Here is a 72,089-nt window from a genome sequence, read left to right as displayed (position 1 = left end):
ATTCATATTACTAATTAATTAATTACGTACGAAGATATACAATCCATATAACAAATAAGCAAAGATCATCTAACGAAAACTACAGCAAACGAATAAAACTATGTAATTAATTCTTTCGATTATGAAAGTAAACAATGACGTTTTATCAATATATCTCCTAATTCGTTCAAAAGAAAAATGCGAAATTCATCAAACGAAAGTACATGAAACGAATACTAACTCTTGGAATTAATACGTAGCAAGTAAGTTGAAATTTTCGGAAAGGATAACCTGTGAGAGGAGGATCGATCATAACTTATGTAATGAAATTAACAAGATCTGATCTGCTTAATGGCGTTCCACGGATAACCAACAAAATGATCAGTGCAGGCATATTACTTTCGAATATTTCAGACGAGGACGAAGCAATGAAGTTGATAATTTCGCAAATCAAAGAAGAATACGAAGCAAGTAATTAAGTTGCGTATTTCGAAAATGACAGAAGAATGACGAACATAATGACAGCTGATCTACTTGGAGTTGGAGCTATGTCAATATTCCAGAACGATGACAAACCATGAATTGAGTTGCATATCTCGAAAATCACAGACGGATACGACCATAGGAAACAAATAGTTTTTCAGAAATGAAGACTGATATCATAACGATCGAACAAGACAATTATACCTGATCTGCCTTGGAGCTTTTCAGCTATGGCGTTCCAGTTATGAGGTCCGTACTGTTCAACCAGTTGTCGGAGCTTCTGGTCCTCCGAGGGCCTCCAATGACCGCGGCTGCACATTGTGAAGAAAGTGTATACGTAGGAGTTGAAGTTGGAGTTGGAGATGAAAAAGTAAAGAAAAAGGAGAGGGAGAGGGAAGGTCTTGTGGTCTTTGATGGTGAGATTGATATATAGGAGGAGATCGAGTCTGGAGGTACCGTAGGAGTTGGTTTCTGTTAAGAAGAGTGTACCAGAAACTGATGCAACGTCTAGGCTAACTAAAACTAGCATATTTTCTATGCATCTTGGTACATCCATCCACTATATATAAATTAATAATTAATAAATAAAATCACTTCTGGATATATAAAAGTTAAAATATTAATTAACAGTTTGTAAATTTTGCATGTTCGAATTTTATTATGTTATTGCCTTTCAATGCACATTTTTATAAAATAAAAATAAATAAATAAATAAAAATTAAAAAAAAAACATATTTTAGAAGTGTGTTATCAAATAAGAAACTCAAATACATAAAAATTCGAAGTTATCAAATACATTATAATGCATTGAACTTTAATTAATTAAAAAATTATTTTTTATCAACAAACAAATCATTATTCTACTTTTCATACAATATACAATTCTATTATTTTTTCCTGAATTCTACAAAAATCCGATAAAACATTTATTTTAAACTTAAAAAAGTTTTATTTTTCCTGTTAAACTCCATATTCATTTAGCACCAACTGGACACTCATACATTTGATGTCAATTAGACATTCAATATTATTCAAATTTCAATTAAACTATATATTGTAGACACTCTTATTTTGTAATTTTTTCTAAGAAGTATCTTATTTTGTTATAAACGTATAAGTGATTTTAAAGATATATTTTTCAAAAAAAAAAGACCAACTAAAATATTTTAATATATATGTATAAAATATCTTTCATTATATATATCTACACGTGTGTGTTAAGTGAGTGGAGTATATGTGTTTAAGGGTGGAGGAGGGGAGTTGCTTGGTGGGATAAATTCCGTTCTCCTTTCAACGTCTTTCCAAGTTTCTAACCTACAACGTCTACTTATAAACAACCTTAGTCTTAATAACTAAATGAATAATAATGAATTAGTTGAATAGAACATACCATATGCTTTTAAAAAATATATTATATGACATGTTTAATAAGCAAAATCAAATAAATTAAATCATGATTTGATGATAACAATGGATTATATATAAATCAAACAAAAAGATATTTTGGTTAAATCTTATTTTTTAAATATATATTAAAAATCAACTTTTAAGAATCTATATGTATTAACAAAGATAAACGAAAGGGATGAGAGGTTGGTAATGTTGTTAGAATCCGTAAAGATGAGGGTATGTGTTTATTAGGTCTGGATCACCTTTCAAACCTAACTAACACCTTACACTTAAACTTCCCCCCGCATGCTTCCTTTGGAATATATATATTTGTTTATCCCTCTTTTGATAACCTACAAAGACATGTTTTCTTACCCATATCAGAAACCTCTTAAGAATTTCACGTGATATATAGTTCGATATTAATTTTCAATTACTAATCAAATATTTTACTCAAGTGGAAAGTTATCACCATATATACAACCGCAGTACCGCAAACCCTGTTTTTCTTTTTCCCCAGAGGTCACAACACTAGAAGATGATACTAAAGTTAATTGGTATTATTCCCATACCGTCCCTTCTCATTAATTGAAACAATATATATATATATGACAAATACATGGACCAAGCCACCTATAACATATACATGGGCTGGATAAATACAAAACAATACATACATAATATTCTAGACTAACAGCTCCACACAGTTGGAATGGGAGGCAATTACCAAACATTCAAACTATATCTAAAATTTAAAAACAAAAATGATGGAAGGCCTTTGGTGAAGATATTTGCGTACTGCGAAGAGGAATGAACATGCAAAACTCGAATCTCACCGAGAGCCACTTTGTCACGAACAAAATGAATATCGATTTCAATATTTTTCGTGAGTTGGTGTTGAAATGGATTATTGGACAAATAAACGGCACTGACATTATCACAACAGACTATAGTGGCATGAGTAGTAGGATCGTGTATTTCCAACAATAAATTATAAATCCATGAAACTTGTGCTACAACATTAGCAATACCTCTATATTCAGCCTCGAGAGCCACTTTGTCACGAACAAAATGAATATCGATTTCAATATTTTTCGTGAGTTGGTGTTGAACTGGATTATTGGACAAATAGACGGCACTGACATTATCACAACAGACTATAGTGGCATGAGTAGTAGGACCGTGTATTTCCAACAATAAATTATGAATCCATGAAACTTGTGCTACAACATTAGCAATACCTTTATATTCAGCCTCAACAGTGAACGAGAAATAGTACCTTGAGAGACAGGTGGACCGAAGTCATCCAGTTTTGCTAATGTATAGAAAGGAGTTTTAGTTGGTTTTCAGTTGATCATGTTTGCTCGAGATAGAATCTCGATGACATACTTGCGCTAAGATAAGAACATGCATTTATAATCTCTGACCACACACACTCCCAAAAAATAGTAGAGATCCCCAAGATCTGCCATAGCAAACTCTATCCCAAGAGTTGAAGCAAAAACTGAGAAAATCGATGAAACCAAGCACGTGGGGCTTGTTTAAGACTGTATAGAGAGAGATGCAAAAGACAAATGTGGTTAGGAAAACATGGGCACGAAACCCCGAAGGCTGATGCATGTAAACTGTCTCCTATAAATGTTCGTGTAAAAAGGCATTTTTTACATCAAGTGGACGAATCGGCCAATGCTGATGTAACATCCCAAATTCCAAAATAAAATTTTCATTTTTGAAATAGAATAAACATCCATTTTTATAAGGTTACATTTAAGTCAAACCAATTGTACATAAGCCATAATTCAAAATCAGCGTTATAAGGAAGACAATGTGGAATCTCAAATTATAAAACTGTTGATGTGTGTGTACAGTCCCGCCTTCGTAATACGATAAGTACCTGAAAAACATTTAATCCACAAATATAAGCACAAAGCTTAATGAGTTCCCAAAATATCACATACATCACCTATAGGTTATCAACAACCATGGGACTATCAACGGTCTTAAATATCACATACAACACAACAATATAAACATTTATGGGTTATCAGCAACCATGGGACTTTCAGCAACCTATGGGCCTATAGCAGCCCTATGGGTTATCAGCAATCCTGCAAACTATCAACAACCTTGTAGACTATCAATAGTCCTCGAGTTATCAGCAACTCAGATACACATATAACAAGACTCAGCTAGTCTAGCATGCACACCACTATGACATATGTAATATAGTGAGAAGACTCACCTGAACGAAGAGCTGAAATCCATTACTCAAAGTCCCACAGAATCAGCTACACGAACCTCCTAAATCAATCACAAGCTAAACCTCATATTATAGCTCAACACCTCTCCAAGGTTGATCAAAAGTCAAATTGGTCAAAAAGTCAACAGCCAAAGTCAACCCCAACTGATCTCCACGTTGTGGACACCCAAAGGCCACGTCGTGGCAACTACATGACAAAACAGTTATGGTGACACTAGCCTCCACGTCGTGGCGAGCAACATGCAATGTCATGGGAACTAATTCCAATAGCTTAATGGGTTAAGCACTTAAACCTTATACCCAAGCTTCCAACTTTTCAGATTTGGTACCTAATAACTTCAAAATAGATAAAGTTTCTAACTTTATCCATTAGGATGGTCCAAACAACCAAATATCTAAAATTTAAGTCTCAAAATGTAACATCCCGACTCCCATGTATAATATTTATATATTTATGAGTTGTATGAGCAACTCGACGAGTTGGATGCCCCAACTCGCCGAGTAGAGGCAGATTGACCACGTGGGTTTTATGACCAACTCGGCGAGTTAGCGCTGTGAGAGGAAAACCTAATTCTTCGGGGTTGGATACTATTTAAAGGACCTTAAGCCCTCATTTCCGCCTCACCAGCCACCTTATTTCCCTGTGTGAAACCCTAATCGCCTATATTGAGCTAAGAGAGAGAGAGAGAGAGAGAGAGAGAGAGAAAGCTAATATTTGGGCATTTTAGTGCACTTTTTGAAGAGAAGAATGGAGAATCCAAGCAAGGAACGAGAAGAGACTGTTGGATCTGGTGTTATTTCATCTAGAGCTTCTATTGAAGGTAAAAAGTCTCCACCTTGCTCATTAGTTTGATTAGATCTCATTTTATGGAGTTTTAGGGCTCATTCCATCTTTCCTTGAGGCCTTGAGTGTGTTGAGCTTACCAAGAGATTTAGACTTCAGACCTGGACCTTGTGAGGTCCCTAGAGTCCAAAGGTCCCATCTTTATCCGGTCATAGAGGAGCTTGTGTGCTTAAGACCCTAAATGGAACTTGTTTTGGCATTTCAATCCCTAAGTGCCATGCATGGACGTAAAGCTTGTAGCTTTACGTGGTATCTCAGCCTTGGGAGGCTAGATCTAGAGTTTTGGGTTGTATATCTTCCTTAAAACGTCTGAATGAGAATAAAGTCTGAAAGGACTCGACGAGTCGGAGGACTGACTCGACGAGTCGGTCAGGGTTTCCCCGACGAGTCTGCACACGTATGACTCGGCAAGTTGATGAGACAACTCGACGAGCTAAGGGGGACTTTCACGACATTTCTGGAGATAGGGGGACTCGGCGAGTCACATCGGTGCACTCGACGACTCGGGTCAACATGGACTGTTGACTCGAGTGTTGACTTCTGTTGACTTTAGGGTTTGGTCAAGACAAAGAATAGGGAGACCATGGAGGGGTAAAATGGTCTTTTACCCATTCCAAGAGATTTAAGAGAGAAAATAGCTTGATTTACTTAGAGTTGTGATTTAAGTGTTAATTAGAGATAATTATCGTATGTGTTAGGCGGAGGCTAGATCGGTGATTCGTGTACGAGGTTTACTTGCTTGCTTACGAGGTGAGTCTTCTCACTATACTTACCTTGAGTGGTAATCTGTGCGACCGGAGGGTCTTGTATGCTATTATTGAGTATTGTGATATCCTGCATTATGTCTTTGTGATTTATGTTGTGTATTATTCTGAGCTTTGCTGAGTTAGGGTCGGAGGGTCCACCCGAGTTGTGGGACCGGAGGGTCCTACTGAGACACATTGACCGGAGGGTCTTATTTGAGATATAGCCATGAGAGGCTAATGAGATGTGTATGGTATTTTGGGGAACTCACCAAGCTTTGTGCTTACCGTGTTATGTGATATGTGTTTCAGGTACTTCTCAGGATCGCGGGAAGGCACCGGCTTGATTGTACACACACCCGAGAGGGAGTTTATGCTTTTGTGGATCCTGGATTTTATTAAACAATTTATGAATTTGTGTTTTTGACAATTTGACAACTGTGGTTTTGGAATGTGTTATTGAGAATTATATGGTTTGAAAATGAAAAAAAAATTGTTTGAAAATTTACGGTGTTACACAAAGTGACAAAGAATGCATCTTTTTCACTTAATCCATTAAGTCCAAGTCTCCAACCTTCAGATATGATTCAACATGATGTATAGATGGATAAAGATCCAAACTTTCTTAGTCTATGAGGTCCAAGAAGCATTCCAAACTGATCAAAAGATGTTGGAGTCCACTCAACTCCAAGATCACCCATAAAATGGACCAAAAGTGCCAAAACCATAAATGACCAGATCTAAAGAACTAAAGAGCAAGATATGAACTTTATACTCACAATAGTCCACAAATGGAGTGAATTTGATGGATCCAAACTTGAAACAACATTCCTTGCAAACAAGAGAACTTTCTTGATCTTCAAGCTTCATATAAACACCACCCAAAAGATGAGAGAAGAAATGGGAGAAACTCAAATCATGAAGAGAGAGGCTAGGGTTTCTCTCAAGAGGATCTAGATATGATGGAGGCTAAGAAAATGCCTAAAAACATGGACCCATCCCATAAATATATTGAAAACCCTAAAATTCATGGGCTTGGGTTGCACAACGGCCACCTCGTGGCAACCTACTTTCCACCTCGTGGTGACTCCCACCTTGTGGCAACCTGCTTGCCACCTCATGATGACGAATTTTCACCCAATTCCACTCCAGCTTCAAACAGTCATAACTTCTTTGTTTCAACTCCATTTTCAACGATCTTTATATGCACGCAAAGGTATTAACGAGCCCCACAATTATATCTAAATACTTTTGACTAAAAACATATCGAACTAAAATCATTAATTCATGCAAGAAGCCTAAAATATCACCTTTCCCATATTAACCTTTTGCTTCAAAGCACAATTCGAGGACTTTAATCACTTAACCAACATTATCAATATCTGATAGGATCTAAACTTTATTTCTTTGAAGTCCAAGGCCTTTACTTAATCACATTATGACCCGAAATCCCAAAATAAGAAACCAATCAAAACTGGATGTTACAGATGAGACACGAAAAGGCTGAGAATGGTGGCAAGTTTGACCACGAGGCTGAAAGTCTCATCACAGTCAATTTTCGGTTGTTGGTTGCGACCATTTGCCACAAGAAGCGCTTTAGGAACCAACATTTTCTTTCTTTTTAAATAACCAGATGCAATTAATAATATTAGCACCAACAAGTTTAGGAACCAATACCAATGTTTTATTAGAAATAAGAGCAGTAAATTCATCTTTCATGACGTTGAATCAGTTCGGATCGTTAAACGCATGTAAGTAAGTTTGAAGGACAGAGGAAACGGCCATGAAGAGAGCTTATGTCCAGTATGTAGTAGGAATAAGATCTTGAAAAAGAATAGTATGAATAGTGTTAGTGATCGATCGAATCATTCGTTCGGATTTCCCATTTTGTTGGGAGGTATACGGATAAGAAAAATACATTCGAATACCCTTAATATTACAAAGATTATGAAACTGGGTATTATTGTACTCACCACCATTATCACAATGAAAATATTTTATGTCACATTTAAACTAATTGGTAACATAATTTTGAAAATGCAAAAATTTATTAAACACCTTAGATTTCGTTTTAAGGGGATAAACCCAAACATTATGAGAATATTGATCCAGAAACAAGACATAATATTTGAAACCAAAATTACTAAGAATAAGAGAAGTCCAAACATCAGAGTGAAGAATTTGAAAATCGACAGATGAAATGGATATTGATAATTGAAATGGTAAGAGAACATGCTTGCGTAACTTGTTGGGTTATGAGCATAACATCATTCCTATGGTGTTCATGCAACCCTAATTGCTTTGATCTAGGTTTTTCTACTATGAACACAACAAAATTGAATACCAAAGCATAAACCCTAATTGACTAGCATACAAATCTGAAAAACACATATGATTAGGGTTAGAAAGTTTACCTTGATTGTTATGTAGCAATAACAATCACAATCCTTCTAGATCTTGACTTATGAAAGCTTAGTGCCTCAAGTGTTGCACCTCTAATGGAGTCACAAACACTCAAGCAACAGGATGACTTTAGGAGAGGGAAGATTTTCGGCCCTTAGGGTCTCTTAGAAGCATTGGCCGAAAATCCCTTAGTCATGGGGTCTATTTATACTTGTGGCTGCTAGGGTTTTAGGTGGAAACCCTAATATGACTGCTTAAGCCTTAAGCATCCCATGGACTCCTTCCTTAGAGCTCTTTGGATGAAATCTTATGGGCTTCCCCATAAATTTCGTCCACTCCACTCTATGGAGTCCATCAGCCTAACTAGCAACTAACAGTTAATTGCAATATCAGTCCCTTTTATTTAATCAGTCTCTTTTGATCACCAAATTAATACCAAATTAATTTCTGATCAATACTAATTAAATAATATGACTTCCAAATAATATATTAAACTTGTAATATATTAATAAAACCATTTTGAGTACGAATTTATTATTCATATAATAAATTCTACTCTATCTCCTCTTGTCATCCTATCAAGTTGCATGAGTGAAGGCAACCCAAAAGGATCATTCTCATAATCGGGTCAAGTACATACCAAAATAGTTATGGACTTAGACACCTAATCCAAAATAACTGACAAGAATGATATAAACTATCTCTTTAATTGTCTTTAGATGGAATTAGCTTTTAAGAAAATAAATGATTAAAAGCGTCTTGACGGGGATGGCCAAAATGTTGTTGCCAAATGGTAGAGTTGACCGAAATAGAAGCTTGAGGTGTATGAGGTGTGACAGGGTACAGTTTACCGGTGATATTACATCGAAGGAGTATTTTCTTGGTTTGAAAATCCTTCAAAGAAAACCCATAAGCATCAAACTCAATGGAACAAAGATTATCACGTATAAACTTGCAAACAAAAATCAAACTTTCGATAATTTGGGGTGTGATAAGAACATTTTTAGGACAAGAGGACGATATGGATATAGGTTAGATAAAAATATGTGTCTGACTTACTTACATAAATTTTAGTTCCATTACCAATCAAAACCGAAGGAAAATTAGAGCTTTTATTGCTAAAAGAACGGAGTATACATGCATTCGAATGAATGTGTGACATGTCATCGGTGTCCATTACCCAACCGTCTTGAGATGGATCATTAAGATACATGACATTGAACATTTCTGGAAGAGTTGTAGGTTGAGGTGCACATGTATTAGCTGAAGCTTGGAACAACCCCATAGAACATGAGTATCGCCAATATAATGTGCATAGTATGCTTGATGAGCCTACTGGGTCGACAGTCTTTGTTGGACTTGTGGGGCAGATCTGATTGGATTGAGACAACATAGACCATTGTTGTTGTTGGTCCGACTGGAATGATTGTTGAACATGAGACAAAAGTAAGCCCTAAAAACGTAATGAAGTGGATACCACCTAAAACGCCAACCGTGGGATGTTTGAATCATTGGAGATGTTTCCGACGGTTGCTGCTGAGACCATTATCCACCCCCACGGCCTTCGCCTGCAGCCACAACCTCTGTATCACCCCTATTACGATCTCCTTGGTTGTTGAATCCTCCCCATTGGTGGAAGATTGTTGGAGAAATTGTTTGGATGTTATTCCGAGATAAGGACAACTAGAGAAGATGATGTAACACCATTAGGGAGAGTTGTTTCAACAGTTGATGTTCTTCAAGTAGAAGCATAGAACGAGTTTCAAGGAAGGTTTGGAAAGGCCAACTATGGCAAATAATACTCTCAACATTATCCTATTTATGAGACAATCCATTAACAACATACACAACCAGGTTCTTTTCGGGCACGATAGCTTCGATGTTAGCAGTGAGATCCATAATAGTCTTGATATGTGTGAAATATACTAGTTTTAATCCTAACTAACTTAAACAAAAACCAACACACAATAGGCAGTGTACCTAATCGAATAGTAGTTTAGTGCAGGTAAGTATGGTATCGAACACAGGTAACGGTAAACAATTAAAATTATCACTAATGTTAACTAGTTAAAACAGTTATTAAGAAGGGGTTTTTCTCTAGTTTTGCAAGACTAGAAACTTAAACAATCAATTAAGCACTTAACAAAGAAACAATTAACAACTAATTTAATGACAAAAGACGACTTGATTCAATAATACTAATATTGCTAACAATATTAGTCCCACATTAGTGTGCCGGTTAACCACACACGCTCCACTAACGACCAATAAGGTGCAATGTGCAATTTCATGGGTTAGCATCAAATTCACATTTTTCCTAAAATAACTAAGAGTGGGATTTTATAAAAACATATAGTTACTTTGTATATCATTATACTTATTAATGACAGTTTAGTGTCCTATCAAACCCGTTCGGCTAACGACCCTCCACTAGTCAAGAGAGCGGTGGGTAAGAGTGGATACCCAATGTCGGTCATTTTATAGGCCGCTTCCTTAAACTCCCCTTATAGATCAGCTTCGTGAATGAGACCTACTAACGGTAAGACTGACTTTTCTTATACATATATATATATATATATATATATATATATATATATATATATATATAATATATATATATATATATATATTAACTTTTAATTTTACAATATATATAAGGGTGTATTTTAAACATTTAAAATACTAGGGTTCTTAAATTTAAAATTTTCAAAATTAAACTATTTAATTTAAATTTTAAATCTTAAAAACAAGGGTGTATTTTTAAAACCTTTCAAAAATACTAGGTTAATTTTTTTTAACAATTAAATTAACAAATTAGTTTTATCTTTATCAAAAAGTTAACCCAATCATGAATTCATGATAAGGATACAAAATTACTGATCAAAATATCCAATTTTAAACAATTAAAATGAATTTAAGGTAATTATCTTAATCAATCCATGAAACAATTATCAAAACCGAAAATTCAGGATATGACAGGGCAACTCGCCGAGTTGGGCAATGCACTCGTCGAGTTCCAAGATGAACTCGTCGAGTTCGATGAACAGAATGACGATTTTGTTCCCTTATCCTTTGAACAATTCATAATTGCATCATATTCAACAGAAAACTAATCCTAGGCTCTGATACCACTGATGGGTTTTGAGCATAACAACAATTTCTAAGTGTGTATGCAACCCTAATGCTTTGGATTTAGGTTTTCTCTAATTGAACATGCAAATTTGAACACAAAAGTAGAAACCCTAGGAAGTGTCTACTATTTTAGAAATCCATATAAAACTAGGGTTAGGTTACATACCTTGATTGTTATATTGTAATAATAATGAATCCCTTGTAGATCTTGAAGCTTGAGAACTTAGTGTCACATGTGTAACACCTCTAATGGCTCACAAACACACAATGCAAGAGAATGATATGAGAGAGGAGGAATGGATCCAAAATTTCGATTTCTTTTTCTAAGATAGAGTGGCCGAAATTTTCATACTCAAAGACTCTATTTATAGTGCACCAAGGATGCTATGGATAACCCTAGTTTGAATAAAATATCATTATCTCAAATATGATAATTATCCACCTCCTTTGATTATCCATATATGATAAGATATTCTAGAAACTCTAGAATCATCTTATATATTATAAATTCCGTCCATACCCTTCCCTAGGAAGGTTCTAGACCCTTTCGCTCAACTATTGAACAATTGCACTTTTAGTCCCTACACTTTCAATTAATTCCTTTAATCCCAAAATTAATTACAAACTAATTTCTGATTAAATATAAATTAACAATATGATTACTAATTAATATATTATTTCCATAACATATTAATAAATCATTTATTCCAATTTATTAATTAATTAATAAATTCTTCCTCTTCCTCAATAATCATCCTGTCTAGTTGTACGTGTGAAGGCAACCCAAAAGGACCATGACACTGTCAATTCAAGTACATACCAATTATAGTTAAGGACTTAGACACCTAATCCAACAACTCGTGCATATGTTTATATGTTTATATGTATACCGGGAGGGGCACGATGCCAGGCGGGGCCTGATGAGTATATTGCATGTTATTTATCTTTGTGATTCTTACATGCGTTATGTGTTTATATTTAGACCGGGTGAGGCTTGATGCCAGGCGGGACCTGATGAATATATTATTGTTGGATTAGGTGTCTAAGCCCATAACTATATGTGACAACCCGATATTTCGAGTCAACGTAATGTTCGAAAAGTCAAATATTATAAACTATTTTGAATCAATAAAAAAAAACTAGCGTAAAAAACGAAGTGTTCTAAAGTCTCAATTGGAGTACAAAAAGTGATAGATATTGTATCAAGGTTTTCAAAAATATAGAGAACACTCAAATCTGAGTTATAACGAACAAGTTATGACCAATCAAAGATTCGCGACAAAACCGATAAAACGTTGTTAAGCGTGAAAAGTGAAATTTCAATAAAATACTCTTTAGCCTTAAGTATCTAAACGAAAGTCGTAGATTATGTTAAACCGTGAGCGTACATAAAAAGAATATCCAAATCTGACTTCGTATGAGGAAGTTATGATTTTTCTAAATTTCAGATCAACGGTAGACAGCTAAAAATTCGAATTTAAGATCGAGCGATTTTTAGCCGACACAACCTAAACGGAAATTGAAGATCTCGACAATAGTAGTACAACGGTAAAAAGACAGACGAAAATGGATATCGGATGAAGAAGTTATGGATTTTTAACGGAATTATCCTGTCCCGGCCTATTAAATAAAATATAATTAAAAATAAAGTCAAAATTAGCCGATTAAGTCTAAATGAAAGTTGTACGAGTATATTCTCACCTACACCCTCTACGCCAGTCCCATCCGAAGACCGGAGACGTCATCGCTGACGTACGCCCCGCGTACGAGGGTACGCCCAACGTACGAGGTACGCCCCGCGTACTTCGGTGTACGCCCAACGTATGAATGCAGCTCCCCCTCCTATAAATAGCATGCGAGAGTTCCGGGTTCCTTTGCTCATTTTCTCTCCTTCTCTCACATTTTACCTCAATTTGCGTGCAAGTAATATCCTGAAGTCCCGGTTTCATATCTAAGCCCCGACGAAGGTCCGAAGCTCCGAAATTCCCGAAAAATTCGCCACTTTCCGGTCGAGGTGCCGCCCGAGAAAATCTTGTTTTCTTCAAATCACGCACTTTCCCGGTGAGTTCATACCCCTACATTTTTACGTTTTCTTTAGTTTTCAGGGGGGGAATACAAGTTCAAAATACCAAAACTATCTAATACATGTTTAAGAGTTTTCCTACACCTTGTAACATGCTGAGCAAGGTGTGTATACGGTTTACACTTATCATTTCAAATGTCGATTTATGGAAATACAATGACTTGCATAAAAAGGTTTCATCCAAACACACACAACACTTTTTGATAAACTATAACAGGTATAGTTTGAACACTTCGTTAGACAAAGAAACAGTAACTCAATCGACTTTCAAAACAAATATTTCATTGCAAACTATGTGATCTTGTATTAATTAAACTCGCGAGACATTCTCCTTCAGGGTACTCCTAAGTACCACAGAAAATTCCTGTAGTTATAATCAGAATCTCCGGGAGGGAGAACGTGATAGTTGTGTATAGATCTATACTGGGTCTGACAAACCCGCACCTAAGCTGCTTGCAACAGCTAGAACGGCAGGTCTGGGGTGACAAGTGTCATAACTTTCCGACGCCTGAAGAACGTCGCATACAAGGCCCTCTAGTCTTTAGTATGGTTATAACATCTCGCACGGAGTATTAATAAAACATGCGATTCACGGAATTTCTACGACCTTTTCATAAAAAGGGGTTTTACTTAAACATAAAATTACACATATAAGTACGACGATTTTCTTACTCGTACCAAGCCTTATTTCGGTTAAAACTACAACAAACCTTTCGGAAAATATTGGATTTTCTGTCAACAAAACTTTAAGGAAGCAACATTTATTTTCTTTATATAAATCGCTTATGCACTCACCAGCTTTATGCTGATACTCTCTTTTCAAAACAACTTGTATTCTCAGGTAATCAGTGATTCAGGTAACTACAAGATTTCTGAAGTCAAGACGCTAAGGCGTAGTTTCTTTTGCCACATTTTATCATCATATGTAATTTATTTGGAAACATGTATTTTTGGAAACAATGTAACCTTTTAAATTATATCTATGATGGTTGTGTTTAACTTTCTTCACTATGGTTATGATACTGAGCATGACGTCATCCGTCCCCGAACGTTTCCGCCGTTCTGGTTTGGGGTTGTGACAGATTGGTATCAGAGCTTTGTTTATAGTGAACTAAGTATATTGAACCACGTAAGATATACAAACTATAAATACAACGGGACAAAAATTCTCTGACGTAGCTTTTCAAAAATACTTTAAAAATAAGAATTAATATTTTTATAATAGTATTCGCAGAATCGCACATTTAGTATCATAATGGAAATAACATAAAAGTATCAAGACAAGTTGGACACCATGGTCCAGCTTCGGGGTATGTAGTCAGATCTTGGATGAATATAGCCTGATCAACTATATTCAGCCAAGATAGGACCAATGTATGCCGAAGAAGGGTCATGGTGAGCAACAAGTCTGCAACTTACCAAAAATTCCAAGAATCAAACTTAAAAATACTATAGGAGTATTTTAACACAAAAAGCCATAATCACAACTTCGACAACTAACTTCTTGTTCCCAAAGTTTCTTGCGACATTCCTCCTTATCCCCATTCTCGTACAGGTACGATGGCAGGATTCCACTTACCAGTTGATCCCTACTTTCCCAACCAAGGGAATGCCGGTTGGATTGTGGAAGACCCAGAGGAAGAACCCGAAGAAGAGCCCATGGAGGACGAGGAACCCATGGAAGAAGAAGAATCTGTAGATGGTGAAGAGGAAGAAGACTCAGATGGAACCGACTCCGAACCCGAAGTTTACAATCCACACCCTGCCCCTAACCCTCCGCGACACTTCCAGGGCCCGACGCCCCAATGGGCCGAAACAATACATCGATGGAGCCGAGAACAAGGTCAACGACCTCCCTATGGCATGTAACGAGGCTTCTACGATCTCAGCAGATGAGGGTCAGCCGACCGAGCCCTCCCTGTCATAGTTCACCGTGTCACACGCCACGAAGAGCAAATAAGAGTTAACACCCAACATCTCATGGAAGTTGGTGCTACCAGCCAAGTCAACTCCGTTCGCATTCGCCGGTTAGACGACGACCACGATCGGACTCGAGACCGCACCGAGCTTCTTCGACGGGAAATGGCTGCAACCCGAACTGAAGTGCAAGAACTCCGAGAGCACCGAGCCACCCTAGAGGGACGTCTAGCTGAAGCGGAGCGCCAAGCGGCGGAATCCAGAGCCGAGATGAGGAACTTCGTATCTACACTTCGTGATCCTCAGAACTTCAACCACTACAAGTAGTGCTTGCACTGTTCGCCCCAGTTTAATTTAGTTTTGCGGATAAATATTACTTTCTAGTATTTTAGGTTCAATCTCGCGATTTAAGTGTTTACACTTCCGGGATCAGTTAGGCGGCCAAAATTTTCCGTACATTGATGTAGCATAGGCCCCTAGTAGGGTCAAATTTTCCCAAGTATTGTATACTAAGTTATATCAATGATATTGGCACGCTATTTACTTTATTAACACTACTCCAATTTCATAACATGAGCTATTTTCAGATAAAAAATTATTGGTGACCAACCTATGATCGCCCGAGGTATAAATCAAAGTTGTATGTAATTAGGGCCATGTCGACCTAGAAATGGTGGTTCCGCCTTGGATCCTGTTCCTTGTTTGGTTGTGGGCCCAGGGCAGACCCATTAGATTCGAAAGTTTATTTAATCTTAATTACATGTAAATATTATACATCAAGTGATTGTTGGTTGGACCCGGTATGGATACTATCACAGACATTCATGAAAATCAATACTACCGAAATTCATAAAGTCTATATTTCATTGTTTATAGACTTCTAGTATGAATGGATTCTTACAACATTCTTACAAGTCGGAATCATGATGCATACAAAGAACTAATAATGTTTAGTTTAACACTCGACTTGTATCAAAGACTTATTGTCTTTTCATTCTTGATTATGGCAGAAAATGCCACCTCGTAGAAATCCTAGGCGCGGCGACGCAACTGAGACTGCACCACCCCCCCCCCCCCACCACCTCCTCAGTTCGACCCAGCCATGTTCCAGGCTGCGGTGGCGGCCACAGTGGCAGTCGTGATAGCCCAAATCAACCCCAGTAATTCAGGAGGTGCAGGCAGTGGTGCCTCGAATACTAATAACAGGGACGGCCAGGGACGCTCGAGAGAGTGTACCTACAAAGACTTTACTAACGCCAAGCCCAAAACCTTCAACGGAAGTGGAGGTGTCATAGCGTTGCTACAATGGTTCGAGAAAACCGAGACCATTTTCGAAATATGCGCATGCCCTGAAGCAAGCAAGGTCAAATTTGCTTCATGCACATTCTCCGAAAGAGCCCTCACCTGGTGGAAGGGTCACGTCAAGGCACTAACGCTCCCGGTGGCTAATGCGATAACATGGGAAGATCTGAAAACCATGTTAATGAAGGAGTACTCCCCCAGGGGTGAGATACAGAAGCTGGAAGAAGAATTTTGGGGTCTTAAAATGACAGGCTCTGACATCCTGTCGTACACCTCAAGGTTCAGCGATCTAGCCATGTTGTGTCCCGGGATGGTTCCTACTGAAAGCAAGAAGGTGGAAAGATATGTATGGGGATTATCTCAACAGCTCCAAGGACACGTATTGGCCTCAAAGCCAACTACCTTCGACAGTGCCAAGGAACTGGCACAGCAGCTCATCGACCATAACGCTAGTCATGGCACTGTAACGACCACCTCCGAGCAAGAAAAAGAGGGAAACAACAAAAGGAAGTTCTGGGATAAGAAGAAGGGCCAACCTACCCAAGACCCTGCCAAGAAACAACAAGTGGTTGCTATGCACGCTGCCACGACCCCTACCAACCCTACTCCGATAAGGCAATATGTCGGGAACCTACCCAAGTGCAACAAATGCAACTACCACCACAACGGTGCATGTCGTGAAATGAATTGCACCAACTGTAACAAGAAGGGGCACACCACCCGATTCTGTAGAACTCCAGCCTAACCGAAGGCACAAGCTGCCAACGCCGAAGCAAGCCGAACCTGCTATGGATGTGGAGAAGCAGGACACCTAAAACGTAACTGCCCGAAGGCAAGAAACCCCAACCCCGGCGAAGTGGGCAGAGTTCTGGCGATAGGTCATGAGGAAGCCGTCGCAGATCCAACTGTGGTTACCGGTACGTTTCCCCTCAACAATACCTATGCATGCATTCTTTTTGATAGTGGCGCGGAGAAAAGCTTCGTGAGCCACCAATTTAAACGCTTGCTTAATCAAACACTAAAAGACACATTCACCGTAGAAATGGCTAACGGAAAAACAGAGAACACTAACGACATTTACATCGGGTGTACCCTCACTTTAAACAATCATTCCTTCCAAATAGACATTATGCCGGTCACCATAAAAAGTTTTGATGTTATCATTGGCATGGATTGGTTGTGCCCTCACCATGCTGAAATCCTATGTCACGAAAAGGCCATTCGCCTTAATCTGCCAATTGGCGAAACTCTCGTTGTCTATGGCGACAAACCTAGCTCAAACTTTCAGATCATCTCCTGTTCCAAGGCTCGAAAGTATCTCCGCAAGGAGTGCCACGCCTTCCTAGCCCACGTCGTAGATAAGGGTCAAGGAATGAAAGACATCAAGGACATTCCGGAGGTCTGCAATTTCCCCGATGTATTCCCGGAAGACCTTCCAAGAGTGCCCCCTCCTCAACAAGTCGAATTCCGAATCGACTTATTTCCCGGAGCTACCCCCCGTAGCCAAATCGCCATACCGTCTAGCCCCAGCCGAAATGCAGGAACTGTCCAGTCAACTGAACGAACTACTGAGCAAAGGCTTCATTAGACCAAGCTTCTTGCCTTGGGGAGCACCGGTTTTGTTCGTCAAGAAGAAGGACGGATCGTTCCGCATGTGCATTGACTACCGCGAATTAAACAAACTCACCATCAAAAACCGATATCCTTTGCCTCGAATCGATGACCTCTTCGACCAACTACAAGGAGCGAGTTTCTTCTCGAAGATTGACCTTAGATCTGGGTACCATCAGCTACGAGTTCAAGAGGAGGATATTCCCAAGACAGCTTTCAGAACACGCTATGGTCACTACGAATTTGTAGTGATGCCTTTCGGCTTAACCAATGCACCCGCAACATTTATGGATCTGATGAACCGAGTGTGTCGACCTTACTTAGACAAGTTCGTGATCGTTTTCATCGATGATATACTAGTCTACTCCCGAAGTAAGGAAGAACACAGCCAGCATTTACGTCAAGTCCTAGATACACTGAGGGCGGAGAGACTGTACGCAAAGTTCTCAAAGTGTGAGTTCTGGATTCGAGAGGTGAATTTCCTCGGACATGTAGTCAGCAAGGAAGGAATCCATGTGGACCCTTCAAATATCAAGGCGATTGAAAGTTGGGCAGCACCAAGAACACCCACGAAGATCCGACAATTTTTAGGGCTCGCCGGTTACTATCGGAGGTTCATTCAAAACTTCTCCAAAATCGCAAAACCACTCACCACCCTGACTCAAAAAGGGGTGACATTCGTCTGGGGAGATAAGCAAGAGGCTGCATTCCAAACACTAAAACGAACCCTATGCCGTGCTCCGATCTTGTCCCTACCAGATGGAACCGAAGACTTTGTGGTTTACTGCGATGCTTCAAACCAAGGTCTAGGGTGTGTGTTAATGCAACGAGGAAAGGTCATTGCCTACGCCTCAATACAACTGAAGACGCATGAGGTAAACTACACGACGCACGACCTTGAATTAAGAGCAGTAGTTTTCGCCCTAAAAATTTGGAGGCATTACCTTTACGGCACTAAGTGCACCATTTTCACCGATCACAAAAGCCTCCAGCATATCCTCAATCAGAAGGAACTCAACATGAGACAAAGGCGATATGTGGAATTACTAAACAATTACGAATGCGAGATTCGTTATCACCTCGGAAAGGCCAACGTGGTTGCAGACGCTTTAAGCAGAAAGGAGTACTCGGGCCGCCGAGTAAAGGCATTAACCATGACCATCCACTCACACCTGTCAGCACAAATCAAGGAAGCTTAGGAAGAAGCCTTGAAGCCAGAGAACGTGACAGGTGAAGCATTGAGAGGAATGGACAAAAATCTTGAAGTCAGGGATGACGGAGTTCGTTGTCTCATGAACCGGATCTGGACACCAAAATTTGGTGGATTCAAGGACGTTGTCATGAACGAAGCTCATAAAACTCGCTACTCCGTGCATCTCGGCTCAGACAAGATGTACTTAGTGTTGGATTAGTGTCTAAGTCCATAACTATAATTGGTATGTACTTGACCCGACTCGGCATGGTCCATTTGGGTTGCATGGCATCGGAACATTTGGATAGACCGTTTATGAGGAAAAGACATTTTGTGACATATTAATATATTATAAGTTCTAATATATTAATATGAAATCATGTTATTTAATTAGTATTGATCAAGAATTAATTTGGACTTAATTTAGTGATCAAAAAGAGACTAATTAAATATATGGGGATTGATTGTGTAAATCATTCATTCTTATATATGTGGGCTTATGATCCAAGATTCCTTTATGTTGGGTTTAACCCATGTGGTGATCCATGGATACTCCATGGAGGTTAAAACCCATGGAGCATAAGGAATGGGTAAAGTCATGAGTTACATGGTGTAACCCTAATAGTCACACTATATAAGAACCCCTTTAGTTCAAGAAATTGGCACTAGTGATACGTATTTTGAGGGCTAGCCGATTTGAACATGTATGTCTTCTTCTCATGGTTATTCCAAGAGTTCATGATGTTGTGTGAACCATTTGAGGTGTCACACTTGGGGCACTAGGCTCTCAAGCTTCATGGAGTCAAGCAACAACAACAAGGTATGTATTCTATCTATTTTAGTATCCTAGTATCAATGTTTTGGTGTGCTAGTTAGGATAATACCTTGGATAATCATATTTGCATGTATAATAGAGAAAACATAGATCCAAGGTATTTAGGGTTGCATGTACACTTAGGAGTGTTATAATGCTCAAAACCCATCAGTGGTATCAGAGCCCAGGCTTGTTTTCAATTATACTTGATGCAAATTGCTGAAAAATGCTGAAAAAGTCGAATTTCGGGCATTCTGGGCACTGGACTCGCCGAGTCCACTGATGAACTCGCCGAGTCCATGAAGAAAATCATCCTACTCGGCGAGTAGGTTGATACACTCGACGAGTAGGAGCCCCTGACAGCATATCTTCGAGTTTTTTGGCTAGAAATGGACTAGGAACATTACCATAAGCTGTTTTTGAACCTATAATCCTGTTTTTGATGTGGTAATGTTCATACTAATCCAATTTCAAAGATAATTGTCAATAGATTCATGTTTTGTATTAGTTTAGTGATTAGGCTAATTACATGAAAAAGTTTGATTAAATTATCTTGTTCTTATGAGTTGCTTAGATTAATAGAAAAGTTAATTGATTATGTGTTTTCAATCCATTTTAATCTAAGAGTTGATTCTAAAATGTGTTTTTGTAACTTGTCCTCAAGTTATATGAAAAGTCACATTTAAGTTTCATAAAACTCATAAAAGTTGGTAATGGTTACAAAAATGAAGAGTCTTGTCCTCAAGTTATGGAGGTTCAAGAGTCACTTCATTAAGTAATAAAATGTGTAACCTTAATTAATTCCATAAATTACAAAATAAAGAAAAGTTACATTCTTTTATTAGTTTAAAGTCTTCCATAACTTGTCCTCAAGTTATGGAACTTGAAGAGTTTTTTTTAATTAAAACTACTTTAAACACATAAGTTATGGAATTAATTAGTTTTGAATAGTTTCAAAACTTGCCCTCAAGTTTTGGAATTTGAAAAGTTTTCTCTTATGAATACTTTAATTCCAAGTTAGCCCTTAGAATTTTAAAAGTTAAAATTCAAACCCTTATACTATTATTATAATTTTAATTATATAGATATGTATAAGATAAAGTCAATCTTACCGTTAGTAGGCCTCATTCACGAAGCCGGTCTATAAGGGGGGTATAAGGTTACTGCCTATAAAATGGCAGTTTAATGGGTGTCCACTCTCACCCACCGCTTCCTTGACTGGTGGAGGGTCGTTAGCCGAACGGGTAGGAAAGGACTATAATTCTCTCTTCATTAAAAGTATTAATGATAAATACTAAGTAACTAAACACTTGTACATTCCCAATCTTAGTTACTTAGGAAAATGTGAAAAGGTGTTAACCCATGAAATTACACTTTGTACCTTACCAAGTCATTAGTGGAGTGTGTGTGGTTAACCGACACACTAATAAGGACTAGTAAGAGTGGCAAAGGGTAACTTGACTCTATTATAGATCGGTAGAGCGTGTGTGGTTAACCGGCACATCGATTAGGTGATAAAGTTAAGGGTACCAAGTCAATTTGCATGGTTATTCACACCTTGTTTGTGATCCTCGGCATCCCAGTCACAAACTTGAGAGGGCACAATCGAGATTCAAACATGCCATTGAAAGTTTAATGTATCTCAAAAGATCTAGGAGTTTCAAATCCAATTAAAACTTAATTATATTTCGTTTTTCATGGTGGAAATTGGTAAATCGTCATTTACCTACCTTCAACTATTTTATAACTTGGATTACGGCATCCCTCTTCCAGTTATAAATAGGTTGTTGGGTCCTAGCCTTAATATTTCATATTGGGTGTTATATTAAGGACTTTAAATCAACTCTCTTGAATATTTCCCAAAAGATGATCTTCCCAAATCTCTTGAAACAAGCTTTCCTAAATGAAGATGATGTCCCATGGAAATCATACTTCTTTCACCTCCTCCAATTATTCTCCCTAACCCACAAGTTCCTGAAAAGTTTAAGGTCACTCAAGCAAAGGTCTATATGTGATCACATCTTGGAGATGTAGTCAGATATTGACAAGCCGGGAGAGTTGGGTGTCAAAGTCTTGAGAAAGTTGGTGACTCAACTATTTTCTAAGTCACATAGTGAGTTCCTTTGGGACTCCTATGAAACAGACTATGACAAGACCCTTAATGATCTTATCTATTTGCTAAGATCAACTTCCTAAAACTTTATGGACATTGACAATGATGACAATGGATATCCAGTAAAGTTCTCTCTTCCCAATGGAAAGGGATCGGCCATAGTCAACTCGGTTGACCAAATGGTAAAGAGAACGGCTAAGTCTGAGATAGTCCCATTATCAAGGGTCTATTGCCAAAGAAAGGGGCATTGGTTGCGAAGCTGCCAAATTTACCTAAGGATATTAAAGTCAATAAGTTTGACTCTACTTCGGGTAAAGTCCACTATCTAACTCTGCTAAGTTTCTATTCTGAGATTCTTGATACATGATGTGACTGGGTCACATGTTGATGTTTTAAGAATCAAAGAAAAAGTGAAGAAACTTAAAGAAAGAATATGCTGAATCTGATGGCATAGATGGATTTCTATCGCATAGTTTGAAGATCGGATTCTTGAGCTACTTCTTAAGAGTTATGATATATTGCTTAGGAATAAATAACAACAAAGTTTTCATGTGCTTTTGCATTGTAAGGATAGTTTTTCCGCAAAGTTTTAAAATAAAAGAAATTTTTTTTTTGATTTTATTTATTTTAAAATATCCTTACAATGGCATTTGTGAAAACTTTTGTTGCTTACAAGATTCCATTAAGAGCAAGAGTGGAAATATGAATTTGATTCTTTCATTTGTGGTAGTGTCTAAATTTACCAAATAAGGAAAGATTCTCATCACCTAAGTTTCAGTTGGATAGAAACTTGGAATCATGCAAGTTGTATAGCATGATGAATAAGAACTTTCAGGCATTGGAAAAATTAAGACTAACTACTTGTTCACATGGATGTGTGAGTCAAGTAAAGGATCGAGTACACATTCTTGTGACTGATCAAGCCCACCACAAATAATCGTTAAGACTATTCGTCATTATTTACTAAAATTCAGTAAATATGGTTATACTTACAAGCTTAAGTGTAATTCTGAGACATTGGAAAAGGTTTCAATGTATGGCAGAGCGAATAAGAAGAATCAACTTAGGCAGAAAGATAAAAGTTTCTCAAATCTGAAAAGATGGGAGAGTACTTTAGTATCATGTTATATAATCATCTTAATGATTAAGAGACCTTATCACAATTCATCCTCTAAGTGCATTCTGGTAGCTAAGAAGAGGAGCTATGAATTGTTGAAGTGGTTAAATCAAGAAGATGATTTATACTTCGTTCCAAAAACAATTCTTAGAGTTATACTCTAAGATTGTAACTTGAGTGACATGTCTTAAAGAAGGTTTAAAACACTTGTCAAATGTAAGAGTAAAAGTTTTCTACTCTTGTACATTTGAAATTGGTAAGTTGTGATGTTTTGGATAAAACAAAGACCAACTAAGGCCAATTGTGTGAAGTGTTTGTCTTGATTAGAATCCACACTATCTATTGAATATCTGAAAAGAAAGTCTTATATGTCAAGAGGACAGTGGGAGTCTTAAAGGTCTTGAAAGTCTCAAGAACTAATCAAGAATAAAACCTGAAGTTCTTCACTAGCACACGACTTGAGGTTTATAACCTATCGTGTCGACATGTCTGTGCCTATTCAAGTTGGCTTTGCATAGGAGTTCTGAGAGTTCTCAATTGGTTGCACAGCTACTTGGAAGCAATGGCAGGCCCTTGAGCTGCCAAATGGCAAGAATTTAAGATTGCACAAGTTTAATCCATATAAGTGTGGATTTGTCAGTAACCTTGTCTTGTGATTATGGTTTTGACAAAATTCACATGGATAGGAACTCATACACCATAAAATCTAAGTGTCATAAGGTTTCTCTCCGATTCATGAAAATGATGGTGAGGAAACACTTTCACTAAGTAGATTTTAGCTAGATAACAATTGTGATATTTGCATTCTCAAAGTCGTTAGTGGAGCGTGTGTGGTTAACCAACACACTAACATGGACTTGTGAGAAGTGGTAAAGGTCTAAACAATCGAGACTATGATTACGGCATCCCTTTTCATAGTTCTTAAAATTGTTTAGACACACCTGTGAGCTATCTAAGATAAGGTGTATGATATTGATAAAGTTTTATCAAAGCAATCTAGTATCAGAAATCTGAACTTTGGTAAGAAAGTCAATAAAGTATTGATTTCTAGAAGTCCAGCTGATTTCTGATTACATGTCAAAGCTAGTGGGAGCATGAGTGTTATGCTAATAATCATCATGTTAGTGGGAGCATGATAATTATGATAAAGATTGCAAGTTAGCAATGTTAATTATAGAAAACAAAAGTTTCAATTCGTGAGGCTGCAGGGGTTGAAAAAGTTATTTTGCTATAATTAAGGGAGAGGAAATTATACTTCATTTCAATTCTAAAAGCTTAGATTGAGGTTTTAAGTCGTATTTAGTCAAGGATATATATATGAATTTCATGTTGGAATGACTCAACATAAGGAAATTCTATATATGGGTCCATTATTTGCGTTCTAAAATTCGATTATGATTACGGCATCCCTTTTCATAATCTGAATTATGAGAACTTGGCAAATAGAAATGGAAATGTTATAGCAAAAGACTGGTTTAGTCTTTATGTGAGACATCATGACTCGTGTCCCATATGCTTCGGATATAGGATCGATTACATGTGCTATATTTATCCTTTCTAAAATTTTCCAAATGCCTGGGGCATTAAGAAGGGAAAAGGTCTAGAACTGGATATGACTAAAAGGATTAAGCAATTGTCAAGGACAATCTAAGGTTTACCAAAGATTGGTTGCTCAAGGACAGTTGGAAGTATAGTGTTAATTCTGGAAGGACCATATTGACATAATCTGTAAGGAGGCAACTCTTGTTCAGAAGTGATAGTCAAAATGGAATATGGAAATGTTTCAAAGTTGGAAATTATTCAATCCGTGTAAGATTAGGAAACTTAATGCAAGAAGGATGTTTCCAAGGAGTTGATCTCCTTCGAATGCTCTGTAATGGTTGTTGTCAAGTCTTTCTGACTCTGTGCATAATCATTACAGGAGGATCGATGCATATAAGTTTAGAATCTAACAGATTTCAGTAAATGGCATGAATTTGGAATTCTTGCATTTGCAGTAAGGATTTGGGACTGTGAAAGAGGATCATTGGAGTTATGTTCAATTGATCTAATTCACAAAGTGAAGATCATAGACAAACATAGTATGCATACTTGGTGTATGGCATGACTAGTGTTTAGAAAACATAGTGTACATGCTTGGAGCATGGGACAACTATTGTTTTAAATTCAAGAATAAAGTTGATAGCTGAAACAGTATACAATGAATAATGTGTAATCATATGGTGATAAATAAAAGGTGTTTTATTTATGTTCATAGGTTTTGATACCATATTAGATTCTATTATTATTGTGTTTCATTTTGCATGTTTTGACTTCCAGAATAACTAGGTCGTTCTTCCTGATTGACTAAGTTATTCAAACTATCCACAGTCAGTCATATGTTGGAAGTAGATATAAATCAAGACTGTCATGGGTTGGCTTGTAGAGGTCTAAGATGTTGGACAAGGGGCTACAACACTCATGAGTGCTCATAAGTTCTGAGTATTGGATTCAACCCGCGCTCATTGGAATCACTTCATGGATTTTATCACGAGTGATCATGAGACGATAATATCTTATATTCTTCAAACCTAGAGATATGAGTTGTTACTATGAGTTGGTTGTACATTGATTGCACGAAAACGCATTCGGTAACTCGGTGTTATAAAACGTGCATTTGTGTATGATTCAACAAGTAGTAGAACAAGCCATATGAGTCGAAGTTTATCCATTCCTTTTACCTTCGGGATAAAAGCGATATATGTGGGCCCCTCGATGATTTGATGATGACAAATGGAAGTGCTCGGCCGAGCCAGGACTGATTTGATTTGTTCAATTAGTCAGTCGTCATAAATCGGAAATCGGGAAACAACAAATGGACAGAGAGAATGATTATAATCCATGTCTCAGTCCATATGATTTCTAGAATGGAGGAATATATGATCCCTTATCGAATGGACAAGTCATTGACAAAGGTCAGAGTTCATCTACAAGGTCAGAGTTCGACAGCGGCTTTTGAGAGCTACGATTGCCAGTTGGTTCCTGAAGTCATACGCAATAATAGTTTTAGACTTATCCAAGTGGGAGACTGTTGGATTAGTGTCTAAGTCCATAACTATAATTGGTATGTACTTGACCCGACTCGGCATGGTCCATTTGGGTTGCATGGCATCGGAACATTTGGATAGACCGTTTATGAGGAAAAGACATTTTGTGACATATTAATATATTATAAGTTCTAATATATTGATATGAAATCATGTTATTTAATTAGTATTGATCAAGAATTAATTTGGACTTAATTTAGTGATCAAAAAGAGACTAATTAAATATATGGGGATTGATTGTGTAAATCATTCATTCTTATATATATGGGCTTATGATCCAAGATTCCTTTATGTTGGGTTTAACCCATGTGGTGATCCATGGATACTCCATGGAGGTTAAAACCCATGGAGCATAAGGAATGGGTAAAGTCATGAGTTACATGGTGTAACCCTAATAGCCACACTATATAAGAACCCCTTTAGTTCAAGAAATTGGCACTAGTGATACGTATTTTGAGGGCTAGCCGATTTGAACATGTATGTCTTCTTCTCATGGTTATTCCAAGAGTTCATGATGTTGTGTGAACCATTTGAGGTGTCACACTTGGGGCACTAGGCTCTCAAGCTTCATAGAGTCAAGCAACAACAACAAGGTATGTATTCTATCTATTTTAGTATCCTAGTATCAATGTTTTGGTATGCTAGTTAGGATAATACCTTGGATAATCATATTTGCATGTATAATAGAGAAAACATAGATCCAAGGTATTTAGGGTTGCATGTACACTTAGGAGTGTTAGAATGCTCAAAACCCCTCACTTAGACCTCAAGAAGTTATATTGGTGGCCGAACATGAAAGCCGAAATAGCTACCTTTGTGGGCAAGTGCCTGACTTGCGCCAAGGTTAAGGTAGAATATCAAAAGCCCTCGGGACTACTACAACAGCCAGAGATACCCGAGTGGAAGTGGGAGCGGATTATGATGGATTTCATTACCAAGTTACCTAAGACCACGGGTGAACTTGACACCATTTGGGTAATCGTCGACAGATTGACCAAATCCGCACACTTCCTACCAATAAAGGAAACAGACAAAATGGAGAAGCTGACAAGGATCTACATTAGAGAAATAGTGCGCCTTCACGGAGTACCGATATCCATTATCTCCGACAGAGATAGTAGGTTCACGTCACGATTCTGGCAGTCACTACAGAAAGCTATGGGAACTAGGCTGGACATGAGTACAGCTTACCACCCACAGACTGACGGTCAGAGTGAAAGAACCATTCAGACATTAGAGGACATGCTAAGAGCTTGCGTGATAGACTTTGGAAAAGCTTGGGATACTCATATGCCTCTTATTGAGTTTTCCTACAATAATAGCTATCATACTAGCATCAAAGTTGCTCCGTTCGAAGCCCTCTATGGCCGTAAGTGCAGGTCACCCCTGTGCTGGGCTGAGGTGGGAGATACGCAACTAGCAAAAGGGCAAGTCCCTAACATCGCACTCACTGGCCCGGAGATCATCAGGGAAACAACCGAAAAGATCGCCCAGATTCGAGAACGAATGAAGGCTTCACAAGACCGACAAAAGAGCTACGCGGACAAGAGACGGAAACCTTTGGAGTTTCAAGTTGGGGATCGTGTACTTCTGAAGGTATCACCTTGGAAGGGACTCATACGTTTCGAAAAACGTGGGAAACTAAATCCAAGGTACATCGGACCATTCGAAATCCTCGCCCGGATTGGCCCGGTGGCATACAAACTACGATTACCACAGGAACTCAATCACGTTCATCCTACCTTTCGTGTGTCAAACCTGAAGAAATGTTTGTCTGATGAGACCCTTGTCGTTCCCATGGAAGAAATTGAGATCAACGAGAACCTCCACTTCGTAGAGGAACCTGTTGAAATCATGGACCGAGAAGTGAAGTCGACGAAACAAAGCCGCATCCCCATCGTAAAGGTCAGGTGGAACGCCAAACGAGGACCTGAATACACCTGCAAACGCGAGGATCAGATGAAACATAAGTACCCGCATCTTTTTCCTAGTCCATAAACTCTGTCTTAGATTTAAAATTTCGGGACGAAATTCCCTCTAACGGGGGGATGATGTGACAACCCGATATTTCGAGTCAACGTAATGTTCGAAAAGTCAAATATTATAAACTATTTTGAATCAATACAAAAAAAATACCGTAAAAAACGAAGTGTTCTAAAGTCTCAATTGGAGTACAAAAAGTGATAGATATTGTATCAAGGTTTTCAAAAATATAGAGAACACTCAAATCCGAGTTATAACGAAGAAGTTATGACCAATCAAAAATTCGCGACAAAACCAGTAAAACGTTGTTAAGGGTGAAAAGTGAAATTTCAATAAAATACTTTTTAGCCTTAAATATCTAAACGAAAGTCATAGATTATGTTAAACCGTGAGCGTACATAAAAAGAACGTACAAATCTGACTTCGTATGAGGAAGTTATGATTTTTCTAAATTTCAGATCAGCGGTAGACAGCTAAAAATTCGAATTTAAGATCGAGCGATTTTTAGCCGACGCAACCTAAATGGAAATTGAAGATCTCGACAATAGTAGTACAACGGTAAAAAGACAGACGAAAATGGACATCGGATGAAGAAGTTATGGATTTTTAACGGAATTATCCTGTCCCGGCCTATTAAATAAAATATAATTAAAAATAAAATCAAAATTAGCCGACTAAGTCTAAATGAAAGTTGTAGAGTATATTCTCACCTACGTGTGGATATAAAGAACATAAAAAACGGAGCTCGTATGCGAAAGTTACGCATTTTTGAGGTTTTTGGCACACACTTCGAGGCTTATCCGAAGAGTATGCCCATCGTACTTCGGAGTACGCCCAGCGTGCCGAATGAAGGGTCTCGGACCGGCCACATCGCCCCTACACCCTCTACGCCAGTCCCATCCGAAGACCGGAGACCGGAGACGTCATCGCTGACGTACGCCCCGCGTACGAGGGTACGCCCAACGTACGAGGTACGCCCCGCGTACTTCGGTGTACGCCCAACGTACGAATGCAGCTCCCCCTCCTATAAATAGCATGCGAGAGTTCCAGGTTCCTTTGCTCATTTTCTCTCCTTCTCTCACATTTTTACCTCGTTTTGTGTGCAAGTAATATCCCGAAGTCCCGGTTTCATATCTAAGCCCCGACGAAGGTCCGAAGCTCCGAAACTCCCGAAAAATTTGCCACTTTCCGGTCGAGGTGCCGCCCGAGAAAATCTTGTTTTCTTCAAATCACGCACTTTCCCGGTGAGTTCATACCCCTACATTTTTACGTTTTCTTTAGTTTTCAGGGGGGGAATACAAGTTCAAAATACCAAAACTATCTAATACATGTTTAAGAGTTTTCCTACACCTTGTAACATGCTGAGAAAGGTGTGTATACGGTTTACACTTATCATTTCAAATGTCGATTTATGGAAATACAATGACTTGCATAAAAAGGTTTCATCCAAACACACACAACACTTTTTGATAAACTATAACAGGTATAGTTTGAACACTTCGTTAGACAAAGAAACAGTAACTCAATCGACTTTCAAAACAAATATTTCATTGCAAACTACGTGATCTTGTATTAATTAAACTCGCGAGACATTCTCCTTCAGGGTACTCCTAAGTACCACAGAAAAGTCCTGTAGTTATAATCAGAATCTCCGGGAGGGAGAACGTGATAGTTGTGTATAGATCTATACTGGGTCTGACAAACCCGCACCTAAGCTGCTTGCAACAGCTAGACCGGCAGGTCTAGGGTGACAAGTGTCATAACTTTCCGACGCCTGAAGAACGTCGCATACAAGGCCCTCTAGTCTTTAGTATGGTTATAACATCTCGCACGAAGTATTAATAAAACATGCGATCCACGGAATTTCTACGACCTTTTCATAAAAAGGGGTTTTACTTAAACATAAAATTACACATATAAGTACGACGATTTTCTTACTCGTACCAAGCCTTATTTCGGTTAAAACTACAACAAACCTTTCGGAAAATATTGGATTTTCTGGTAACAAAACTTTAAGGAAGCAACATTTATTTTCTTTATATAAATCGCTTATGCACTCACCAGCTTTATGCTGATACTCTCTTTTCAAAACAACTTGTATTCTCAGGTAATCAGTGATTCAGGTAACTACAAGATTTCTGAAGTCAAGACGCTAAGGCGTAGTTTCTTTTGCCACATTTTATCATCATATGTAATTTATTTGGAAACATGTATTTTTGGAAACAATGTAACCTTTTAAATTATATCTATGATGGTTGTGTTTAACTTTCTTCACTATGGTTATGATACTGAGCATGACGTCATCTGTCCCCGAACGTTTCCGTCGTTCTGGTTTGGGGGTGTGACACTATAATTGGTATGTACTTGACCCAATAGTAGCATGGTCCTTTTGGGTTGCCTTCACCGGAGCAATTTGATAGGATGGATATTTGAGAAAGAGGTTATTTGTGATTTATTAATATATTATAATAATAATATATTAATTGAGAAATCATATTACTTAATTGGTATTGATCAGGAGTTAATTTGGAATTAATTTAGTGATCAAAAGAGACTGATTAAATTAACAGCGACTGATTAGGTAAATCAGTAATACATATAGTTTTGGGCTAATGATCCATGTTGATTAGGGATGGACTAAATCTATGTGAGATTCCATGAAGAATTAGTCCAAAGGGCCTATCATATGGATTATTGGATTGCTTAAAGGCTTAAGTAAATGAATTAGGGTGTACAAGATAAAACCCTAGGAATTCCACACTATAAATGTAACCCCTAAGCACCCTAAAATCGGCCAAGACTTACAAGAAGAAACTCTAACCAATTTTTGGTGCCTCCTAGCCTCTCTCTCACAATCCTCTATTGTTCTTGGTGTTTGTGACTTATTTGAGGTGTCACATTTGAGGTACTAAGCTCTTGAAAGGCCAAGTTCTACAAGCTACAACCAAGAGGTATTCATCTAACTTGTTTTATGTTGTAAATCTCAAAATTGTATGCTAGTTAGGGTTCATGCTTTGGATAAATGAAAATTGCATGTATAACTTGAGAAAACTTAGAATCCAAAGCATTAGGGTTGTATGTGCACCATAGGAGTGTTATAGTGCTCAAAACCCATCAATTGTATGATATTTATCTTTATGATTCTTGCATGTTTTTATGTGTTTATATGTATACCGCGCGGGGCCCGATGCCAGGCGAGGCCTAATGAATATGATGAGGCAGGCCCCATCTCACATTACTGACAGATCTATTCCGAGCGGGGCTCGATGTCGGGCAGGGCCCATTATATTTTTGATATGTATGGTATGTGGTGTTTGGGGGAACTCACTAAGCTTCGTGCTTACGGTTTTCAATTTATGTTTCAGGTACTTCCGAATCCAAAGGGAAGAGCTTGGGGTGATCGCATTGCACACATCATATCGCTCAGCTTTTTATTTGACTCTGATGTATTTGGATGTTTCAATCATACTTTGATTTTATCATGGTTTTATGAACATGTTCTGAATGATGGTTTTATAATTTTAAAAATTGAAAATTTTGGTCTTAATTTTTGGGACGTTTTAGAATCCTTGATAAACCCTAGCCCCTTTTTTATGTTTTGAGCTCATTTTTTGGTGTATTGGTGATCTTGGAAGGAAGAATAATGAACTCTAGTGCTTTGATCCCGCAAGGTACTTATCTCTACTCCTTGTATGCATCTTCTGGACTCTTTGTAATTCCTCAAGTCTTCACCTCTTTGGTTCCTCCTTCATAGATCTAGGCTATATTGCATGTTTTAGTTCATATTTGTGATTTGTATGGACGCATGAGATAACTTTTGCAACTTTATGACTCACCAAGGTCCTTTGAGTATAATACTTTATGGATCTAGAATTTGGATGAGTTTTGAGAACCTTGCTTCAGATTTAGGTTATTTTCCCACCATTTTGACCTAGGAGAGGGAAGGACATGCATGGGTCATGAATGTACATAAAGTTCAAATTTTTATAGACCTTTAGGGTCCCTAGAAGCCTTCTGGAAAGTTTGAGCAAAGGGCTTATCAGATTAAGCGCTTAATCAAGTAAGTTGTTTTCAGTGAGAAACCACGACGTGACATGGTGCTCGCCACGACGTGGTGAAGATGGGTTTAACAAATGTTTTGTAAGGATGTTGCCATAACGTGGTGGCATGTTTACCACAACGTGGTAGCGAAGTTGGTCTCAATTGTGATGGAAGGCCACGATATGGCCATGGGTAGGCTACGTCATGGTAACCTTCTAAAGTTGACTTTGACCATTGAACTAATCAAATTTTAGTCAAACTGTTAGTTTCAAAAGGTAGACTAAGGGTTTACCTTGTATGATTCATTAGAAGGTGTGAAGTACACACTTTTCGTATGTGTGAGCTTATTAGCTGACGACTGCGATTGTGAGGTGAGTCTTCTCACTATACTATATAAGATGCTAGATTGTCTTTGTGACTCTTGCATGACAGACTGTGATTGGATAACAACACTTGTATGAAATACTAGATAATAGCACGTGTATGAAATATTGTGGTTGGATCACAACACTTCTATGGAAGACCATGGTTGGATCATGGCAGGAAAGGCTTGTAACGTCCTAGAAATTCAAGGTAAAAATTTCATTTTAAAAGTAACCAAAAACCAACATCCATTCATTTCAAATAAAAGATAATCAGAGTATGATAATGTATCCTCAAACATTAATGATAAATCAAAAGATAATGTGGAATAAAACTCTGGGGTGTGTAATGCGATCATGTTGAGCTCTTCCCTTTTGAACCGGAAGTACCTGAAACATTTAAACACAAACCGTAAGTACAAAGCTTAGTGAGTTCCCGCAAAATATCATATACCAAACAAGAACGGGCCTAGCCCACCGGGACCAACCCATATCATCGGGCCCATCCCATACAAAAATACATACACATGCAAGAGTCACACATACAATCTAGCATCCTACAAATACAATGAGAAGACTCACCTCGCAACGCAACTTAACAGTCAACAAGGTCTTAAACTCTCGGAACAGGTGTTAAACACTACCTAAATAACCACACAAGGAAAACCCTTAGTTTTCCCCTCCTAGAACTAACAATTTGACTAAAGGTCCACAAGTCAAAAGTCAACCCTAGAAGTCAATGGTCAAAGTCAAAGTCAAGATCAGTTGACCTCCACGTCATGACCCATGGGTTTAAACCTGGTCAGAATTCAAATTAGGCAGTCCAGGTGACCTTAGCTAATCTCCACGTCGTGGCCTCCCATTGGCCACATCGTGGCAATAATAAGGACAAAACATTCGATCCACCCACAATCGCCACGTCGTGGCCACTGAATGCCACACCGTGGGGACTGGGTTCTAAGAAGCTTAATGGATTAAGTTGTTTCCCTTTGACCCCAAGGGATCCAAAGCCCAGATCTGGTCCATATTATGGTCTAGATGGATAAAGTTTCCAACTTTATCCATTAAGATCACTCAAGAGATCAAGATCTCAAACCCTAGGTTCCAAAAAGGCAAAACATGAAATAGACTCAACCATTAAGCACTTATTCTTTAAAGTCCTTAGTCCATCTTCTCTAGAAGAGTTTCTAACACCAAAACTAACATAAAAGTCGGTGCTTTATAGACATGCATGTCGAATGCATGTCTTAACTTCATATTAGGTCAAAAATAAAGGTTTATGACCAAAACTCCATGCATGGATACAAAACCCACTCTTACTTCAGATCCAAAGCAACAAATACCCCAAATGACCCAAAGATTCATAAAGTTTCAATCTTTATGAGGTTTCACCACCCCAACCCTCCAAAACATGAAGAATGTGGGACAAATATAAAGATCTAGCAACCCAACAGCATAAAAATTGAGTCTTGGACACTTACAAAGGTCTAAAAGATATTCTAGAAGATGAAGATGATGCTTTCAAGGTGAACCAAGACAACAAAAATTCTTCATTCTCCTTCAAAAGGCCAAAAACACCACAAGTTTCTTCAAAATAAGATCAAGGAGGCTAGAACAGATTAGGGTTTGAAAAGAGAGTGTTGGAGGCTAATGGTGAGCAAACCCTAACTCACACATTCCTTAAATAGGGCTTAAGACCCGAAAATTAGGGTTTTTGTCCTCAGACGACTGCCACATTGTGGCACAAATACTGTCATGCCGTGGCGACCTAAATAAAATTCGCGAACATTTTGGTATGCCACGGCGTGGCAACCCAAAACTTAATTAAATTAAATTAACTTAAATTAAATTAAATTAAATACCTCCAGAGTCCTGATGTTACACTACATTTGGGTTGTAGCAACAAAAGTGATTGTAATACTATGGTTGGATCATGCATTCATATGGGTTGAAATATACCCCTAGATCTGGGCCTATTGATATGTATGGTATGTGGTATTTTGAGGAACTCACTAAGCTTTGTGCTTAAAGTTTCATGTTTTAAATGTTTCAGGTACTTCTGGTTCCAAAGGAACGGGTCCGACTTGATTGCCATGTATCCCCTAGAGTTTATTCCTGCATCATTGTTTTATGATTTTTACTTTGTTTGAAGCATATTATACTCTGATTGTATTTTGAACAAATTGTTGAATGGTTTTGGTGATTGAAAAAATAAAATTTTACGTGATATTTTTGGGACGTTATAATTTCTTACTGAAAACTACACATCCAGAGATTTCCAAGCATATAGATACATAGCTTTTGTAACTTCTAGATCGTTCTAGACTTCTCGTTGAAGTTGGTCCACACATATTTTTTCAGACCACCAAACATTTTTTGTACATTGAACATCTTATGTCTAAAACGTCATAACTTCCTCTAAAAAACTTCAAAAGACTTGTTGTTTTTCATTAGAAACCAAACATCCAAAGCTTTTCAAGCATATAAGATAGTTTGATTTTTTGACTTCTAGATCGTTTCACACTTCTCATTGAAGTTGGTCTAATTTTTTTTTCAGACCATCAAACATTTTTTGTATACTCAACATCCTATGAAAAAAAACATCATAACTTCCTCTACAAAACTCCAAAAGACTTGCCGTTTTTTCGTTGAAACTAAACATCCAAAGCTTTCCAAGCATATAAGATATATGATTTTGGACTTCTAGATCTTTCCAAACTTGTTGTTGAAGTTGGTCCAAAAAACACACATAAAAACATCATAACTTCTTCTATAAAATTCCAAACAACTTGCTTTATTATTAGAAACTACACATCTAAAGCTTTACAAACACATAAGATACATAATTTTTGGACTTCTAGTTAATTTCAGACTTCTTGCTGAAGTTGGTCCAAAAACATAGTTTTTATGATTTCTTCATCAACTCCTCTTGTATCAGGAGCACCTCCAGATATATACGATATTCGCATCACCTTCTTTGTACTTTATTAATCATTTATCTTATTTCTTTCCATTCAACAACAACACACAACAACTGATATGAAAATTATGTACATTGATAAAAATACTGCATATTAAACTCAAGAACACAAACCAATATAAATATAACAAAGACTCAAATGATGAACATAACATAAGGGTTTTGATGCCTCATTTATACACACAACAATCGTAGATTACATACAAACTTAATAAGTATGAAAAATCAAAAGATGTTGTTAAACGGTCAAATACAACTCATAACCGCAAAGTCTCTTGCAATTGAACGTCACATCAAAAAATGAAGGCCTCCTAGAAGCCATTATTCCCAAATTGAGCTGACTAAGGCACGTCACGTGACCTAGAAACACTCATGTTGCGACAAATCAACAAAAATATTCTTAAGTTATATAGAGTATCGATTTATACACAAACTTCATCAAGGTATAAGTTGAATTCCACACATATAACCGTTAATGAACTGAATATACATAGAGGCATGATGAAAGTTTAAGAATAAATTAAGGCGAAGATATGTTAACCAAACACGAAAATAAGCTCTAATCTTGAGGGACTATTTTTTTTATCAGTATATTGTGCTCAAACTGATTAGGAGATCAATTTGATGATACTATAGACACTTGCATTAGTTGGATCATAAATTTACAACTTAATCTACAATGAGCAGTTGCGTTCATGATAACATTATTCTAAGTCGATAACAGTTTGGCTAATTACAAAATATAGCTTCAGTCATTTCTAAATATCCATATCTAAGTAGAATCCAAAAAAGTTATATAAGGCATTGGACATTTTTGGTTTTTATATAATTCACGTCAACCGAATACCACCTCATCCCATATTTGTATTTGTATATTATTTGATGTAAGTTTAGGTTTTGGGTTAAATCGAATAAAAATCCAATTTATTGGTTTGGTTTGGGTTTCTTGTAATTTGCATTTTTGTCATATGGGGCCATTTGAAATCCAAAAAAGCATAAACTATATATTTTTATTTTTCCATATATACTTTTTGAATAACCTAATCCAAAACCCAAATTGTAATAACTTTTTCCAAAAAACTAAACTTGTTTATATGATATATGAATACTCCAAATCCGAAATCCGTATTATGTTACCTGAACAAGGTCCAATTTTCTAGGATCAGAATTCAGAAGTTATGATTTTCTAATTGGGATAATGACTTAAAAGGGTAACATATTTTTAGGTTTGTACACATTTAGTCATTGACTTTATTTTTTGTCCAAATTTTCCCATTGAACTTGTTAAACTGTTCAAAAAACATCCTTATGACCTACTATCGGAGGTTTAGCCGGTTTCCGGCGTTCTTGTGAGCTCCGGTGAGACTCCGATCATCTTTTCCGGCGAGTCTCCGACCAAAAATACCAAAAAAACACATACATAAACAAAAAACACCTATATTCATGTGTTTTCCTAAAAAAGTATTCAACCCTTTCAACCCAAATTGAACACCTTCAAGAACAACTAGATATGAAAAATGAGTTCATCAAAAATGTTTTCAGATTTGTGTGTGAGTGTGTGTGTGTTTGTTAGATCTGAACAAAAATTCTCCAACCCTTCAATCGGTGTGTATGTGTGGGTTTTTTAGATCAGAAAACACATACACAATCATGTTCATCCCTTCAAACCCTTCGACCCAAAAATCATAAACCCATAAATCCTTCAACCACTTCAACCCAAATCTGATCATCTTCAAGAACAAATAGATCAGAAAAAACGAGTTCATCGATGTGTGTGTTCATCTTCTTCCCAGAAATCAAAAGATCTTCAACCGAAGTTATGTTTTTGAGTTATAGTTTGAAATCAAGTTTTCATTTTTGTTCAAGAACACACTGAACTCGAATCTAGAAGTGTTCATGTGAAAAGTTTGAAGCTCAAAAATCATGTTTCCATTTTTGTTCAAGAACACACTGAACTCGAATTTGAAATCAAGTTCATATAAGAAATCGAGAATCATGAGTGTTTGTATGTTCTTAAACAGATGAAGATGACTTTTGGGTTTGTGTTCGTGTTCTTCATCATATTTGTGTTCTTGTTCTTCATCAGATCTAAAAACCGGCATAAATCTTTTTTGTTTGTGTTCTTGAAGGTCTGATGAGCTTTAATATGAACTCGAGTTAGGGTTTTTAAACCCAAAAATCATCGAAGTGTTGTTCCAGATCTTTTGTTCATCGTGTTCATCTTCTTTGATCTTGGAAGTCAACAAAGTACAAACAATGCAGAACAATGTACAAGTTCGTCGATGCATTATCCTTTAAACAAGCTCACATAAAATCGATTTCTTCTATGTGCATGGAAATTGTTTCTGGAAAGAAGAAGATGATCGAACATCAGATTTGGGAAGAAGATAAAGACGATGAAGATCTACAAACCTTGAAGATCATTATGTATGTGTTCATCTGATACTTTTTCTATTCAAACTCAAGAACATATATCATTATTTCTCTCTCTAAAAATGATATTTAAGTGTAAGGTGTTTGATCTTCAAGCTGAATCACGATATGAAGACACCGAAGTTCATGTTCTTGAGTTCGTGTTCTTCATTAACTTCGATTTTCCATTTCTGTTCAAGAACAAAACTTTGATTTATGGGTTTTTCTTCATGTTCTTCATCAGATTTTTCGATTTATGTTCTTGAGATCATGTTTGGTTTAGATTTCTGGTTTGGAAATGAAGTATTGTGTGTGTTGTTGAGCAAAAAATAAAAAATTAAATTATTTTAGATTTATGGTCGGAGACTCACCGGAGAAGACGACCGGAGTGTCGTCGGAGGTGGCAAATATGCCGGAAACCGGTTTAACCTCCGATAACAAGTCATAAGGATGTTATTTGAACAGTTGAACAAGTTCAATGGGAAAATGTGGACAAAAAAAAACATCAGTGACTAAGGTAGTGTTTGTTTTTTGTCTGCAGATCTGCGTAGCCTCTTCTGTCTGCGCCGCGCAGACCACACGCAGACATTAGCCTTCGCAGACTGTTTGTTTTTTTGAAGACTGCAGACCTAAAAATGTATGTGCGTCCTCTTCTTGGCGCAGATGTGGACCAGAGTCTTCTAACATCTTCAGACATCTTCTAGCCTAAAAAAACATATATATCTTAATTTTTTAAGTTTTTTATTTTTTTATTTTTTCCAACTTTATTAATGATAAACAATTTGAAAAAAAAATTAAAAAACTTAAAAAAAACGTTCGACGATACAAACATGATATTTTTAACAAATTTATAAATAAAGATTTATTACAGTAATAGTCGTTGAAGTTGTTTATATAAATATGAAAAAAAAATCATAATATATTCTTATATTTTTTTGCCAAATTTTGTAAAACATTATTTAATACAGTATCGTCAATTTCTCGAGAAAATATTTATGGTACGTTTTTAATGGATTTAATTGAAAAAATCAAAGTTTATTTCCATCCATTTATGTATCAAATTGTTTGATCACTGATTATAATGTTTAGTTATAACTTTGCAACCAAAGTTGTTGGTTTTTATCAAATATATACGTTAATTTATACCATTTTTATTTTTAATTTTTATACAATAATACATAAAAGTTGATCTAGATTCGTTAATTATTTATAACAAAGTCATAAAAATATTAAAAAATCACTTTGAAATTTAAAAAAATCAGTTTATTTAGATTTCAGTTTATTTTAGTAGCCGCAGATGTTAAAAAAACAAACAGTCTTTTTTTTCAGACTGCAGACGTTTGGTCCATCTCTTCTACTGCAGAGGTCTACAGATGTGGTCCGCAGACTGCAAACATTTTGTCTCAGAAAAAACAAACAACACACAAACTGAAAAAATATGTTACCTTTTAAGTCATTATCCTTTTCTAATTTCTAGACCTTTTTAATTCAAGCGGAATGTTTTATATGGCGAGGACTTGGACTTTTTTTTACCAACCCGAAAAGAAATCCAGCGACCGGAGAGATGCGAAGTCGTCGGAAGCCACCGTGCGCCGCTCACCTGATAATATTGATACTCTGCTCTCTCCTCCTCTCGACAAGAGTAACTGCCCGGCCGTTCGTTCTTGTCCTCTCTCAAGACGACCTGAAGGATGGACCCGTTGATGAGTCTCCTGATGATCCCTCTTCCGTCGCCGATTGGGACGAATTCGGTGAATCAGACGCTAGGTCCGATGACGACCTGGATCCTGGATCCTGGCGACCGATATTCGAGCCAGACGAATCCAACTCTAATTCCGCCGAAGAGTTCCCGATCAATCCCCAACTCGAGGAGTATTATTCGAGCGTCAGGAAAATGGTCGCCGCCGTGAGCGATGGGGGTAGGGCAATGGAGGATGTCGCTTCGGAAATTGAATCGGCCGCCGCCACCGGCAATCCTCACGCGCAGTCGCTGTTAGGGTTTTTGTATAATACAGGGATGGCTAGGGAGCGCAGTGGTGCCAAGGCTTTCATGTACCATCACTTTGCCGCTGATTCTGGCAATATGCAATCGAAATTGGCACTCGCTTATACGTATTCTCGCCAAGATGTAAGTTATTCTTTTATAACACACACATGTTGTGTGCATAAAGATATCTCTAATTTTGTCTGATTGTGAACTAGAATTAGGGACCTTTGATTGGTGAATTGTATGCTTCCTGTTGCAGGTATATGATAAAGCAGTCATACTGTATGCTGAGCTAGCCGAAGCCGCTGTTAACAGTTTCTTGATCTCAAAAGACTCCCCAGTGATTGAACCAGTTAGAATCCATACCGGAGCAGAAGAGAACAAAGAAGCTCTCAGGAAATCCAGAGGGGAAGAAGATGAAGACTTCCAGATCTTGGAATACCAGGCACAGAAAGGAAATGCTGTAGCCATGTATAAGATCGGCATATTTTACTACTTTGGATTAAGAGGAGTCAGGCGTGATCATGCCAAAGCATTGTGGTGGTTCTCAAAAGCTGTGGACAAAGGCGAACCTAGGTCTATGGAGCTTCTTGGTGAGATCTATGCAAGAGGTGCTGGAGTTAAACGAAACTACACAAAAGCTCTTGAATGGCTCACGTTAGCATCAAAACAGAAACTTTATTCAGCTTACAATGGAATGGGATACTTATACGTCAAGGGTTATGGAGTAGAACAAAAGAACTACACTAAAGTAAGTTTTCTGAAGGTCTATATTTCTCTTACATTTAGCAGATTCATGCTTCTTACACATTTTTTATTTTAGGCAAAAGAATACTTTGAAAAGGCTGCTGAAAATGAGGAAGCTGGTGGGCATTACAACTTGGGTGTAATGTATCTCAAAGGAATAGGAGTCAAGAAAGACGTGAAGCTAGCTTGCAAGTATTTCATAGTAGCTGCAAATGCTGGTCAACCAAAAGCATTTTACCAATTGGCAAAGATGTTCCACACTGGTATAGGTCTAAAAAAGAATCTCCCAATGGTATGTTTTTTTTTATCATAACTTGTATAAATCTTTCAAGTACTTATCCAAAACAAAAGCTTAACAAGATTTGGTTTCAGGCAACATCATTGTACAAACTAGTTGCAGAAAGGGGACCATGGAGTTCATTATCTAGATGGGCATTGGAAGCATACCTAAAGGGCGAAATCGGAAAAGCTTTTTTACTATACTTAAGAATGGCAGAATTAGGGTATGAGGTGGCACAGAGTAACGCAGCCTGGATTCTTGATAAATTTGGTGAAGCAAGCATGTGCATGGGTGAATCAGGGTTATGCACGGATGCAGAAAGGCATCAACGTGCACATTCTTTATGGTGGCAAGCTTCTGAACAGGGTAATGAACATGCAGCTTTGCTTATTGGAGATGCATACTATTATGGCAGGGTATGTGTAAACTTTTTTTTTACCTGTAATAGCAACGTACTTATAAAACATGGTTTTAAGTTTTGAGATATTGTTTACAGGGGACTGAAAGAGATTATGATCGTGCTGCGGATGCTTATATGCATGCTAAATCACAATCAAATGCTCAAGCTATGTTTAATTTGGGATATATGCATGAACATGGTCAAGGACTTCCTTTGGATCTTTATCTTGCTAAACGTTACTATGATCAAGCCCTAGAAATTGATCCTGCTGCAAAGTTGCCTGTCATGTTAGCTCTTGCTAGCTTGTGGGTACGCAGAAATTACGCCAATACTTTTATGGTGAGTTTTTTTTCTCTTAAATCTAGTTTGTTACACTGAACAGAACAGGTTGTACTGTGTTTGACATGCATTGTCAATGGGACAAAATTGTACTTTTTTTGTTCGAGATGGGATAGGGAATTGCTCTTGATGTCTTGTATGTGAAAATGCCCTTGTTATTGTTACAGGTTGATTTGATAGATTCTTTGCCTGGTGTTTACCCAAAAGCGGATGAATGGATCAAGAACGTTGTAATGGAGGAAGGGAATGCAACGATTCTGACTCTTTTTGTTTGCTTGTTGACGGTGCTTTATCTTCGTGAGCGGCAACGGCGGCAGGCGGCGGCTGGTGGTGGTGGGGGAGTGGCTCCTCCTCCTCTTCGCCCTAATGACAACGGTGTACCGCTTGTCAATTGAGAATTGAATTGTAAGAATGAATGATTTTTGGAGATTTTTGGAGATTGTTGAAGATGATCTTTATGAGAAGTGCATGCCACCCATAGGAATTCTACTTGAATTGTTCCAGACACTTTTCTTACATTTTTTTTAGATTGTAAATGTACTTTTGTTTAGATTATATCGAGACTTTACTTGAAATACAAAAAGACACCATAGCAATAAATTTATTTAGAGTTTATAATTTAGTGTCGAATGTGTTTATATGCCATAATTAGAGTTTGAGCTTCAGGCAATTTGATTGAAGTTAAACTCGTTTGTAACCCTGTGCGAGATAGGTAAAAGTAAAACTAAATAAGTTGAAAAGGAAACGGATTTAAGAGCATGACCTACCTTAATATTTTTGCCACATCATTAATCTAATACTTTTGACATCTAATTAAATGGGCTCTCCAATGGTTAAGCTTTTTTTTTATAAATTTAACTTATTGATCATTATCTATCTAAAATCTAAAATGTTCATACAACCTCCTCATTTAATTAATAGTCTTTAAACTAAACCTGGCAAACGTGTCGTGTCGTGTCGGGTTCGTGTCGTGTCAAGACATTAAACGGGTTGAGAGTGTTTGACCCTAACCCGACCCGTTTAATTATCGTGTCGTGTCAACCCATTTATTTTTGTGTCGGGTTTTGGGTTAAGGTTTAAACTTTATAAATATGTTGTCTCATGTCGGGTTGAAAAGTTGAAAAGTAAGACTCATGGAGGAAAAAAACTGAGAAAGTGAAATGCTGGAGTTGGGAGGTGGAACGGAAAAATAATTATACTGGTAAGTTTAGAAAGAAAAATGGAAAGAGTTAAGAGTTAGGATGCAAATGAGATAGGTAGTGAGGAGAAGTAAAATTAAGTCACTTTGAAAGTTTGAATTTTACTTTTAATTCTTGAATTTGGGCCACTACAAATATATAATATTGAATATATATATATATATATATATATATATATATATATATATATATATATATATATATATATATATATATATATATAACAAGTCATCTTGGAGTTGAAAGTCTTGACCCTAACCCTACCCGTTTAATTATCGTGTCGTGTCGTGTCAACCCGTGTACATAAACGGGTTGAAATCTCTGACCCTAACCCGCTAACTTCGTGTCGGGTTGTCGTGTCGTGCCACATTTTGCCAGGTCTACTTTAAACATATTATAATTGAATAGGAAATATTTTAAATTAAGATTATCACTAAAATTAGTATATAAACATTTAATAAATGAAAAACTATGGTAGAAATAATTAAATAGTTAAATAAATGAAAAACATTTAAAACTACAATCTAAGGGGGTAAAAATAAAATATGTTAAAAGTAGAAGGGGTTAGATGTTTAAAGCTTTATACTATATTGACCACTCAATATATATTGAGTGGTCGATAAAAATACACAAAAAGCAATCAATTCCAATGGTGTTAAATGAAAATAAGTGATGAATCAATAAAAAAAACTCTAAAATAAGTCCCCATTGGAGATGCTCTAAATGGGAAGTCATCCGCAGTGTATGCAAATGCATGTAGTTTTTAAATAATTTTATTTTGAAAATTGGGATTTCTTGTAATAATATGGCTTCGTAATCATATTTAACAAAAATCATTTATAAAAGAAAAAATTACAAAAATAGCTTAATCCCTTAATTACTGTGGAAAATAGCCAAAAAAAACTCAAATTATAAAAATAGCCTTCAAAATTGCAAATCTATACTTTAGCGACTTGTACGTTCGCAGATGGACTCAATCCATTTGTAATTTTGCGTTCATCTGTGATTTCCTTTTTTTCAGGGGTAAAAAAATGTAATTTTTTTTTCTTCTTTCATTTTTAGAACTTTTTCTAGAGGCACTATAGACGATTTCATTTTTCAAATATTTTTCAAAGTTTTTGTTGGAGAATTCATTTTATTAAAGATGTTTTAAACAAATATTCCAAAGAAATAGAACTAAATTGATAATTTTTTGCAAAACTTTATATATAATAAGGTTGTTTTGTAGTTAAACCCTATCAATTTTGTAGTCAAAATTTTAAAAAAAAATTAAAATTAAAATTAAAAAAAATTTAAAAAAAAAACGCAAAATCTACGATTTCAGTCAAAGATTTGGGTATTTATATTGAAAAAAAAAACTAAAAAAAAAACCACCTGCGAACGTACAAGTCGCTAAAGCACGACTGTGCTTTAACGACTTGTACGTTCCCAGATGGAATGCTAAAATCGCAGATGGGCTTAATCCATCTGCGATTTTCATGGCTATATTTGTAATTTGGGTTTTTTTGCTAGTTTCCACACAGTAATTAAGGAATTTGGTTATATTTGCAATTTTCTCTTTATAAAATCGGGGCCATGTGGGTGTTTGAGACAACTTTTCAAAAAAGCTTATTAGCTTTTTAGCTTTTCAAAAAGTTAATAAGCTAAAAAAGTGTTTATGTATTTAAATAACACTTTTTAAAACAGCTTTTTAGATAGGAAAAAGTAAAACTTTCGGAAAATCCTAGTTTTTTAGCTATTTTACTTCTGAAAAAGCAGATTTTCTCATCCAAACACTTTTTAAAATCAGTTTTTCCTAAAAGCCATAAGCTAATAAACACGTTTCTTAAAAATCACTTTTGAGATAAAAAAAAAACTAACCCAAACATACCCTAAATCGATTTTTAACTCATTATTTTTTACTAGATTTACGTGAGGAGGTCCAACTTAAGCTTAAGGTCAAATTCCCTTTTTCAGGAGTTTTTAGGTGTAGTGAGGATAGGAAAGAGGCAGGGTGAAAGAAAAGATACAAAGCCGGCTAAGACCCGGCGTACAAAGAGATGTATAGGAAATTATATATATATATATATATATATATATATATATATATATATATATATATATATATATATATATATTAAATCCAAATGAGCTTAGGAATAGTACCTTTTTAGGCTTTAGGTTTTTGCCACAAAAGTTTACTGAATTTGACACTTTTAGTCCTAAAGTCAAAATTTTTACATTTTTGCCTTTTAATTAAGTTTTTCTGCCTTAAGGTTTTTGCCACAAATCTTTAATGACTTTGACACCTTTAGTCCTTGCAGTCAAAGGTTTTACATTTTGGTGTTTTTGCTACAAATCTTTAATGAATTTGACACTTTTCGTCCTTGTAGTCAAAACTTTTACATTTTGAAATAAAAAACACAGAAAACTTCCTTTAAAATTTTGCCACCATATTTTCCCAACTTTGACAACTTTAACATAATTGCCACAACATTTTTGGATTTTCTCCACCAATGTCCCTTCTTTTCGTTGTACACTTTTGACATCTAATTTTAGGGGTTGTCGACTTTCTCCCCTATTTATGGTGATTTACAATTTCAGCACATATTTTTTAAAGTTGGCCAATTTTTTCCATATTACCCCAAAAGCGGCGTAGCCGCGGATTCTTTACTAGTTGTACATAAAAATTAAAAGGAGAGAAAGAAATCTTCAAGTTAGCAAAAACCACATAGAGAATATAAAGGGACCTAGGAAACATATTATTCATTAAGGATGACATTGGTCGAGTTTTTGTGAAAGATTAGGATCGGGTTCAACTTAACTAGGGAAAAAAATTCATTAATAGGAACCGGACCGGGTACACGCAGCGGAAACACACTATCACACACACACACAAACTCACGAAAATAAAGCAAGAAGAACACAAGGATTTTACGTGGTTCGGATTCGGTGCAAATCCTACGTCCACGGGCTGCAACTAGAGAATTTTATTAAAACTCACAAGATTACAATTGGCTTGACACTCTACACTTGATGTTCTCTCAAGTTTTTGCACACCAAATATGCAAAACATACATGCATATATATAGGTGAATGTTTGCCATGTGAAAACAGAAAGCGTTGTAACCAATTTAAAGTCTACCAACTTCAAGTTTGAACATGTTGAATGCACCACTTATTTTCCAACTTTCAGTTTGAATTTGATTCTTTTATTTCACATGCATAGCCACATGTTTTCAACCTTTAATATTTTACCTAACAATCTCCCACTTGAAAGTTTGAACAACATGGTCCGTCTCTGTCATCCAACTCCAGTAATCTTAAAACAACCAAGTCTTCCAAGCCTCCAGTTCCTAAGAACAAGCTAAACTTAGTCCCATTTCTCTAATTGCAGCCGCCCCTCATCTTCAAGTACTAGAAGGGCCAGTTGAAGCTCCCACTAGCTCCAACTCAGTCGTGGCTAATCCCACCACCGACTCATCCTCTGTCTCAACCGGTTTGGACACTCCACCAGATCCAGAGATACACCGAGGACCACTAACACTCTCCAATCTTTGCAAACTTCCAACAGGAGAGAATTTTTCAGTCTTAGTCTTCAAAACCCAACGGCTCTTTGTAACTGTACCCGAAACACGTCCCGTGCTCCCACTGTCACAGAATCCCCTGAATAGTTTAGACTTTCGAACTCGTTCAGCTAACATCTCTTTGGCTCCAAAATTCATGTTTGCAAAATGAACTCTCTTAGCCGTAGATTTAGCGAACCAGATTTTGTCTTGTTTAACAGGGACGGTCATACTTCCCTCAGCAGGTACCTCAACCATATACAATGACCCACACTTCATACCACGAGCAATCACCAGATCACCATTGACCACCCTCCATTTACCACCACCAAACCTTACTTCCAGTCCTTGTTTATCCAGCTGACCAACAGAAATCAATTTTTTCTTCAGCTCCGGAATAACCCTGACATTCTTCAGGCTCCATGTAGTTCCCAATGAAGTAACTAGATCAATATCTCCCATGCCCGTTACTTGAAGCATCTTGTCATTTGCTAACCGTACCTTTCCAAAATCTCCTTTTTTTAGATTCACCATCGTTTCCCCGTTGTCCATGGCGTGAAACGAAGCCCCTGAATCCATGACCCAAGAGTCCACAGAACTTTCCATATTGAGTATCAGTGCATCATCCTCAGACACACTCTCAGCACCAGCAATGTTTAATTCTTTCTTTGGACATTGACTCTTAACATGTCCCACCTCTTGGCAGTTCCAGCATTTCACATTCTTCAAAGTTCTAGAAGAACTTTTTCCCCGACTCCCACTGCTCCTGCTATTCTCTCTACCTCTTCCGACATTTAATAAATCAGAAGAAGAAGATCCACCTTGATTCTTACGTCTGATATCTTCGCCAAGAACCAAATCTCTAACCCCTTCAAAAGTCATACCACTGGTCCCCACGGAACTCGTAACAGCAGTAACTGTTCCGGACCAGCTATCAGGTAGAGAAGCTAGTAGCATTGATGCTTGAGTCTCGTTATCAAATTTAATTCCCACAGATGATAATCTGGACAGAATTGAATTTAGATTGTTAATGTGAACCGTAACTGAGCCTTCCTCATTCATCCTTGTAGTGAACAACTCCTTCATCAAGAACACCTTGTTAGTCGCCGATGGTTTCTCATACATATTTGACAAAGCCTCTATCATACCACGCGCCGTGGTTTCATTCATGATGTTGAAAGCAACGCTCTTCGTCAACGACAATGTAATAACCGCCTTGGCTTTCTTGTCCTTTGAGTTCCACGCATCTTCAAAAGCTTTTTCCATTTTCTCCGGTTTGTCTCCGAGTACCATGTCCAAGTCTTTCTGACATAGCAATGCTTCTAATTGCATTTTCCACCAGCTAAAATCAGAACCGTTGAACTTTTCGATTACAACCTTGTCTTCAGCCATTACGACAAACAAGATACAAATCAGGTACACTCGTGCGTGATAAAAAAAATGATTGTACCCTCCAAACCTCGCTAATCTGGCTCTGATACCAGTTGTTAGGAACCGGACCGGATACACGCAGCGGAAACACACTATCACACACACACAAACTCACGAAAATAAAGCAAGAAGAACACAAGGATTTTACGTGGTTCGGATTCGGTGCAAATCCTACGTCCACGGGCTGCAACTAGAGAATTTTATTAAAACTCACAAGATTACAATTGGCTTGACACTCTACACTTGATGTTCTCTCAAGTTTTTGCACACCAAATATGCAAAACATACATGCATATATATAGGTGAATGTTTGCCATGTGAAAACAGAAAGAGTTGTAACCAATTTAAAGTCTACCAACTTCAAGTTTGAACATGTTGAATGCACCACTTATTTTCCAACTTTCAGTTTGAATTTGATTCTTTTATTTCACATGCATAGCCACATGTTTTCAACCTTTCATATTTTACCTAACAACCCCAAAAGCGGCGTAGCCGCGGATTCTTTACTAGTTGTACATAAAAATTAAAAGGAGAGAAAGAAATCTTCAAGTTAGCAAAAACCACAGAGAGAATATAAAGGGACCTAGGAAACATATTATTCATTAAGGATGACATTGGTCGAGTTTTTGTGAAAGATTAGGATCGGGTTCAGCTTAACTAGGGAAAAAAATTCATTAATGGAAGGAAATGAAAGAATCTCCTTTCCAATTGAGAAGGATTTAGAGAGTAATTTTTCTTTCATTTCTTTTGAAATCAGGAACACAAAATACAACTTTTTTGCACTTTCATTTCTCTCCTTACTTTCTTTCCCTTTCCTTAGTTATTTTATTTAACAAGGCTAGAACGTTGAGGGCTCTAAAAAGAGTTATCAGATGTTGATGCTTAAAGCAGTAAGTAGGCTTTGAGGGTGAATCGAATTCTTATTATTGTATACTTGTGCCTTGCGGAAAATGGAGTTTGATGGCTGTCGCCTGTCAATTTAACACTATCGTAGAGAGTGTGGACGTACAATAATCAAGTATATGCTGAAATCCATAAGGGTATTAATAAGCTACTTGGCTTATATATATACTATAGAACTATTTGAAAGAATGTTAAGAGGCTAGGGGTGCTATAAAGGAGATGCTGAAATCTGTAGGGGTATTAAGCTATTTAACTATACTAGGGAACTATGGGAAAGAATGTATTACATCTGTGTTGGAAAATCAATTTGACTTGATGACAAGATAAAGGAGAAATATAAAGAAACAAGTATTGATCTACATATGGTGTTTGTCAACCTTAAGAAGACACATGATAATCAGATAATGTGCATCTGGAGATGATTTAGAGCTATTCACAATATCTACTACCTGTAACAACAAGATTCAAAGGTTCCCTGGTGTATGCTTTTGTCAATGACATTGTTGTGGTTGTTGAGATTAAGTATGAGTTGAATGATAAGGCATATATCGGGAGGATGAATTTGGAAGAAAATGGTTAAAAATCAATACGATGAAGACGAAAATATTTTCTGTGCAATTTCAGTAGGGTGTGTGGTGTGAGGAACAATCCTACACCCAAAAGAGAGTTTCAAGTACTTGATCAATGATCCATAAGGAGGGAGGTGTTGAGGTAGACATTACACACCACATTAGATGTTTACCAATTGTACGAATCCAAGGCTCCATTTGAAACTACTAGACAATCATATTTCATTTAAAAACACTTTAAAAAGAGTAATATTTACAAACAAGACACCACAAAATTTAGAGGACATGGCGTCTTTTCTTTTCTTTTTCCCAACTCTCAGTGTTTAATTTAATTAAATAGCTTCCAGTTTACCCCAAAAGACTCGCCCTTCTTGTCACACACCATTCCACCCCCAATGCTGAAAAACTTCACTTCCATCTCTGAAAAACTTTATTCTTTTAATCACCAAACTAATTCCAACCAATAATTTATATATGTAAAAAGGAGAATAACTATACTTAGCACTTACATTTACATCCTTCACATGAAACCACCATAGCCCTTTGACTTCTTTCTGGTGCGTTGACCAGGTTGACTATTCGTTTGGTTTTGTCGACTGATCATCTTTCAATCCTTTCGTAAGCAAATCATAATTGATCGAAGCAAGTTGAGACAGATTCTGTAGCAACACAACAAAATATATATATATATATATATATATATATATATATATATATATATATAATGGTTAAGTGGTCAGATCAATAAAAAAACAACGAAATTGTCCTTTTATGTACCTTAAAGGAGAAATTACTGAAAGAGTAGTTGACACAAGATTGTGATCCAACTTCTGCAGGACCTCCATACTCATCAACCTGCTGACACATGGCAGTGGCACCACATTAATAAAAAAATCACAAGCAAAAATGGCAGATTTTATTTTTGAGAATTAACAGAGTTACTGACAATTTCATCATAGCGATTACTTAGGCAACTACTGCCACCACTGATGCTGCCATTGTCACTGGAATTTTCTGTTTCACTGGCGACATATCCATGCTCCTCTGAGGTGTTCCACATGTATCGGCTTGTGAAATAACTGGTGTCTAGTGCACTCTCAAATGAAGGAATAAATGCAGCCTGAATTATAAAACCAATCTCAGTACAAAGACAATTCACATGTATATACAAAACACACACACACACACACCTTTTGTAGTGCGAGTGTATGCCAGTTGATATCCCTGAAAAACTGATGCTGTTTCACCTCGGTTGCTCCCTTAGCTCCAAGTCTCTGGTTTGGATCTTCTGTCAATAATCTGCATACAGGAATGAGAAGAAATAAGTGAGGTGTTTCTTTCTTTTTGACTTAAAAAAGATATTAGGAAGTTTCTCTTACTGATCAATTAGATCCTGGGCATCCGGGCTCATTTCATCAGGTACCACTGGCCAAGGTATATTACGGTTGAGAATGTTATCAAATATCGTCTGAACCAAAAAAAGAAAATATAAATAAATAAACAATATCAGAGTATAATCGAGAAAGGTAAAAAAAAAAAAATCAAATAAACCTGAGGATGTTCTGCATTGAAAGGAGGAATGCCAACAATTAGTTCAAAAAGTATCACACCAACTGACCACCAATCCGCAGATGTACCTAAAAAAGATGGAAATAAAATTTTGTTACATGGGGTTGTTAAAAATATAATATTTTTATTTTAGAACAAACCATGTCCAGTTCCCAAAAGAATCTCGGGTGCTAAATAGTCAGGGGTCCCCACAGCAGACCGTTTTTTACGCCTTTCTTGTTGACTTTCACTTTCAGATAAAAAAGATGATTGAGATTCATGTTCTCCTTCTCCTAATAATGATGTCCCACTAACTGCTGGACCAGATAAGTCGTCTGTACTATTAATTAAACCAACTTTCGAGAGCCCAAAATCAGTCAACTGTAAAAGATAAATAACAATTAGAGCATAAATTGTAAAAAACAAATTAGAATATATTAAAACTCCTATATTATATTTATACCTTTATATGCCCATCATGTGCAATCAACAAATTATCTGGTTTTAGGTCACGATGAACAACACGTAACGAATGAAGATATTCCAACGCAAGCACCTGTTCAATTTATAAAACGTCATTCATATATATAAATTATATCAATAATTGTGGGTCCCACAAAATCAAAAAACTTACCACTTCTGCAATATATACACGAGCAACATCTTCATCTAAGCATCCCAGATTTCTCAACAATGAATACAAATCACCTCCATTTAAATACTCCATAACAAGGTAAAGATTCTCACGACATGTGAAAGAATAGAAAAAACGAACCACAAAAGGGTTGCGAACTGATATCAAAATATCACGTTCAGCCAATATACTTTCAACAGCATTTTTTCGAATCATGTCTGCTTTTTTAAGAACTTTGATAGCAAAAAGATCCCCTGTTGTTCTCTTTTTGGCTAAAAAAACACGCCCAAATGCACCACGACTAATCGGTTTTATGATCTCAAAATCATCGATTGAGGTCCGATCTTTTGAATGTATAGGGCTTGTTCTAAGGCTGCGTACAACATCATCTTCTAATGGAGCATCTTCATCGATTACAGTACTTGTGATGTCAACTTTTTCATCATCAACCAACTCAAACAACTGCAAATACTTTTCCCTAATAAGCTTCTCTATTCTTGCTCCAAATGTTTCCACTGTTAAAGCATCAAACTTTCTTCTGTCAGTAACAACTTTTAAATCTTCAAGACACGTCAGCAAATATGGCAGAGAGCGGGAATCATCTAAGGGTGTATTTCCAGCACATCTGGCAATATCAGCAAGCTCATTCATCTACATCATTCAAAAAGAAATTATTAGTAATCAGTGAGAAAGCAAAAGATTGAAATTAATCAATTATACAATTATACATTTATACCTGTGGAAGATCAGCATTTTCTGAATAAGCACCTTTTCCTGCTAACAACAAGTCTATCTGGCTAGTCCTAGGTGTCAACAATGGTGACCTAGGAGTAATGCTCCCAGCAGATGATGTGGCCATTTGATCAGATATAGGCCCTAAACGTGTTCTATATGGTACTATAGAATGCATCCCTTTCATGTCATCCATTAAAACCGAATTATCACCTTCTGGAAAACAATCAATCATGTCTTCTGAACCTCTTCTAGACCAATCATTTGGAGACACAAGCTCAGATTCTTCAGAATTTGATACTTTTGCACCTTCAGAAAGCGACTCCATTAGCTTCTCAAGAGTTTCAGAAATTCTTACTAACCTTTCATCAACACGAAGACCTTTTTGATCACATCGATCCGCAATCGCACAGATTCTAGAATGATCTTCTAATTGTAAAGTAGGAACTTCTTCCTCACAAATCCTACAAATTATAGAACTTTCATCAAATATATTCGATTGTTCACCCCACCCCCATGAAGCTTTATGTTGATGCTTATAAGTAGTGGTTGCAGGTTGTATCTGAAGATCTTTCACCGGAGCAAGAGCAGCTTCTTTCACCGGAGCAACTTCAGTCACCAGAGCTTTTCCTCCGGGAGATGGCAGTTTCTTCCATGATGACATACGGTTTCTGCTTGTTGGAGAGTCTAAACCTTTAACTATTTCTACAGGAGGTGGAGCTTGTTCTTTTTTCCAATCCATGTTATGTAGCCCACGTTGTTCCTGACTGTAATATTGTCTTGTTTTTGATGTTTTTGATGTTCTTGGAATTGAAATGTCATCTTTTTTTATAGTTGTGGGGATGTTTTTATCTGCAGAATGAAGAGATTTTCGAAGCTGAAGAACAAGTTCATCTTCAGCTAATCCACTTTCTTTATGAAACTGTAGCAATCTTGTACATCTTGTGAGAATGAAAAGCATACGAGTATGAAGCTTTTTCAAGATTCCCATTGGAAGTTCTTGACGCCTGTCATCTAATTCCTGAACAATTCCCTCACATTGTAGCAAAAACTCTCCAGGGGTAGTCATGGCACATCTTTGAGCTAAAACCAGTAAGTCCTCTAAAGTTTCCTGCCATTCTGGATGAGTTTCTGAGTTCTTTTCAAGAATGGGAAGAAGATCTGCTGCAAATATATGAAGATCTGAATCTACTTCTTCTTTTGCTTTATCGAATTTCGCGCGTATTGTTACTAAAACTTCATCTAAGTTGTTTAAACCACGGGGTTTCCAATAAGGGTAAGGGCGTACGCCTTTGGAGTTTAGTTCATGGGAGAAACTTTTGATGTCAGATGGATATCGCTTTCTAGGTGCACTTGTAACCCTTAGTATGGCTTGAAAACGGGGTGACTCAGATTCTTTTGGGTTTTCAGAATCATAGGAAGTCTACAACGGCAGAATAAGTAGTTTTTCAATTACAAAAAAAAGAAAAAGAAAAAGAAAAAAAAAATAGTTTGCTAGAACTAGCAGTATAAAATACCTTCATTTCTGGAGTACAAAGCTCTGAAGTCCTCAAGCCTCCAGAGAATCCCCTTAAATTTACATGGCCTATCATGGTAGTTGAGTAACTTGAGATATATTTAATTATTGCTTAAAAAAGTACATGGGAATGTGATGGAATAATGATGAATGCATGATTAATTTCATGAGTACATGACTTAAGTTTAAGGTCATGGACTCAAGATTTATGAGTTCTCCAGTTAAGAACTAAAAGAGGATAAAGTGAATTGCTTTGCATGTTAGTCAATGTTAAGATAAAGTACATGGCTAACAAGTATGTGAAGATGAAATCAAATTATTAAAATATAGTGTTATGTTAATGAAGGAAGTATTAAAATGTATGGTGAAATGAAATGTATTGGGTATTTAGCAACTAATGTGAAGTAAGTAGTAGTGTATCATGATTGTCAAGAATAAACTACATAAATGGCACATATATGAAAGTATGCTGTTATAATTGAAGGTTGGATGCCTAAAATATAAAAGTTGAAAACTATTTTGATGGGAATTGTCAAGATAGATGAAGAATGATGAAACAAATAGTGCAGAAATAATTTCTGAATCCAGCAGACAGTATATAACAGTATATCCATAATTATAATTATATCTAAGATATTCTTATGATACATTTATTACTGGACATGGATTAAGTGGTGTCACATGGGCAATAGGACCCAATTTGGGCAGCATATATCTTCAAATCAATCTAGATGTGGTATCTTTCTAGAAATTTCATCTTAATGAGCATGGATGAAAGCAGTGTCACATGAGTGGTTGGGCCAAATTATGTGAATGGCGCCTTGTAGTCATCTTTAAAAGACCTAAAAGTTTGAGGGGTCAACATCTTTTAGTCCACGGCTACTGTTCTTATACCTAACATTATGCAACTCTAATCTCCATATTGCATATGGTATTGGGAAATGTTAGAAGGAAGAACATTCAACTCTAAAATCAGCAATTTCGTGAAACATAGATATAACATTATATAAGAAATGCGATGCCTAATGAGAAACATCAAGAAAATTCTTAAAGAAATCATACCAGCTTCAGAGGAAGATTCCCCATTTTGCAATCGAGAACGACCTAAAACATTAGGAGTATGATCCCTTGAAGGTAGGCTTTCAATGGACATGCGGTCTGAATTGCTACCATCGTCGTTCTCCATAGAACTAGACATCTTTTTCTTATCAGTACCAAATCCATCCTCGAAATTACCACCATCATTGTTCTTTGATTTTGAAAGATTACTAGAACCAAGTGAAGACATTTTACTATTAACTTTGTTTTTGTTATCATTACTATTACCATCTCTACCAAACCCAAAAAAGCTCTCTTGTGGCAAAGGCCCAGATCTCGTCTTGATCCGATTTAGCCCAAGTGAAGAAGCCAGAATTGGGGAAACTGTAGCAGGACCTTCCGCCGCCCCTTTCTTCGTCAACTTCGATGACCCTGATCCCAAACTCGGTTTTTCTGTAATAGGAGTCGTATTCTGAACCTTCGATTCAACTCCTTGAAGACCATCTTTCTTACTCCGACTCTGATGCTTTGAATTCGAAGTGGAACTGGAATTGGAACCATCTTTGACTTGATTTTGACGCAATGAAGCGCTGATCGGCGTTTGAGGTTCGTCTTTGCTAGCGGACTTAGCTTTCTTTTTGTCGGATTTGATGGGTGAACTGGAATTAGACCCTATTGATCGAGGGCTGTTGGATCCCTCGGGGCTTGATATATCGGATGATTTCTTTGAATGGAAGAATCTACCCTTAAACACCATTGTAGCATATCATTAGGGTTTTGTTTAAAGATCTGCAAGCATAGTAGTAGCGTTGATTCTGGGGCGTGTGGTAGGAGAGAAATGCACTCGACAAGAAGCAGAAAGAGAAGTGAGAAAGAGGGGTGGATAGCCTACCACCTCCTTTTACTTCCAGAAATTAGCGGTTTTGAGTTTTGACTTTCAACCATGGCAATGACGACTTTTATACTGTGATTCTAGAAGGAAAAAAAACGTATTTATTTCTTGTTATCTTAAAAGAATGTACTTTGTATTCACATGTTATTATTCTTTCCTCCATATTTTAAGGTTCTCCTCATATTTTTATAAAAATATCTCGACTCGGAGATCGCGACTAGTATTCATTTGGTCATCACAATTCATATCCCTATTTTCTTATAAAGATATTTGTAAATGAGATGGTCATCATGACCTCATCTTTTTCATCCCTTTTTACTCGTAAAGATTTTCTAAAACGGAATATGCATCGGACATGGATCATGATGTGTGTCCTTCTTGTTTATATTCGTGCCTAATTTCTTTATACAAGATTCTTGTAAATGTAGTGGATATGAGATGGAGATCATGACATGTATCCATCTATCCAAGCCACCACATTTGTACTTGATTTTCCATAGAGATTCTTGAGAATGTGATACATATAACACATGGATCGTGAACTTGGTCCTTCATGGCATTATATGTTAGCAAAGAACCAGGGGAGAAAAGGATATTATGATAATCAATGTTCACAAGAATAAGTGTAGATAATGTTAAGTTATGTTAAGTTTACTTTCTTCTATCATTATTTTGATTGTATGTCTGGTTTTTTAAACTCCGATTTAGGATAATCCACAAGATAACAGTTTGAGTTCTGAGGATGTATCTTTTAGAAGTTCACAAGACAAATTTTACCTTAGTCAAAATATTTCCCCCTTATATAGAGAAATCCATCATAAGGAGCATCATCGGTTAACCTCCTCTAATTACATACAAGTACGTATTCCACACTATTTAACGTGTATCGTATCACACAGTTTTAATCCCTTGCCACCAATATAAATTTCAACCGGTGAGTGAGCCCATGGTGAACCACGGGTCACTTTTTTAATTAGTTTTTTTTTCCCATATATTTGAAATTCTAATCTAAGTAGGACAGTTAATAAAACTAATTTTAGAAGTTCACAAGACAAATTTTACCTTAGTCAAAATACTTCTCCCTTATATAGAGAAATCCATCATAAGGAGCATCATCGGTTAACTTCCTCTAATTACATACAAGTACGTATTCCACACTATTTAACGTGTATCGTATCATACAGTTTTAATCCCTTGCCACCAGTATAAATTTCAACCGGTGAGTGAGCCCATGGTGAACCACGGGTCACTTTTTTAATTAGTTTTTTTCCCATATATTTGAAATTCTAATCTAAGTAGGACAGTTAATAAAAGTGTTCATGTATGTTGGCCTTGTGGGATTGTTTGGAGGAACTGGTTTTTTATCGTGTATCCTTCCACGATTTTCGCCTGAACTGCTTCCAATGTCCAAAATATTATTGAGGAGACAAATGAGAGCTGTTGAGCATCTACGAATTTGGTAAATTGTTGTGTATTGTCTGTTTGTTAGACATTCATCAAATGTAACATTTAAAGGTAAGTTGGAATTGATTGACACTATCAAGTCTGCATAAAAACACACAATTAGAAGTCTATGGTTCCAGTCTACTCCGGTCAGTCAAAATGAAATTGAACCATACACCATAGGGAAGAAAAACAAAATGACACATTTACTAACCACTATAAACAGATTGGGACATATTCCCTTAAAACCCTTAAGTAAAAGTATAATGGTCAGCGTTATATCTAAATGATGTAACTAAAACAGAAAACATATTAAAAATTGAACCGATAAAGGTATAAAAAAGTAAAATCATTAAAAATATAACTTATTTGGTGTTTTACCCGGGTTGTAAATTCCAAACTGAAAAGGGGGCTCCCTTATCCAACTTCTGAAAGAGAAAGGGACAAAAGTTAAAAACAAACGTAAATAGAAAGTCAAAATCGAATAAAAAAATATATGTTTTAACTTCTGAAATATAAATAAAACTCAACTGGTAAAACATTCATCATACCTACATAAACTGATATCCATACATATCAAGTGATGAGTTAAGTTCATCATCAAGTGACTCCGCAAGAGCTTCATCAATTCCAAATGAATCGAAATTGATACCAATAACCATCACATGTCACAAAATGTAGAAGCTCGTTCCTATAATTTGATACAATTAAACGAAAAAAAGTATTTAAAGTATTTGACTTCTAGTGAATGAAATATTTCACCTTTAAGATGCTAAAAGATAGCAAGTTTGATCTGTATCATATCACCAATTTATCCAGCTATCAATCTCCAAACTGCACCTCCACCTGGAGTAAAACTCTAGAATACTAACATTCAATTCCAGGTATGTTCTTATTTGGTCCTTTAAGTTGACAATATTTGCGAAAATGGTCCCTCGTATGTTGGGCGTACATTTGGTACGCTTAGCGTACATACATGGTTGGAGACGGGGGACTTAACCACATACGTTGGGCGTACGTGGTGTATGCGGGGCGTACGACAGCCAAGACCAAACCCTAATTTTTAGGGCATGAACCCTATTTAAACAACATTATGGCCTTTGGACACTCACTCCCATCATCATCTACTGTTCATTCGTCCCATTAAAACCCTAGTTCACCCCCCCCCCCCTTTAGTGTTCTTGAGCTTTGAAGTGATTTTTGTGGCATTTTAGTATGTGTTCAAGAAGAGGAACTTGGTGACCAAGCATTTGTTGATGTTGAGCTTCTAGATCCAGATTATTCATCAATTTTGGAAGCTTTTGAAGGTAAAAATTTCTTACATTGATGATTTATTTTGATAATTAAAGTTTAGGGCTTGTTTAGGAGTTTATTTTGGTCTCATGGGTTATTTTGTGAGTTTGTGCAACTCCAGAAGTTAGGGGTGTTAGATCTCAGTCCCTTTGATGTTTTAAATGCATAAAAATGTAATCTTGGTAGTTGATATGAGTCCATGAATGAATTTAGGTCCTTAATATGATCTTTGTTGGACAAAAATGGATGTTGGGTTCCATTAAGACATGCTAATGCATAACGTTGCCAGCTTTATGTCTTAGAACCCTATAATGGTCGAGATCTGAAAGTTGGATCGAGTGGTTGAAAGGATTAAGCACTTAATGGCTTAAGGTGGCAAGCAGTTTAGTACATTGAGCGTACCAAGGGGGTATGCAACGCGTACTGCCACACAATCGAGTACGTCGAGCATACAGCGCGTACGCCGAGCTTACACCTCTCAGTAGACTTTTGGACTTCGATTGGGCCTTGGACCTTTGGGCCTTAGTTAGTTTTTGGACTTTGGCATGTTTGGAGTAGGTAGGCCTCAAAATTCTATTAGTGGGCCTTAAGTTGTATGGTTTGGTCCTTGGGGCCCATTATTGTGTTTTGGGCCAAGTTTGGTTAGGCCCATTATGGGAAGGGTAGAATGGGATTTTATCTTGGGAGTCTGGATTTGGGATTTAGGCCCACGGTTATGGTTTATAACCTATTTTCTGATTAGAGTAATTTGTGGATGTTTAGTGTGGGATCTTCCGGTTCGGTAGCCAAGCACTTAGTTATTTATCAGCAGACTGAGGTGAGTTTTCTCACTATATCAATGGGTCGAAGGCACCAAGGTCGGCCCATTATTTGTGATGCATAATGCTAGTCATAATTATGATATGTGTATGAAAGACCAAGATTTAGCCCTTGACATTTGTATGAAAGACCAAGATGTGGCCCCTGACATTTGTATGAAAGACCAGGGTCTGGCCCCTGGCAACTGTAAGGAAGACCGGGATTTGGCCCTCGGCAGGGAATTACTTGTAAGACTATGGTTTGGCTCATAGCACTAATTTATTTATGTTTAGTATTTGGTACTTGAGGAAACTCACTAAACTTTTGCTTAAAGTTTGTATTTATGTTTTTAGGTACTTCCGGTACTAAGGGGAAGGGCCCGACGTGATGGCACAACATTCTCCCCTCACTATTTTCCGCACTTATTGATATTTTTACTCTGATGATTTGAAATTGTTATTATGTAATGTTTTTGGAACAATTTAATGACGCTAACTCTTGTTTAAAAATGAAAAATTTTATCTTGGTTTTTGGGCTGTTACATGTTGCTACGTGGCTTTCCTGGTGTGTTGGTAGATATCCTCCTGGGACTTCTTGTAATGAGCATCCATGAAATCATATTGCATAGAATATACAATTGCTAGGTTATAAAGCTATACTCAGGGATGGACCCCGATATTGCTCTCTGATGCCTAAGTTAGACGTCAGATAAGTAAATTGCTAAGAATTGCTTATTGTTCCATTCATAACGTACCTTGGTGCCATGTCTCTGAAGGTATTTATAGGCTTCCTTATAATTTAGGGTATAAGGTTTTACCAGGTCTTTCCTTATTACCTGGATAAAAGGAAGCTACCTCATATGTATCGTTTTCTTATTTTATTGCTTCTGATATTGTCTTTGCGTGAATCCAAAGATATGTTACCTTTTATTTGTTGTGCTCTGGTATTATCCTGTGAGTCTGATTTTGATCGGATGTATTTTGTTAATATATAGGTTAGGATACGGTTGGATGGGTTCAGATAAACTTATGATGGGTTATACTTGTGTCTGGTAAGCTTTTCAGACCGTCCTGGTGGATCTAGGTCGTAATGGGCTTAATTGATTAACCAGCCCGGGTACACCATTACATACCTTTACTCATTTTTCCTTTAAGACTTTGATGTAGTATTTCCTCTACATATTAGCTTCATATCATGCAAAATAACTTCAACAACAACTATTTTAGGCTTTTAGCCCGAATACATGACACGACGGAAAGATTATATCCTTTCTTCTCTCTTGGTCCTCTTAATTTGCAATCTATCAAACTGAATATAAAAAAACATTAGATTTTGATCATCATAAAAGAAAAAATTGCACCAGGTCCCTTCCTTTTCAACTCATACGTGTAATCTCTTATGGAAATGGGTACTATACAACTCCCCTTCTTCCCTCTGCTACGTTTTTTATAGGTTTGACCTTGGTTGCAAGTGGAAAATTGTGAATAACATATACTGCATAAAAGCAAAACAAGAAATCACGAGGGAGAAAAAGGGGGGAAAATGAAACTATTGAAGAAAAATCATACAGATGACGAAAGTTACCTGTTACCCTGTATAGTTCCTTCCAACTGTAAAAATCATGAACCAACATCAACTCATTGTTCCCTTCCAATTCATCCTATCATTTATGAAACCTATACACAGAGACTCGAAGTTATAGTTTTTTATAATAATACTAAAACTCCAACGAATTGAAAACGATACAGATGATGAAAGCTACCTTGTACCGTAACACCCCATTTTTCTCTTTACAGTATAATCTACAATAAACATTTTAGATAGAAGATTATTTAGGATAAATAATCTAAACGGAAGTCGTAGTAATTGGAAAAACGAATTCGTACATATAAAGAACGTCCAAATCTGACTTTGTTAGAAGAAGTTATTATTTTTCTAAAATTCAACGCAACAGTGCGCTCACAAAAATCAAATTTTAGAACGGTAGATTATTAGGAAAAATAATCTAAACAAGAGTTGAAGATCTCATCAATAGGAGTCCGTCAATATAAAGAACATCGAGAACGAAGTCCGTATGTAGGAGTTATGCTTTATGCATTGATCTCTAACAATCTAAGCCTATCAAAAATATAAATTTTTGATAGAATGATAATCAGCTGTTGGGATCTAAAGGAAAGTTATAGATCTCGTCGAGAGATTTTCAGCAATATAAAGAACGTCAAGAACAGGGCTCATATGAAGAATTCATGCCATTTTGAAGATCTGGAAAACCACGCGCACAAAGTGCGCCAAGCGCGCTGATGACGTGGAACCACGAGAGGGCGCCATGTGGCAAGCCGGCCATTCCCTCCTGCAAGAGACGCGATGACATGGCAAGATACGGACGTGAAACGTGGCACCATAAGAATGGGCTATATGACAATCTTCTAGAAGAGGTGAGGTGGGCAACTCCGGACGCGACACGTGTTAGAAGGCCAAAGGAGCCAGCCAGGCTTGAGTGTGCGGCGCGTCTCATAGACCTACGCGGCGCGCATGCCATGACCCTATAAATACCCTTCGAATTTTTGCTCATTTCCTCACAATTTCACTTCCAATCACTCTCAAATCCTCTCAGTTTTCTTAGGTCCGGTTTTTATTAATTTTTAGGATATTTTAGTATAACTCTGGAGTTCTGGTAGCCCGACGAGAAGGAGCATTCAGGTTGGAGTTCTGCCTGCGCATTTTTCCTAATTTTCGCTAAAATATCTGTAAGTTAAGCTACATTCTAGTCTTTTCAGTGTAACTTATATTTATAGTCATAAGTCGTTATTATGGACCTATAAATAAGATTTATCAGTAATTCCAGTCATAATGCTGATTGATCTACTTACAGGAGAGGTGTCTAGAATGGGCACGTTGGCTTGATTATTGGATTTTAGAAAGGCTATACGCCGAAATACTCCTGCCTCCTAACTGTCCGGCCTGGCTGATCCTTAATTGATTGAACTTTCGGTATTCGTTGGAATTAGTAATAGATGTAGCCTATGATACCAGATTCCCTTAGGACCTAATAAGTTATAGTATTATAGGTTAATACTCGTTAAGCTCGTTGCTCATCAGTGAGATCGTCCGGATAGTTGTTAATCTTTGAAGCAACTGTCCAGGTGAGTTCATCTCACTATATTATGTATTCCAGTATATATCCATGTATGTTAGGATATAGGAACCAGTAGATTAGAGCCCATAGTGTAGTTTCTATGTGCTTGTGTTGGTAGACTTGTTAGGCTATTGCTTGTAATATTAATTGTGTATGTGATCGTTTGATGGCAGAGGCATTCCCGCTTCGTGCGGAAGGCCAAGATGCGGGCAGACTAGCTTTATGCTAAAGGCCAAGGGTGAGTTGATGGCAATAACAACTTAAGCGATTGTGAGCCTAAATAATGGCAATAACAACTTAAGAGATTGTGAGCCTAGATACTCAGAAGGCGAGGCGACAACAATAGCAACTTAAGTGATTGTGAGCCGGATAACGACAATAGCAACTTAAGTTATTGTGAGCCTAGATACTTGATGTATGCATGTATATGTATTGTGATATATGATATATTGGGGGAACTCACTAAGCTTAGCGTTTACCCAGTTGTTATAAATTGTAACATCCCAAAATCCAAGACCAAAAATTTCATTTTTAATTTAATAATTCATAAAACAGATTATTGAAAACATCATCGAATTATCTCATTTCATAAAAACCCATAAGTCATATGTCACAAAAACATGTCATAAGATAATTATGTCAGAGTACAAATCCCAAGAACATCATAGTGCGGGAAATTGTGGTGTGATGTGATGCAGTCAAGCCGGCTCCTTTCCCTTCGAATAAGAGGTACCTGAAACCAAAACTGTAAACCGTAAGCACGAAGCTTAGTGAGTTCCCCCATCATACAACATACCATACAATAAACATACTGTCGGGCATATCTGGGTGCCCGACCTACCCTGCTTGAGTATACCGGGGTGCTCAACCTACCCCTGTTAGGCATACCGGGGTGCCTAACCTACCCCTGTCAGACATACAGGGGTGTCCGACCTACCCCAGTCAGGCATATCTGGGTGCCCGACCTACCCCTGTCAGGCATATTTGGGTGCCCGACCTACCCTCCGGTTTATCTCAACCGGTTACGGGGACTATTTCACCCTTACCACTACCACATAATAACATATCATGAACATACTGCTAGGCATTGGGTACCCTCTACCCCTTCGATATCTTTCAACCAGTAATTAGGGACTATTTCACCCCTCCTACCACTAACACATAATATCACAACATCCTAGCACATAAAACATAACAAATAGTGGCATACCAGACAATTATCACAAAGACAATCATCCCAACTATAATCACCTACTGTTGGGCCGACATTGGTGCCTTAGACTCACCTCTACTGGAAGGTAACTCACCTCGCAAAGTTGAGTGTCGAATATCACAGAAAACAATCTCTAACAGCTGCTCTGATGACTCCCCGACTATCATTATCATAACAACACTTAGTCAAAATCCATAATACTTCTTAGGGTAAAATGACCATTTTACCCCTTGGTCTAATTTGGATCATACCCAAGGCCTAATTCCATCTTATCTTTCCCAGCCCACTAATGGACCACTAATGGCCCAATTTTCTGAATTGGGCCTAACTCCTCAAATGGGCCTTATCACAAGCCCAATAATTCCTTGGCCCAAAATAAGTAATTTCGAGTGGCCCAATATGGCCCAAAAGGCCCAATACTTTAATCTCAGTCCTAGGCCCAGAAATTCTACTCCACAGTGAGCCATGGGGCCCAACTATATAGTCCCAAACTTCTAAGGCCCAAAACCCATGTTCGCCATTCTGCATGCGTACGCGCGGCATACCTGGCACGTACGCCCAGCGTACGCTGGCCTTGACCAAAAGCGGGAGGTTGACCCAATACGCACAGCGTACTAGGGTATACGCCCAACGTACTGGCCAACTTCCTTGGGGCTCCATTTGTGACTTAATCCATTAAGTCCTCACGTCCAGAATGTAGATCCAGGTCCTTTAAGACATCCTAATCCATAAAGTCACAAAATTTATGTGATTGCTGTAACATCCATAAAAATCAAGCCAAATTTAAACTTTTAAAAACATTTCAAAACCATTAATCATTACAAAACTTGTTTCCAAAATGTATAATATCAGAGTATCCCAGAAACATAAACATATATATGAGGAGCTGTACGATCACGCCTTTGCATTTCCGCGATCCCCTCATGTACCTGAAACAATAAACTGAAACTGTAAGTCTGAGGCTTAGTGAGTTCCCCCAAAATACCGATACACCGCACATAACACATATACAAATAACATCATGTACTTGGTCCACAGCTTTACAGACTAGATTACCCCTGGACCCACAGTGTGAGTCAGGATTTCCTTCCGGGCCCACAACTCACATCTGGATTGCCACCGAGCCCACAGTACGAGTCTGGTATGCCCCACCTGGCCCGCAGCTCGTATCTGGAATGCTCCCGAGCCCACAGTACGAGTCTGGCATGCCCCACCTGGCCCTCAACTCGTATCTGGAATGCTCCTGGGTTTGTTGGTTACCGCACGGAGCAGCATCACCTCAACCCACCCCACATAATATGTCGACATATAACACAACTAATGCGCATACAAGTAATCACATAATAATACAGGTAGTCCTACAGATCTACCTAACTGGCATAGCAACTAGCATGCAACACTAACTCATACTCAACATACTACCAACTGCTAGGATATCATATCCAATGGGCCGGCCTTGGTGCCTTAGACCTCTTAGTATAGTGATGTAACTCACCTCGCAAGTAGTGCTGATGTACCAAAAACCTCTAATCGCTGTCTCACCGGAAATCCCGAACTATCACATAATAAATACCAAGTCAATACACAACATAATAGTCTTGACTAAGGGTTCCACACAATCCATCATGTCCATTCTCTTTATTGGGCCAAGGCCCAATGCCAAGTCCATAACCTTGAAAGTCCTTATGCAAGGCCCATTATTGGCCCAATTTACCAAATTGGGCCCAACTCCCTAATTGGGCCTAATTCCAAAATCCATTATCAAAACTTGGCCCAAAACATCATATTCATAAAGTCCAGCAAAGGCCCAATTCCAACTAGTCCATAAACGGCCCAAAACCCGAAGCTCAAAAGTCAAAAGCCCAACAGAGGACGTACGCAGGGCGTACTCCTCTGGTACGCTGGGCGTAATCGTTCTGATGTTGACCACCATCGGGGTGGTTGACCCAGTATGCTGGGCGTACTTGATTTACGCTTGGCGTACGTAGAGTTTTGCCAAAATCTTAATAAGTGCTTAATGGCTTAAGCACTTAAGCCCAAACTTCAGATCCAGTGACCAAAAGTGCCTAAGTCTCATAAAGTCACGAAATTTATCCCTTTGGACGTCCAGAAAGCTCTTAATACTTGGTCTTAATCCATTAAGACCTTCCTACTCCATGCATGAGACATCTTAAGCCATTGGGACCTCGTTTTTATCACTCAAAACTCCTTCAAGAGTCTAGAAGGACAATTCATTTCGTCCAAATCACATCATGCTCCTTCTTGGGACTTTTTGGGACAAGAAATGGTTATTTAAAGCAAAAATTGCAAGATCTATACATATATGCATAAAGTTTGAAGCTTTTTACCTTCTGGAGCTTCTAGGGCACAAACCAACTTCAGATCTACAAGCTTGATCTTCTTCTCCAAATCCTTGATGCAACACCTTCTTCTTAAAACACTCAAGAAACACTCAATAAGCTTACACACTTAAGGAAATGGATAGGGTTTGGGGAAAACGACTTTAAGTAGTGGAGGTTAAGGTAAGGGAGGGTTATGTGCTCATAATGTTGCTTATATAGCCCCCAAACCCTAAATATTAGGGTTTCATCCTGATATAAGTACGCCCAGTGTGACATCCCCATTTTCACGGCCAGAAAAGATCGATTTTGTTTATGCTTTGTTTGAAAATCAGAGGAACATTTTAAATAAAAGTGTTGCGGAAATTGTCCCAAAACAAAATATGATAAAGATTTATCAAAAGCATTTCCATAGAAATTTATTTCATTAAAAAGACTCGGGATGTCATGTTCGATACAGATCATAAGCATAAACAATACAACATAGGCCTTACTACATTATTCCATATTTACAGGCCTAAAATCCCTTATTCTCTCATCCCAAGACATCACATCTATGCTCATGCGCCACTACCTGTAATACAAGAAACTGAGTGGGTCAGGCTTGGGAGCCTGGTGAGCACATAGGGTTTTCAACCCACAATAAATAAGTTTATTAATTTCATCAACCAACAATAACCCGATTACCTGTTCCCGTTATCCTCACATTACGTCCCTAAAACACCTATCATAAGGGACCAAGACTAAGGGTCAACATCGGGATGGACACTAATGCTAAGGGGATTCCTCAGCAATAAATGTCCTTAAGGCAACCGTGAGGGAGATGGAGTACACCCGGTGAGCACACAGTTCAAATAAACACACAGTTCAAATAAACACCTACAGGTTGCGAGCCTGCTAGTGTTCCACTGGACTGTCTAGAATAGTCCGTGGTCGTCATCTATACTCCGCTAGATGACTGGATCAACAATAATATCTATAACGAGGCCTCTCATTATTTTATTTTGTCACACAACAACTATTACATCTACCCATGTTTTACCCAACACATTTTGTAGATATAAAATACATATACAATTTAAATAATTTAAAACATGTATGAAAATCTTTCACCCAGCACAGACAACAAGTATTCAGACAATATACACACATAGCACGTAGTTTATATAAAATACTTCATATCTATGTGTAAGATGAAAGTAACTATGCACTCACCTGATAAGGTGGTGACTCTGAATTCAGACAGCGCTTCGTTACTCTTAAAACAATTTCTCTCGACAAAACCTAGTATCATTGCCACTAGAGTTTAGTTTAATATTAACCGAGACTAATTAATAGTCTAGCTATTATTACTATTATATAAACGTTAAACAATACTTATATAACCCATAATAATAGCCCAAGTATTTATTATAAGTTCCTAATAACGTTACTATAATTAAATAAAAGCTATATTAAAAATAGCGTAGGCGTAACTCACTTACAGCGGGTTTTTCTCAAAACCGGGCGCCGCTGGAGCAGCGTTCCCGAGCCGAAAGGCTCTTCTTCTCGGAGCCGTCGGGCACTCCGGGTCTTCCGCCTCGTGCTAGGGAGGTTCCCTAGGCTTTTCGGGGGGTTTCGGGGGCTAGAGAGAAGTTCCAGAGAGAGAGGGAAGTGAGGGGAGGTGTGAGGAATGAAGAGGGCTTCACCTCTTATTTATAGGAGGCTGGAGGAAGTTTCACGTCGTGAATTTTTGATATTCACGTCGTGAGCCAGGCTGGCTACAGCCAGGCGCAGCCTGGTGCTGACACGTGGCATCGTACACAGGGTGGAAATCAGCCGATTTTCAAAAATTCATAACTTTCGTATACGAGCTCCGTTTTCGACGTTCTTTTTTTGCACGCGTAGGTAAAGACAATATCTACAACTTTCGTTTTCGTTTAGACTCCGTCGGCTAATTGTCGACCGATCTTAAATTTAACAGTACGAGGAGATTAGACTGATAAATGACCGCGAAGAATTCGTAACTCCTTCATACGGACTCCGTCTTTGTCTGTCTTTTTACCATTGAGTTCCTATTAATGAGATCTTCAAATCTCATTTAGGTTGCGTAGGCCAAAAACCGCTCAAACTAAAATTCGAGTTTCGGGCCGTGCACTGCTAAGCCAAATCTTAGAAAATTCATAACTTCCTCATACGAAGTCAGATTTGGGCGTTCTTTTTATGGATGTTCTCAGTTTAACATATTCTACGACTTTGGTTTAGATTACTAAGGCCAAAAAGTCTTCTATCGTAAATTCACTTTTTACGTCTCCCGGTGTAGTGTCGGTTCTGTCGCGAAACTTCGACAGGTTATAACTTATTCGTTATAGCTCGGATTTCGGCGTTCTTTATATATCCGGAATCCTTGTTTCGACCACTACAACTTTATGTAAAGATATCGGGTTTATATCACACTTTAATTTTGACGCTTATTTTTATTCTTTATTAATAATATCTTTATAATTAAATAATAAGCACACAAATACACATAATTCACATAGTACTCAAATATTTAATATTTATTACATCAAAAAGAGTTACAATAGTTGACCTAGACTATTACATCGTCTAAAAATGCTTAGCCCTAAAACCCGGGCGTTACAATTCTCTCCCCCTAAGGATGATTCCGTCCCGGAATCATGCGTCAACAAACAGATGCGGGTAGCGACTCATCATGTCACTCTCTGTTTCCCAAGTGAGATTCGGCCCATTAGAATGTTTCCAACGGACTAGCACTAAATCGACCATCTTGCGTCGTAACTTCTTAGTCTTACGGTCAACAATTGTCTCGGGCTCTTCAATCAGCCTCTTGTTCTCATCCATCCTTAACTCTGAGATTGGAATTATGTCGGGAACTTCTCCCGTGAATTTCCTCAGATAACACACATGGAAGGTGTTATGAATACCATCTAGTTCTTGGGTAATTCGAGCTTGTAAGCTTGGTTCCCAATCTTCTGAAGAACTTTGAACGGTCCAATAAACCTTGGACTCAACTTTCCTCGCTTCCTGAATCTTATAAGTCCCTTCCACGGTGAGACTTTAAGCAAAACCGAATCCCCAACTTCGAAGGTCATCAGTCGTCTTTTCTTGTCAGCATAGCTCTTTTGACGATCTTGAGCTGCTAACATTCTTTCCCTAATTACCTTTAGCTTCTCAGCAGTCTCATGGACTATCTCGGGGCCCATAAACTGCTTTTCTTCAGCCTCAAGCCAACAAGACGGCGTACGACACTTTTGCCTGTACAAAGCTTGATAGGGTGCCATTTTGATGCTCGAGTGGAAACTGTTATTGTAGGAAAATTCTACCAAAGGTAAGTGCTCATCCCAGTTACCTTGGAACTCAAGGGTATATGCTCTCAGCATATCTTCAAGCGTTTGAATCATTCTTTCGCTCTGACCATCAGTCTGCAGATGGTAAGCTGTACTCAGACACAACTTCGTACCCAGTTCCTCTTGTAGACTCCTCCAAAACCTCGACGTAAAACGACTATCACGATCGGATACAATCGTTAGAGGAACACCGTGAAGTCCCACAATTTCCTTCACGTAAGCATTTGCAAGCTTATCCATAGACCACCTTTCGTTGGCAGCTATGAAGTGTGCACTCTTTGTGAAACGATCCACGACCACCCAAATCATGTCGTGTCCGTTCTTCGTCTTGGGCAGTTTAGTCACAAAATCCATGGTGATGTCTTCCCATTTACCCATGGGTACAGGTAAAGGTTCTAAACTTCCATATGGTTTCTGATGTTGTGTCTTAACTCTAGCACATGTTACACACTCGGCCACATACTTCGCAACATCGAGCTTCATCGTCGGCCACCAGTAGTAGGGTTTTAGGTCCCTATACATTTTAGTGCTACCGGGATGAATCGAGTACATGGTCTTGTGAGCTTCTTCCATCAGAAGATCTCTTATCCCTCCCGTCTTAGGTACCCAAATCCGATCTTGGAATACCTTCAGTCCTTGACGGTTTGTACCGAACACCAACGTCTTTCCCAAACGTTCTTCCTTTCGGTCATTCTTTTCTGAAGCTTCTTCTTGAGCTTTCTTGATACTTTCCACAATTATCGAGACAACTTCAATTCTCAAGGCTCTTGGCCTTTTCCTTTCAAGATTGACTTTCCGACTGAGAGCATCAGCAACAACATTTGCTTTACCGGGGGGGTAAAGTATCTCACAGTCGTAGTCCTTGAGTAACTCTAGCCAGCGTCGTTGCCTCATGTTCAACTCCTTCTGATTAAAGAGATACTGGAGACTCTTATGATCAGTGAAAAGTTTGCACTTCGTTCCATAGAAGTAATGCCTCCATATATTTAGAGCAAAAACTACCGCTGCCAACTCCAAATCGTGAGTGGGGTAGTTCTTTTCGTGTTCCTTCAATTGTCGAGATGCGTATGCTATCACCTTTTCTCTTTGGGTCAGAACACAACCCAACCCGACTCCAGATGCGTCACTATAGACCGCGAAGTTTTCAACTCCACCGGGTAGAGAAAGAATCGGTGCTTCACATAACTTCTTCTTTAGCTTCTCGAATGCTTCTTCGTGTTTCTCACTCCATGTATAAGTAGCTCCTTTGTGGCTCAAAGCTATCAATGGAGCAGCTATCGAAGAAAAGCCTTGGATAAATCGTCGGTAATATCCGGCTAATCCTAGAAAGCTTCGAATCTCAGTGGGACTCTTTGGACGTTCCCACTTCATTACAGCTTCGATATTTGCTGGGTCAACCATTATTCCCTCCTGGTTAACCACATGACCCAAGAATTGGACTTCTCGGATCCAAAAATCACATTTGGAGAACTTAGCATAAAGCTTCTCCTTCTTCAAGACTTCCAACACTTCTCGTAGATGCTTGCCATGCTCCTCCTGGCTTTTCGAGTAGATCAGAATGTCGTCGATGAACACTATCACGGATTTATCGAGGAATGGTTTACAAACCTATTCATTAAATCCATGAATGCTGCTGGAGCATTGGTTAGTCCAAACGACATAACCAAGAACTCATAGTATCCATATCTCGTTATGAACGCAGTCTTCTCGATATCCTGCTCTCTTACTTTTAGCTGATGATATCCTGACCTAAGATCGATCTTTGAGAAATAGCTCGAACCTTGCAGTTGACCGAATAGGTCATCAATCCTCGGCAATGGATACTTGTTCTTCACCGTTGCCTTGTTCAACTCTCTGTAGTCTATACACATTCTCATGCTTTCGTCTTTCTTCTTTACGAATAACACCGGAGCTCCCCAGGGTGATGAACTAGGTCGAATGAAACCGTTGTCCAACAACTCCTGAAGTTGCGTCATAAGCTCCTTCATCTCCGTTGGTGCTAATCGGTAAGGTACCTTTGCTATCGGCGTCGTTCCTGGTAACAAGTCTATACGAAACTCCACTTGTCTATCAGGTGGTAATCCGGGAAGATCTCCGGGAAAGACTTCCGGATAATCACACACGACTGGTATACTCTGCACCTCCTTCTTTTCCTTATTAGCATCGATAACGAATGCCAAATATGATGCACATCCTTTGGATAAACATTTTATGGCTTTCATCAGGGAGATGATTCCAGAATTCACTCTGCGTTTGTCTCCGTACACCATAAATGACTCTTTTCCGGGTGGGTTTACCCTTACTATCTTCTTTCGGCATTGAATCTCAGCATCGTTGGCGCTAAGTCAATCCATTCCCAAAACGATGTCAAAACCGTTCAACTCTATGGGCAATAACTCTTCGTGGAATTCGTTTCCGTTTAAGTCGATGACGACGTTCTTAATACGATTACTAACAGGTACGAATTTGCCACTGGCACAATTAGGGCATTATCAAGTTTTTCTATAGGCA

At 37.7% G+C, this 72,089-nt stretch overlaps 3 protein-coding genes across 3 annotated transcripts in view; 1 reads left to right on the top strand and 2 right to left on the bottom strand.

Annotated features, from left to right (window-relative positions):
- Nucleotides 1–979, bottom strand: part of LOC145138270 (transcription factor MYB54-like) — a 2,027-nt gene extending 1,048 nt beyond the window's left edge. The window contains exon 1 of the mRNA XM_079072373.1: nt 667–979. Within this exon, the coding sequence (XP_078928499.1) occupies nt 667–781 (115 nt within the window). The 5' untranslated portion in view covers nt 782–979. The remainder of the gene's footprint in view (nt 1–666) is intronic.
- Nucleotides 980–39,747: 38,768 nt separating this feature from the next.
- LOC145137041 (ERAD-associated E3 ubiquitin-protein ligase component HRD3A-like) lies at nt 39,748–42,617 on the top strand. Its single transcript, XM_079071182.1, has 6 exons — nt 39,748–40,374; nt 40,493–40,984; nt 41,057–41,272; nt 41,353–41,676; nt 41,757–41,999; nt 42,167–42,617. Exons 1-6 carry the CDS (start codon nt 39,811–39,813, stop codon nt 42,392–42,394), a joined length of 2,067 nt encoding a protein of 688 aa, XP_078927308.1. The 5' UTR covers nt 39,748–39,810; the 3' UTR covers nt 42,395–42,617.
- A 7,226-nt stretch (nt 42,618–49,843) lies between these two features.
- LOC145141292 (putative serine/threonine protein kinase IREH1) lies at nt 49,844–56,053 on the bottom strand. Its single transcript, XM_079074587.1, has 13 exons — nt 55,139–56,053; nt 54,078–54,145; nt 52,565–53,983; nt 51,829–52,479; nt 51,658–51,750; nt 51,356–51,575; nt 51,198–51,283; nt 51,026–51,114; nt 50,837–50,945; nt 50,593–50,766; nt 50,424–50,501; nt 50,156–50,305; nt 49,844–50,066 (listed from the first exon to the last, which is right to left on the bottom strand). The coding sequence occupies exons 1-12, from the start codon at nt 55,869–55,871 to the stop codon at nt 50,222–50,224; spliced, it is 3,804 nt and encodes a 1,267-aa protein (XP_078930713.1). The 5' UTR covers nt 55,872–56,053; the 3' UTR covers nt 49,844–50,066; nt 50,156–50,221.
- Between the last annotated feature and the right edge of the window lie 16,036 nt (nt 56,054–72,089).

This window comes from Lactuca virosa, chromosome 9 (genome assembly GCF_052849685.1).
Source record: "Lactuca virosa cultivar CGN04683 chromosome 9, Lactuca_virosa_CGN04683_v6, whole genome shotgun sequence".
NCBI classification, from domain to species: Eukaryota; Viridiplantae; Streptophyta; class Magnoliopsida; order Asterales; family Asteraceae; genus Lactuca; species Lactuca virosa.
The sequence above is the reverse complement of the archived record's forward strand: the minus strand, read 5'-3'. Positions and strand labels throughout refer to the sequence as shown.

Coding starts and splice junctions, on each gene's coding strand:
- LOC145137041 (XM_079071182.1), top strand. CDS start 39,811: ATGCGAAGTCGTCGGAAGCCACCGTGCGCCGCTCACCTGATAATATTG. Junction 41,273..41,352: donor TAAAAAAGAATCTCCCAATG/GTATGTTTTTTT, acceptor ATTTGGTTTCAG/GCAACATCATTGTACAAACT. Junction 41,677..41,756: donor ATGCATACTATTATGGCAGG/GTATGTGTAAAC, acceptor TATTGTTTACAG/GGGACTGAAAGAGATTATGA.
- LOC145141292 (XM_079074587.1), bottom strand. CDS start 55,871: ATGGTGTTTAAGGGTAGATTCTTCCATTCAAAGAAATCATCCGATATA. Junction 54,146..55,138: donor GGAATCTTCCTCTGAAGCTG/GTATGATTTCTT, acceptor CTACCATGATAG/GCCATGTAAATTTAAGGGGA. Junction 51,751..51,828: donor GTGTATATATTGCAGAAGTG/GTAAGTTTTTTG, acceptor TAAATTGAACAG/GTGCTTGCGTTGGAATATCT.